This window comes from Pituophis catenifer, unplaced genomic scaffold (assembly GCF_029215685.1).
Source record: "Pituophis catenifer annectens isolate HBS135680 unplaced genomic scaffold, rPitCat1.0.hap2 SCAF_1, whole genome shotgun sequence".
NCBI classification, from domain to species: Eukaryota; Metazoa; Chordata; class Lepidosauria; order Squamata; family Colubridae; genus Pituophis; species Pituophis catenifer.
The window spans coordinates 49637229-49709317 of NW_027256881.1; the positions used below are offsets into that span (position 1 = coordinate 49637229).

The window sequence follows — 72089 nt, forward strand, 5'->3', positions numbered from 1 at the left end:
ATGACCCCCCCCCCACCTAGCCTACCAGAAAAGTTAGGAAATTTTTTGGAATTTTCACCTATCTACCCCCACCCTCCCTTTGCCAGTCACCCCCATTTCCCCTCCTTTAGCGACCCCGGGCCTAGCCCTGCTTCCTCCCCCACCACCACCTCTTTGTTCGGGCTGCTTACCTTCCATGGCAGCTGGTCCATAGTCTGAAAGGCAAGCTGACTGGAGTTTTTGGTGGCCCCCAGCCAGCCTCTGCTGCTGGAAAGCAACTGACAAAGAAGCCTCCCAGCCACTTCTTTGGGCACCGCTTTGTGGCTGCAGCGGCTAGCCGCAGGCCGCCAAAAAGTACTAGAGGTCGCAGAAAAAGCTACTGCTGTTGCCGCCATGTTCTTCGCACATACGCATCCCATTGGACTTGCAAGGCAATGGGATGCGTGTGCGCAAAGAACATGGTGGCAATGAACATGGTGGGTGGGGTGAGCGAGTGGAGACTGAAGGACCAGTTTGGGGCGTGGCCAGCTGGCTATCGCTACTGGTTCGATGACTTTGGCCAAATTTCCACCAATGGTTCGCGCGAACCAGTATGAACCGGCTGAATACCATCTCTGAACCTTACCCAAATGGAACTAAACCGTCCCACTCATTCCCGTGGAAAAGGGACTATTTTGGATTCTTTCAGCCAAAGAATTTCAGCTGATAGGATTCAGGAAAAAGCCTTTTCTGCTTTGTCCCCCGCCCTCTGGAATATTCTTCCATCAGAGGTGAGATTTACCCACACACTCTTGGCCTTTCCAGCCTGGAAAAGCAAAGTGAAAGAACTTCTCTCATGCTGTCTCTCCTTGGATTTAAGTGAAATATGGAACACCAAAGAGACTACAAACCAGTTGTAAGATTATTATACAGTGAAAGAGGAGGCATTCATATGCACATGCCTAGTTGACTCATAAGCACACTATACCTCATTCCTGAAACTTTCAGTGATTTTTTTCCTCGCAAAATAACTTTCAAAAGCAATTTTTCTGTTATTAAATTGAATGAAAACTGGTAATAAAACATGCAAGAGAATGTTTCTGCACTGTACTGTCTTGAATGAAAGAGTTTTACCCACAGAAGGAGCCTTAAAATAGAATGACCTCAAATAACATAAATTTAATATCATTGACATCATCATCATCATCATCATCATCATCATCATCATAGGAAAAAGATATCTTCATCCTCACTTTATCCATGGTGATGGAAAAAGCTATAAATTATGGCATATGCTTCTGCTTTGAGCAAAGGACAAGGGGAAATACTACTTGCCAGATTTCCAGAGTTAACATTATTCAGTAGATGTCAAGGTTCCACCTGATGAACCCAACCAAGCCAGCACTCTGAGATGATCAGATCTCTTTAAGAACTGTTTTATTGAGTACATCACTTCAGCACACATGAAAGCAAAACCAACTCTAGCTATTTCCTGTGGTTTTCATGTAATTAAAGAATAGATATTCCCCTCCCTTCTTGTCACATGTCACATTGTCCAGTTAGGTGTTCTGGTGTCTCCTGGATCACTCCTTCTAATCTCTGGCCAGCACCTGTTGAGATGACCTTGGTTCCCATGGGACAAAGAGTTGTTATTGTCTGGCCTGACATTCCAAAACTCTCCCTCGCCCCATCCTGTGTGGCAAGTTGAGAAACGAAAAGATGGCTGTGGCATCATTTCGAAGTTGACAGTAGAGGTAAAATCTCCTTCAAGTGAAACGTGACTACTCATCATTTCATGGACCCATTAATGTAATTATTTGACAGCAATACATAAGTAGTTGAATGCAGTTAACAAAATTAAGCCATTGCCTCCACATTAAAATAGAAGTTACTTCTGACAGTGCTTTATGTAACTGGATAAGATATTAAGAAAAGGTTGGACATACTTAAGAAACTCTTTAAAAGATGTAGTTGATATTCTGTCACCATTCAGTCTAATCAAGAAAAAGGAAGGCATAGGCCATTGTAATTGGGTCAAGAATGAAATGTGAAGAATGTTATGAGCATTAAATTAAAATGAACAAAATGGAAGGTGTATGTGTATAACGTTACTATAAAAGCTTTCACACATGAAAGGCTCAGAGTTTTGTGCAAACATAACTAAACATTAAATAAAAGAATTAAATTAAAGGTAGAAAACAGTATTAGTGAATTCTCAATTGGAAAAATATTTCAGCCCAACAATGAACACTTTATAGAGAGACCTGTGTCTTGAACAGAAGGCAAAATAGAAAACCATTCTTCTATAAATATGAGAAAATAAGAAACAGAGGGAAAGGGTAATGGAGAATGTTCATTACCTCTTAATCTTTCTCACGTGATATTTATGCAAGATGACAAAGCCCACATTCTGTATGAATTAATCTGGAATGAAAGCTATACCTGACAAGGGGTTGCATATACATTACATGTGCTGAAATCCCCAATCCACCCATTAAAAGAAAGAAAATATATTTTTATCACTCTTATATCGTAACTTATACATGGTGTAGGTGGATACTGGAGTACACATCACTTAGCTCCTGCTCTTTTATCTAATGTTTGTCATTTAACACTTAAAAATTGTAAAAGTTAAGCAATTAGTAATGACGTGTGAGGGTTGCAAAACTAAATGACAGCTCTTGCATAATCTTTATTGCAAAACTACCCCTGGACCCCACAGAACGTCCTCTAGCATGCTTCAGAAATAAACACAATGAAGGCTGGTGCTTTGTTTGGACATGGGCCCAACTGAACAGAAAACGTAGATTGAAGTAGTAAGATTTGGGAAAGGTTGGATGAGGCACACATATCTACATTAATTTCTGTTACACAAAGAAACCTGAGGGCTTGGCCGGCTTTCCCACCATTTTTCTATTAAACAATGAAACTAATGTCCATCGCAATAATTTAAGCTTTTTCTTAAATAAAACATAAATGAGGGGTCCAACAATATATGGAGAGAAATTCCTTTAATTCACATGATATGAATCAACAACATACATTTTTTCAAATGCAAAATTCAGTAGTATATTCATAGTACCTGATTGCCTTGTCTTTAGTACAGACCACCAACACTTTCTAGATTCAATGTCATCTTTTACTTTTGTTTATTTTGTTTATTAATTTTTTAGGTCACCCATCTCCCCAATAAGGTGATTCTAGGTCAGGGGCCAGCAACCTGCGCTCTGGAGCCGCATGTGGCTCTTTCACCCCTCTGCTGCGGTTCCCTATCACTCAAAATACGCGTCACAACTGCCAAGTGCGACACCCTCTGGCACACGATTTATTGAGCTTTTCAACCCCCCGGTAGGGAGGAAATCCAAGAAAAGAAAAGTTTCAGAAGAAAACAGAAAAACAGAACATTTAATTCAACTACATATGCCAGTTTTGTGGCTGCTCAAGAAATAGTCAGGCACGGGAAGGGTTTTGTGGTTCCCTGTGTTTTCTGTGGGAAATGGGTCCAAATGGCTCTTTGAGTATTTAAGGTTGCAGACCCCTGTTCTAGGTGTTACTTACTGTAACTCCAGCTGCCACAAATAAAGCCCAGGAGAAAAATAGGTAGCACAGGGAAAACAACATTCTTAAAATAAAATTTAAAAAATATTATGTTTCTGATCAATTTCAAACTGGAGATGCTATGTATGTTAAGTAAATGTATATCCACTATACGGTACCCACTATGTGTATTAGGTATGGCTAGTAAGGCAGTCCAAGAGGAAGGAAAGAGATTGGCAATTGCTTTCTTGAAGCAAAAATAATAGGAGGGCACAAAAGCAAGGCAATTGTCCAACAGGCTGGAATCCAAACTGAATTGGTTGCAGGTTACTGCCAAAGGATCTTAGTGTGGCCAGGTTTTTCTTAAGCTGGAAGGCTGAGGATGCATTTCAAGACATAAATGCTCACTCAGAATTGGCCCATTTACAAATTGGCTGCTATGATATGTTTAGTCAATCACTGAATACCTATCCACCAGATGGGGAAGTAGCCCAAAATGTTTTCTGTCATCCTAGAACAGGGGTGTCAAACTGGCTGCCCATGGGCCAGATGCATCATGCTCAGGCCATGCCCACCCCAGCTCTGCGAAGGGGGAAAAACATTGTGAAACGTCACGTGACAGTATGATGCGGTGAGTTTGACACTCGTGTCCTAGAAGAACATTTGAAGACCCCAAACATTCCCACAAATAAATATGATCCTGAAAACTGATGTTATGAGTTACAACATGCTACTATTTTGCACATTTTTAAATACTTCTTTTAAAAAAAATCTAACTGGGAGACAGAACCTGTGAGGAATCAAAGATAGTGTCCACACCATTTAGGGTCCATGAGTATCACGTTGCCTATTCTTGAATAAACTGTAACACAATTATCATTTGTTTTTGTAATTCTCTAAAGTTTAATAAAGTTTTCAGTTCAATTAATTTTTTTAAAAAAGAAGTGCAATTGGATATTTTTTTGATAGTGTAGGACATTAAATAAATGTATATTTAAAAAGATATATGGAAAAATTTGTTGGAAAACAATAAGAAAAAACATGGATAAATTATTTGAAGGAACAAAAAGAACTTTGGCTCAAAACAATGAGAACAGAAGGAGAAAGGTAAACAGATAATCCTCTCTCCGGTTTCAAGAAAATAATAACTTTTCTTCTTTACAATGTGTCACATAATAACTTCTATCTCTAATATTCTTTTCCTTATTTTATTTCCTTATCTGCATGGTCTTTGCATTATTTTTGTTCAGATATGGTGTTTCTTCTGCTGCTAGCAAAAGACAAATAATGAGATGTTTTTGCACACCAGCACCCATCCAGGAAATGATAAGGAAGCAACTTCAGCAGAGTAGCACTCAGTGACAGGCTGAATATCCTGAAGAGCACAAGGTGAAGCAATTGGTCTCAAGGTTCAGTCATGTAAAGTGTCATGTAGACATAAGCTTCCTGACACACAGAGGTACTTACCACGAAAGTGGTTACAATACAGGCTTGATTGCCAAGCTATGAGTTAAGCAAGACATGTACAGGCAGCTAACATTACTGTAGTCTTCAATAAGGTTGGAGACCCATTAGAAGTGATGAACTACATCTCCAAGAATTGCAGATTAGTATACCTAATGGACGATTCTCTCATGATGGTTGGTGACTTCTGTCCATTACATCCAAATGAAACCAGGCTGAATTGTGGGAAAGAAAAGCAGTTGATGTTCTGTACCTCCAAGGGAAACAGAATTAGTGTAGGCTAGGACTAAGAGGAATCCACTTTGGTGGAATCAAAGTGATACATGCGATGTTTAGAATGGGCACAGGAGATAATGAAATCCATTCATGAGTTTACAGTTCTTTGAAGGTATTGTCATCCAATGTTTTTTTAATGACAGTGGCATTATTTGACTTAACTTCTATTGAGAAAAACCTTCTGAACTATTGAAATTACTTCTTAATAAACAGTTACCAGATAACCTCTACAAAGGTCAACTGACTTTATTTTCCCACAACCAAATTTAAGTGGTATTAAGAAAAGGCTTATCTTTGATTTATGAAAGTTATTCCAGAGTGTTGCTAACCAAAGTTAATAGAAATCATCTATCTGCATTTATTTTAAAAAGGGAAAAAAGTTCCTGAGGAATTTTCCTGAGTCCATTATATCAATAAAAATGTGAGAAACCTTTCAAAGCCAGATTTTCTCATAAGAGAATGAATGTTAAATTGGTTCTTGGAACAAAGGGGATGGAATGTGAGAAGTCTCCAGAGAAGCCATTTAAAATGTATTCTATTATTTTTCTGGGCTATGGATTTTTGTTTATATTCCCATTCCAAAATACTGTGACTCATAGGAAATCACATAAACCAAATCTGAAGTGGCCCTGACCCAGCTGTCCTTCAGCAACATCATTGCATGATAGTTCAGAGTTCTAAATCTGCCAAGGAGACTATCTCTTTTTAAAGGACTGCAGCAAAAGAGGCATAACTGGTCTTCTTTATAATACCAACCACCAGATATATTGCAGAACAATACTAGACTCCATTCAGATAACCACTCTCTATCCATTCAGTGCATATGTGAATGGAGGGAAGAGAGATAGCCAAACCTTGTTGCACTGACACATCAATTGATCACGTGTACCAACAGCCACATATTTGATAGTAACAGAAAACATCACAGCATTTGTTTCAGAATTTCTGAATCTGTTGACTGTGATTTCTCTAGGAAATCAGCTGCTGAACTGAGGATGTGGTTCACTATCCAATTTGGGTCATGTGGTGAGGTATACTTGGATTGTAAGTGATTAATACATACAGAAGAAAATACTTTCTTTTCTTTTTCTTTTTTCTTTTTTCTTTTAATTTAATTTATATACCGCCCTTCTCCCAAAGGGACTCAGGGTGGTGTACAGCCATCATAAAACCCACAAATATAAAATTTAAAAATTTTAAACTTCAACAAACTAAGGATATAATTGATGTTGCTAATGGATGTCCTAGACCAAGCTACCTCAAAGTGCATTGTGGGTGCACATGCATCTTCATATATGCAAATGTCAAGACATGGTAGAAATACAATATTGCCTAGGACTCTAGGAATCAAATTTGGCTTGGGTTACCTACTATCTTACAACATGACCTATTTCACAGGAGTGTAGTGACTGCAAATGAGGCTAACCATAATGTATGGCATAATGTGTTCTCTGACAGACTGTTCTAGAAGCTTTTATCTACAACCTATTTCACTTTTAAATAAAATCATGCAAAGACTTTTTTCTATGGAAGAGATGTCATGCCTGATGTTAACAAGGAATTTGATGCTTCAGCCAATATATTTGATTTTCCTCTTGTTGACAGTCAGTTTGTTCCAATTATAAGCAAGCAGTCCCAAACATCATTTTAACCTGGCAAAAATACTCCATTTTCAATGCCTGTTAGTGCTGTGTGGACAGATGTTGTCATGCAAAAGTAAGTATTGTAATGGAAATGTGAATAAGACACTTGTTTACCTATGTGACACGCCATAAATCTGGACCAAAGTAAACTCATCAGAATTATGCCTTTACACCCAGTAGTGATGCTGAACAGCTGGAGAGCTGAACTAATAAGTGATGAAAAATGAGGCAGGGGGCAGGGGTGAGATGGGAAGCTACTATTATGGCAGAATATAAACTGGAGAGAAAATTGCACCACTTTATATCTTTATTAGGCAAAACATGGAAGCTATAAATATGAGACCCCAGCAATATAAAATGTAATTGGGGAGGGAAGGATAATTGTTTACTTCACTGTGTTTACTGAATTTATCCACATATGCGGGAGATTAAAATGCCTCTTACAAATTGCAGCAATACTCAAAATGAGCACCAGGCCTTCCTAAGGAGATCTGAGGAGTTGCCAAGGAACGGTTTGAGAAAGAAGGAAGGATTATGGACAGCACCAGGCAACTGTGAAAATAGCCAGGACATTTTGCTGTCTGATAGGACTATCTGCATAGACCTTGGACCAGAAGGAATATTGAGTTTTATTTCAGTGCTGGCCATGGGACACCATCCTCCACTACTTCTGATAGCAGCAAGCTATCTTGGAAGGCATAAAACAGGAGTGTCCAACTTTGACAATTTTAAGATCTGTGTACTTTAGTTCCCAGAATTCCCCAGTCAACTAGACAGCCAAGCACTGGCATAAAAGCAGACTCTTTGACAAACCCAACTGTGCTGGTTCCACACCACACCCTTGGGTTGGTAGGATGTGAGGTGTATCTGATTGCATTCATGGCAGTAGCTGTGTCAAGAGGAGAGGGAAACATAATTTTAACACTGTTGCAGCAAAGGATGGCTTAAGTAGGGGCTGACTAGGGAGCAGATGAAACATCACAGGGACATAGAAGAAAAGTTACAGCTTGGGCACACCTCTACAGGACTTAGATGCAAGTGCTGGGAGAAATATCTGCATTCTGGGCACAAAAGGAAGAAATACTGTAGACCCACATAATCACCAAGTTCCTATGTCTATGGGATGGGAAATCTGTATAAGTTCAAGTCCTATTAACATTACCCTAAAATAACTTAATACCCGCTTCTATCACCAATTCCTATCTTCCCGTTTTCTTTTTCTCCCCCCCCCCGCACCCCCGAGCCCTCTCAACGCTCGATTGTTGCACGATTCTACACCAGGTTTACTCAGGATCGGATTCCTGTGAATGCAACGTAACTAACTCTCTCCATGTAGTAAACGTGGCTGGTAAATGCAACCTTTATTTTGGATTAGGAATAATGAATGTTTAGAACTGCGCTGATTATCAGATAGTGGGTTCTTGGAAAAACTGAGGGCGGAAAAACACAGGTAAAAGATATCTGTGAGCAAGCGGGTGTCATTCTCTTCAAAATACAGCGTTATTTTCTTTAACAGACTTTGCGCCCTTTTCTCTTGGCGTTTTCCCTTGAAAATGCCAACTCGTACCATTTAGCGCGTTCACAGCCAACTATTTCAAAGGCTTGAAATCGGTTTAACACAGCATTGCCTGGAACATCACAGCACTTCTTCCCACCTCCTCTCATCCAAACGAGCAACAGATCCTCCGATCCGAGCCACTTTCGCTGAACTGGTGGGAGGCGGAACTTTGCTGCCAGAAGCTCCGTGCGCCTCCCAAGCGCGGCTGCGCCGTAAGCGGCGGCCTGGTTGCTTTTGCTTTTTCTACACCCCCCACCCCCACTTCGGCCTGGGGAAGGAAATAGGCGATATGGCTGTTCAGACGGCGTTGCAGAAGAGCCTGGTAGCGGTGAGCCCGGCGGGGAGACACACGGCTTCTGTGATCTTTCTCCATGGCTCAGGTGGAGGCTCCCGATCCCAAGATGGTCTGCTGGGGGCGACAATCTCTGGGCTAGCTCGTGGGGCCTTTTCACCGAAAGAGGTTCACGCGTGCATTAAGCCCGTGACGCGGTTCGCATCGTTTTGGTTTACAGGACTTGCGTGTGGAAGGGGACAAAAACCCTCGTGGTTTGTTCAGTAAACCCCCAATGTGTGAACCCTCCCAGAGAGGTACTTAGGAAGGGAAAGGCTGCCCCGGGAGGATGTTTATTGCTCTAATTTTCTTCCTTTCTTAAAAAACTGCCTCGTAATTCCACCGTTCCTCGTAATGATGCGTTAATTGTTCAGAATGGCATAATTCTAAATGAATACAATCACAGTTGTTCATTGTCAAATCCAGCGCAGTTGCCAATCTAACAGCAGGTTATTGCTGATGTATGAAGAATGGTTGCAGGATTTGGGTTTGGCTAGTGTAGAGAAAAGAAGGACTAAGGGGGCACATGATAGCAGTATTCCAGTATTTGAGAGGCTGCCACAAAGAGGAGGGGGGGGGAGTCAATTTATTTTCCAAAGCAACAGAAGGCAGGACAAGAAATAATGGTTGGAAACTAATCAGGGAGAGAAGCAACCTGGAATTAAGGAGAAACTTCCTAACAGTGAGGACAATTAACCAGTGGAACAACCTGCCTTCGAAAGTTGTGGGTGTTTCATCACTGGAGGTTTTTAAGAAGGGACTGGACAGCCACTTGTCTGAAATGGTATAGGATCTCCTGCTTGAGCAGGGGCTGGACTAGAAGACCTCCAAGGTCCCTTTCAGCTCTGTTCTGATTCTGAGGGCAGTATAAACTTTGTTCAGACATGTGCAACATAGTGCAGGGGTCTTGTGTGTTCTGGAGTGTTTTTATATCTGATCCAGTTCATACAGATGTGTACCTTTCGTGTTCCCAGTGCTTTTCGACATCAAATAGATTAATGTATGGAAAGACCATTCATATGATACCCCTATTTGCATAGGCAGCTGTACAGATGCCTACATATTTGTGGCTTTCCTTTTACAAATTGTTACAATCATGCAGATACAAATAGTCTTTGACTTACAGCCATTCATTTACTGACCTAAGTGACACTGGCACTGAAAAAAATGACTTAGGACTGGTTTTTACGCTTAACAACTGCAGCATCCCCATCATCATGCAATGAAAATTTGGATGCTTACATAACTGGTATGTATTTATGACTGTTGCACTGTCTTGAGGTCATGTGATCACCATTTGTAACCTACCCAACCAATTTCCAACCAGCAAAATCACTGGGAGAAGCCAGATTCACTCAGCAACTGCAGTGATTTGCTTAACTGTGGCAAAAAGTTGCAAAATGGGGTGCAACTCACTTAACTGTGTTGCTTAGCAACAAATTCAGTTGGGGTCATAGGTTGACTACCTGTAACAGTGGCTGCTCCAGGGTAAACACCCTGTAATTCACATTAAACATATCTCCACAGAGCAGAGTAGCTGAAAATAAGAAGCACTAGTGTTAAGCTGTAGCAATAGCAATGCTTGTTGCTTAGAAAAATGATTGATTTAAATTATGCTCATCATAATCAAGGAGGCTGCTGGCAGTTTCCCCATAGCTAACACTCCAGTTGTCTTGTTTATGCTCTGCTCAAGATACTCACCCTCATTGTCATTGTCATATGATTGTCATATGATTGACATATGCTATAAACCTCTATTGTCACTAATAACAATATGGAACTGTTCCCCCTTTATCCACAATAATTTGGAGAACTCTTTAAAAATCTGTATTTGCTATTCAAGTATTGGAATTTTCAGGTTTTCCCTTTTACAGTAAAAAGTAATATCAATAGTTACCATTTCCTTTAAGAGAGCCAGACCTATCATAATTAAGATCAGCCATTTGTTGATTGGCATTTTCTTTTTAAAAATAACAGAGTTTTAGGGTTGCACTGATGTAGGGCTGTGTCAACCAAAGCAGGGGGTCCACCTTACAAGAAATTGTAGTTTATGATGTATTGGTCAAACCAATTGGTCTAGTTCTGTGTATCATGTTGAAATATAAATGGAATATTCAATTATCTCTCCCATAGTAGAAGGACAAGATCTGCTATCTATCACTTCAGAGTATAAATCGTGGAATTGTTACAGAAAGAAAATTCCAGTTAAATGTTAAGAGAAAAATTCTAAACAATAACATCAGTTTGGTTGTTGAATCAACCAGCTATCAGAGAAGTAGCATGTGCTCCTTCATTGGATGCATTAAAGCAGAGACAAGAACTCTACAAAAAGTTGGATTCTTGCACTGAGTAGGGCAGGGACTTCCTTAGTGGAGATGGGTACAGGCCTTGACTTATAATCAATTGTTTCATGACTGTTCAAACTTATGACAGACCCTTCCAAAGGTATTTATAACTCAGTTTCAAAGACTATCCACACATTCTGGGGACCTGGCATCTGGCTTGCATTTGCAGGGTCCTGTGGTCATATGACCACAATTTACAGCATTTTCTTCCAGTTTTTGGCAAAAAGGCCCCATGGTAAATAATGGGTTCACTTAACAATATCAGGAATGTGTAGCAACTGCAGTGATTCACTTAACGACCCCGCACAAAAATGGTCATAAGTCTCATTTTACATGAGACTGCTATCATTTACCATAATGGGCAAGCTCCATTACATTGTGAATAGAATAGAATAGAATAGAATAGAATAGAATAGAATAGAATAGAATAGAATTTTTTATTGGTCAAGTGTGATTAGACACACAAGGAATTGTCTTAGTGCATGTGCTCACAGTGTACATAAAAGAAAAGATACGTTCATCAAGAATCATAAGGTACAACACTTAATCAAGGACTACCTTTTTATTTATTGTTGATGTTTGGAAACCAGTTGCCCATTAGGCTTTCTATAAGCAACCAGCTGTATCTTTTCTAAAATGAAGTTTGAAAAAAGAAAATTGTACAAGATGAATTCTGAGGTTCATTTTTTATTTTTTTTATTTTAATTTGATTTATATGCCACCCTTCTCCAGAGAGTCAGGGCGGCTTACAATGCGTTAAGCAATAGCCTTCATACTTTTGTATATTTATACAAAGTCAGCTTATTGCCCCCACAAACTGGGTCCTCAATTTACCTACCTTAGAAAGGATGGAAGGCTGAGTCAACCTTGAGCCTGGGGAGATTCGAACTTGCAGTAATTGCAGGCAGCTGAATGTTAATAACAGGCTATTGGTCTGCTGCGCCACCAGGCTCTTATTCATAAGACAGGTTCATAAGACAGTTCACATTGCTCCGTTGTATAGATGTCTAATTCAGTTCTATCTGTCTGTTATTCAGGTGATACTGGTCAAGGGGTAAGAGACTGGATCAAGCAGGTTTTGAAGCAAGATTTGTCTTTCCAACATATAAAAGTCATTTATCCAACAGCTCCTGCCAGGTATTGTGTTCTTTCTTATTTTTAGTAGTCTAAATCTACTAGTAGTCTAAATTATATTGAAAAGATAGAAGCTAATTTTTGTAAGGATTTGAAGTTCCACTCATGTTTCAGAAATCAGTATCTCTCTGACTTGTTCTTTCTTTCTTTAGTAAGTGAAGTTACTTATAGAGGTAAGAACAAATCCAGTAGGGATCCTAATAAAAGACAGCTGAACTGGGCACACCTCTCAAGTCTCAAATGTCCTAAGCTTAGAGAACTGCTTTTCCTTCGTTACTTACCAATTATTTTTTCTAAACTTGCAAAGTATCCTCATTTTCTTCCCTTAGGGATAAAATATCTTCATCCAGCTCATCACAAAGACTTTTCCTGCCCTCTCAGCTAAATGGAAAAGTAAGTCAAAAAATTATAGCTGATCCTAGAAATATAAAAAATGCCAAGTTACGAAACCATGGTTTAAATAAGGCTTATTTTTCCAGCTTCTTATAAAACCCTTATTTCCCAAGAATTTCTCAAGTTAATATAATTAATCCTAGCTTTCTAGGGTGTTTTTATAAACTAAAGAGAAACACAGTTGCATTCAGGTACTCTTTCATTTCTATGGTTAACATCTATTCAGATAAAACATTCTCATGTAAAATTCAGCATTTCAGAAATGTTTTAGTAGATCTTCCAACAAGGTTGGATTAAATTACTTTTGAGAATCCTTCTAACTCTAAAATTCTAGATTCTGTTTGAGAAGCAGCAAATAGAGTTCCAGTTCATGAGAAAGCTATCATATGCATCCAAAGGCTTTCTGTTGCAAAGAGCAGTGGCACACCCACAATTCTTACTGATATCAAGCACAACTCAGAGACGAGAGGGATTGCATATCACTTCTTGTATACTGTGATCTAAACACAAAGATATCGGGACTTCCAGGGAAGAAATGGCGGACTGAAGACAGTTTCATAAAAAGTAGAGTGAGTAGACTGGGTCTTCAATGATCCCTCTCCAGGCAAAGAGAGGACATGTATTGGATTTACAAAAGAAACTTGTTAAAGCTTGAAGAATTTTGTGAGAAGGGACAAAGTAGAAAATGAAAATAAATCAAGTTCTAGGAAATTATCAGAAGGGACTAAAGATCAAGATGGTTAAGTAAAATAATAAAGTTGCTTTATTTGATTAAGATTAAAATTGATATGTTGTTATCTCTGGCAACACTTAGGGAATTTTTGCTGATATCTGGATTAAAATGATGACTTTTTATGGATCTGTTTATAAAAGAGAGCATATGGGGAAAAGAGATCATTAGCTGCATTTTAAGAAAAATGCGATAAGTTACTAAAATTATATTTGTAATGAAGGGGAAAGTCATTGCTTTTAAATTTTTTTCTTTGCTATATTCTCCCCCCCCCCCCAATTTTTCTTTTCTGAACCTTCTCTTATTCGTTATATTTTTTATTTGTATTAGTTTTAATTGTAATTTGAAATAAAATTGTTATAAAAAAATAAACGGAGGCACCATTTGAACCAGGTTTGAGAAATTGAACTCCCGCTTATGTTCTGCTGCAGGTTGAATTAAGATGAACATCTGAGTTGAATGGATCAAAAACTAGCATGCAGTGTTTTCTGTCAAGTAGATGACTGATGCAAGAAAATAGTTTTTTAACACTTTGGGGGCGAAAGGCTGAACATTTCTGACCCAAAAGTAAGTTCTGACCTTGAACCAGTATGTTAAAGGATACAAATGGAGAGATAGTAACTGATTCCAAGTGGATCATTTCCTACTACTGTAGATGAAGTTAGATCAATACCCCACATATTACCAAGTCAGAAGGCTACAGGAATATACAGAAATGTGGCAAGTAACAGAAGAAGAATCAGTAAAGATTATAATCAATCTCTGCCAGCAAATTTGGAGAACAGCATAGTGGCCAGTATATTGAAAGAGATCAGTCTACATACCAATACCGATGAAAAGAAGATTTAATAAAATGTGCAAATTATCTTACAGTGTCTTTAATTTCACATGCTAGCAAAATAATGCTTCAGATCATCCAACCCAGATTATATCCCAACATGCAAAGAGAGACGCCAGATGTTCAAATGGGTTTAGAAGAGGCCAAGGAACAAGATTATTCATTCATGCTAATAATTGAGCAAGTCAAAGAATATAAAAAAGAACTCTATATGTGCTTCATTAATTATAAACAGACTTAAATTGTGTCTGTCATGTCACAAATGTCTGAAATGTGTCATTCAGAAGTCAGACATTGTCTTGTAATACATTGTCTTCATGTGAAATCTATACACAGATTAGGAAGCTGCATTTCAAACAAAATGGTGCAAAGCAGAATGACTCCAGGAAGGCAAAGGAATGAGACAAGGCTATATACTATCACCTTATTTATTCAACCTGTATGTGAAACATCTACTGTAGGAAGTTGCATTGGAATATTTTTAAAATTGGAGGAAAAATAACAATAGCCTACACTATTCTGAAGACACTACTTTGATAGTGTCTGATAGTGAATGATCTGACAGCTTTAATAATGAAAGTCATGAAGAAAAGTGGAAACGAGCTAAAGTTATATATATAAAGAAGACAGAAGTAATGGCAGTAGGTACAGCAACCAGCCTTATTGAAGAAACCATTTCAAGAGATTGAAATGGTGGGTATTTTCTACCTTTTAGGATCAACTAAACAAGCAGTAAAGGAACAAACAGTTAAGAAAGGACTGCAGTCTAAGCGCATGGTAGAGTAGTAGTAAAAGCCTTGGAAAATATATTGAGATATATAACATGCCTGTGCTTAAAAAGGTTAGAATTATACAGTTAATTTGGAAGAAGCAGGATAAAAAGAGTATTGATATTTTTGCATTTTGATGTTGGTCCCGAGAATACTATGGATAGCCAAGAAAACAAACAAATTAATAACTAAACAAATGAATCCAGAACTCTCATTGAAGGCAGAAATGAGCAACCTCAAATTATCATACTTCATTCACATTATATAAAGACTCTTTATATGATTCTTTAGATAAAACTATAATGCTGGGAAAGATGGAAGAAAAGATCAGAAGGCAGCAAGAAACATCAAGATAGATGGCCTCGCTTACAGTGGCAGTGGGCACAACATTAGGAGCCTGAAGAACTAGATTGGGGACAAAAATAGCCAAATCTATTTTTCTGATTGCTAAGAGTTGATACTGAGTTGGTGTCCTAATCAAATTGAATTTTAGCTGCCAGGTTAGCTTGTCTGCATTGTTTCTTGGTTTTTACAGCAAAGCATTTATGTAACTTGATTTAAAACTTCAATAGATTTTATAGGCTATTCTTTTCCAACCTTTTATTTGTTGTATGTAATTAAAAATGTCACTTTGCATATGACACTGGCAGCTGGGGAGTAAATCACAGAGTTGCTATGCTGTCACCTTCCTGGATATAATTCAGTAACAAGTTGAAACAGAGCAAATGAAGTTATGTTGCAAGTATTTTGTAAATGGACATAGAATAGATTTTGGCAGAAAATCCTTTAAGTCTGTGTCTTTTCATAGATCGGGTTCTGTACCTATTCCTAAAAGATCAAGTTTCAAATGCATATTCAAATATAACAGACAATCTCAGTTTCATTCTCCAGATAAATAGGCAGAACTATTACACTGCTAAGTCTTCCCTTTGATAATTTTTGCATTAGTTTTTCAGGTGATTATGAACATAATGAAATAAGGTTTGCAAAATCCATATGTAATGCAATTAAAATGATTTCAGGGTTTATAGAATAAACAGCTACTTCAGTTGGCATTCTGTTAAGTGCTCCTTGATACCAGTTCACAACATAAAATGTCCAAGTGGTCACAACAGATTTGCTAGTTGAGACAGTTGTTGCATTGGAGTTTGATAATATTTTTTGTGCATGTGCAAAAAAGGGATTTCCATCAAAGCAAAACAATCCACCTCAACATATCAATTGGCAGCATCATGGTGGGACACCATGGCACAGTCCTAGTTGACTCCAGCAGTTGGGAATCCAGATAGCTCTCTGAAGTGAAGCTGGGCCATTCGCTTGTACTTTACTGGTGTCTCTGCATAGGAATGTAAAAGCTTGAGAGGCTTTACTATATTCCTTCCAAGAAAACAACAAATGTTATTTGTTAGAGAAGCATTCAAAGGCAATGGAGGAAAATCACAAATCTTGGTATTTCCTGGGTTTATCTGCAGTGGATTTGCTGTTCTTACATTCCAGTTATTGGAAGAAAGTTGCCAAAGACACGTTCTTTCTCTTCTATTAAATGTTCTCCATTCAAAGGCTTTAGAAAAGATGATGGGAATGGCAGTTCTAATCAGAGGAAGGACAGTACGAACAAAAGTATGGCTTACATCATAGCCAGTGCTGCCTTCATTTGCTTTCAAAAACTTCAGACTTGATATACTGCATAGTCAAATAGAATTACTGAAGTAAATTAGATTCGTCGCCCTCATGCCAAAAGGGTAAACCATCTCACTCTAAAATTGGCCTTACACCCTCAAATCAACACTTAGCATGCCAAGTATAACATGATCATTGTGAGAGCGGATATTTTTAACTTTTTGTGATAGGAGACTGACTGGGTCTCTTAAAAGTGACCTTAGACTTTTACTAAATGCTGTTTACCTAAAAATCTAGTGTACTTTCAGCAATAAATAAAATTAATAAATAATAAATAAATAATGCTTGACCAACATGGTAGATCTGGCTGAAAAGCTCAGTTCTGATTAGAAGAACATTTGTTGTGAATCCTTCTGATAGAGCAGTGCTTTTCAAACCTGTCAACCTGTCAAGATGCGTGAACTTCAGCTCCCACAATTCTTCAGCCAGCATTCTGCCTGAGGAATTCTGGAGGTTGAAGTCCACACATCTTAATTTGGCAAGTTGGAAAACACTGAGATAGGGGATGCTTTTTCTCAAAACTAGAAGTTAATATCTCCGAGATTATGGCTGCTTTCTATTTCCTTTGATTGGTGTGCCTACTTGCAATATATTTGGCTTGCTGACCTTATATGAATAGGAACATCATCTGAAGAAAGAGAGCCAGGGCATACCAAAACCAGCTCATCAAAACTGGATTATGCCACATTAGCAATAATAGTACTCCAGTGACAGAATGGTTTGGGAGTTGATCAAGGGAACAGATTTTTTTTTCCTGCCTTTCTGAATTTAAAAACAAATCTTCCAGTTTTAATTTATAAGGGGGGGAAAAAGTTCTTCTTGATATCATAAATTGTAAATAGTTTGCCAGTGTAATCTCACGAGTCTGATTTAACTGCTGTCTACTGCCTAATTTCATTTACTGAACTATAGAAGTTTCCTGCTGGCTGATCAATCTTGATAAAGGTTGACGTGAGAGTTACAAGCAAAGCCTATGGCTGCTTTACTGGCTAGAAGTGTGACATTGTTGAAGTGAAACACCTCTTCAGAGATCTGCACAGCCTTCATTACTATAGCAATTTGGGGAGAATTATTGGAGGATTTCATACTATTAACTTTAGGTTCAGAGTTTCGCTGCTTAATAACTATATTCCTTAACAACCGTTCTCTGTACCAATAGATCATGATCACTGAATGGGAATATATGGGAATATAAGGATAGCTCATTTAGAGTGCACATTTTACATAAAAAAGACTCGGATTTAGTCTCCAGATCAAAATGGATCATGCTACCACTGTTACAAAATATTTTTGTCCATTTAAAACCATAAAGACCCTCTGCCAGTCAGATGAAGCAATACTGAGTAGGCTAGAAGTCAACTTTCAGTTATTACAATAGTACAGTGGAGTTTCTCATGAGCTCCTATGTGTTGTAGTATCATCAGACAATTTTGCTTAAAAAAAAAAAGCGGGGGGGAGAATTTCTTTAATCTTGTAAGTAAAAATCTTGTGGAGAACAGTGGTGGTATTTGTTTTAGTAACTGACAGTTCTGTTTTCAACTGGAGTTTCTGTTACAATCAGGCTGTCGGTGGTCATGGCTATTAAAACGGGTGTAGATTTGAGGGTTAGCTTTATTGTTATTATTCACTTCACTTTTTTCCAATTTGTCAAAGTTGCAGTGTTTTGTGCATTAGCTGGTGACCAATTGAAACAACTGATTCATTTTGTGAATTTACTAACCTCTCCCTTTTTCCTTAATAGTCATTGCAAAAAATACATTTAAGGGCTGTATTTTCCAACAACCAGTTTCTAGAAGATTTATAATTGTGGCCAAATAATAATCTTGCAAAGATTAAGTAATTTATAGGTTAAGGATTATGTAGAAAACCTGCTTTATATTTCCATAGGTCACTTAATTATTTACAGTGCTGAAAAACAACTGATTCAGCTTTCTCTTATGATATATAATTTCATCTTTTAATTCCCGCAAACCTTGATTATTGTGATTAAATGTGTTGCAACTTTGGTTGGGATTTTAAAAATAGCATCTGCTGCCACGTCTCTCAAAATGCTTTTTTTCTCTCTTTTTGAGCAGGCATGGCTAATACTTTAAATACTGTTACAGCTGCTAGCGGAGCAACTTGTTGTTACAGCAACTGTTGAATGCCTAAATCAAGAAAGAATATTTCTTATATTTCTCTTAAATAGAAAGTGATAGTTTAAATTGGCATTATAGCAGGTAACGTGTTCAAGTTAAAATTATGTTGTCCCAACTTTTTGAAATAACTGTACCTTGTTACGCTTCACTAAATCTAGGTCAAGGAATCTTTGTGCATTTCCTTCTCACAATCCTTCCCACTCTAAATCCAAACTGAACCTAGCTAGACCATGGACTCTACATGCACTTTTCAGTTACCGGCAGATAACTTTTGCAGTTTTTATTGTACATATTGTGAAGAATGTTGATCTCTTTCCATTTAAGAAAATATTTATGGAGCCTTGGAAAATGGCTTTGTAGAATAGTGCAGACTTTTTTTTTAAGCTTTCAATGCAGTTTTTTTTCCTGAGTTCCTTGTAGCAATTCTCTCTTCTTTGGCTGTGATACAGAATCATCAGTCAGTTTGACACTATTTTAAATAAATTGGCAGATACTTGACTCATAAAAACCCTGTTGATAGCAATGGAGATGAATTGATAGAATTGTATTGGGAAACTTGCTACGGATAACTCACTCAAATAGCTCAGTCGGATTCCTACTCTTTTTTACCAATTTTAACTATGGTCACATTTTTCTGATTGTTTCACAGTATTTTTATTTACACATACAAAGCAATCCAATGAAAATTCAATAAAGCTAGAATTTCATGAGATACTCAAATAGAAAGAGTCCATAAATGATGTTGTTTTTGTGTAGAATTCATTTTTCTATTCTAAATAAAGTTACAGTGGTAATTTTATATATTAGCATTATATTCCAAAATTTCTTTTTTAGAATTATAGGTCTCTAGGTATCTGCTTTTTAATGTTCCCTGAAGTTATAGGAGCTGGAGGAGCTATAGTTTCCCCATTTTATGTTGACTTTCTCCAGCTATAAAATTTCCTAATAGTTCTATTACAGTGGCTGCTTTTTGTTCTTATTTAAATGTCTTTGATTCATACTAAAAAAGATAAACGGGTCAGAACCAGTTAGTATATGATTGGGAAATTGCTGGAAATTCCAGAGTTGGAGACTTAGTCTGGGAGAAAAACTCCAACCTGTAAAAAGGCAATAATAGATCACTTCCATATTATTGTAAAGAAAATAACCTAGATATGTCTATGTAATTGTCCTGTGCCAAGATTAACTTGGAGAACTTTCTGTATTCTTTTTTCATTTTGTTTATACCATGATCTAGTTGAATCTCACATTAGACTCTTTTTTATTATGGAATAATAGTGTTACTTTTGTAAACTGCTTCTGAGTTTTTATGAAAGGAGTATAAAAATTCTTCTAGAAATGAACTAATTTTGAAAGTCTATAGAGTCTGCATTTAAAGTTTGCCTGGATCTCTAGGGCTTCAGCTTGTGGAGAGCTGATTTAAAGATATCTAATGCCTGTTATTCTTCAACCCTCCGCACAGTATGGAGCTATATAGCAATCAGGGTGGAATTAATTTAAATACATTATTTTTAAAAAATTGAATAGTTTTTATTAAGCCATTGTCAAACATATGTAAAATAAAAATGAACACTCACCAAAGATTACCGTACTTTTCAGAGTAGAAGATGCATTTCTCCCCCTCCCCCTAAAAGAGGGTGGAAATGTTGGTGCGCCTTATACACCAAATACAGCCATTTTTGGCCTCCCGAAAGCCCACCCTGCACGTCCCATTTTTGCAAAAAACGGGGGGCACAGAGGCTTTGGGAGGCCTGCAGAAGGCTCCTGTGGGCTGGGCAGGGCAGAAATGCCCCTGTTTTTGCAAAAAATGGGTGAAAATGGGCCCGTTTTTGGCCTCCCAAACCGCCCCACGTGTCGCGTTTTTGCTCTTCCCAGCCCATAGGAGCATCCTTTTTTTTTTTTTTTGCAAAAAATGAGATGCGCAGAGGGTTTGGGAGGCCTGCAGAATACTCCTGGGGCCCTGGGAGGGCAAAAAAAATTTTTCTTGCTTACTTCTTCAAAATTTTGGTGCATCTTATATACCGGTGCATCTTATAGTCCAAAAAATATGGTAAATAAAAAACATTATACAAGGAGTAAACAATTTAAATAATGGATTGAATCATTTGTTAAGAAGACTCAGCATAATCATTTATGTCATAATTTATTCACTAGTCAAAAAGTTTCTAAACTTACCATTTCCAGGAAAAATGCATTCTTGCTATATAAAATAACCCAAATATACATTCTTTAGGACTCAGTTCTTTAGTATACAGGTAGATTTCATTTTTGTAAGATATTATACATAACCATGCAAAGTAATTATTTAGAAATTTTTCAGAATCATTTAATCAAAAAAGCAGAATGTTGATCTCAGTATCAAAAAAGTAAATATATACTGGTGAAGTTATTAGGCATTGAATGAGCGCAAGTAGAATTAACTGTGATAAATATTTGGACAGCATTTTTGGCATTGATACATCTTTCACCACCTTTTAATTGTTCTAACCATCTTGTTTGCCTGGCTAGCTTCCTTCAACTAAAAATAGATTGAACATAAAAGAATCATGCATTTTGAAGTAACATATCTATAATTTCTTAAAATATTGTGTTTCCCCGAAAATAAGACCCTGTCTTATATTTTTTTGAACTCTGAAATAAGTGCTTGGCCTTATTGCCATGCACTCAAAAGCCCGATTGGGCTTATTATCAGGGGATATCTTATTTTGGGGAAAACAGGGTAAAAACATAACTAACTCTACATAGGAAACATAATTATATTCAGTTCTTTCTAAATTTCTACACCGCAATGAACGGGGGGGAGGGAGGGAGAGTCAAAACAGGTAAGTAAGCAGCCATGACAATGAAAGTAAAGCTGTACCCTTTTGTATATGTATAAATATCATGTGGTAGAATTGATTCCCCAAGCTTTCTTCAGAGCGCTTCCTGCAAGATACTTAATGTGAAAGGAGGATTATCTCTGCAAAGTCATGTTCTAAGCATTTGAAATTATTTTGGCAGCTTGCTACAGCTTTACCATGGCTATATATTAAGATTTAGTGCTGTGCATGGTTCTTGATGTATCAATTGTTCTTTTAGTAAGGAAGATTCTCTATTTTTTTATTGTTTCACTAATACCTTGACAGAATCATTGTTACATATTGTTCCGTTTATCAAATCTCAGGGTAACAGTTTTCCTCTCTAGAAGATTATTACCTAATTTCTTTTATTATACATTTTATCTAAGAATTTCTCTGCAGTATTTGTTCTGATTGATCAAGTGTTGCCTGGTTCAATTTACTGCTTTCTACCAACAAAGAGTGTTTTTAGTCACATGCAAAGTTGTATAAACAAACTAAACAAATTTTCATTGCCTACTTCTTTCTCTGTCCTGGTTTATGCCTATATATCTGGTGCATTTCTTTGGGGGAGGGGGGTGTAGGAGAATCTGTTATGAATCAATGATATACTAGGTCTTTCTGGCATACGTTACATGGGTAGAACCTTTTAATCAGATACTTCTGAATACCATTACATCAATAACAGTGATGTTGAAAGAGGTGCAGGTAAACAGCATCAGAATTTCATTTTGAGGAATGGTGCATCAAAAAAAAAATTCAAGTCAATAATGATTGTTTGTCTAATGCTTGATTGGTATTACTGAATACATACACTTATAAAAGTGGAACAGTAAAAGAAATGTATGTTTCCAATTAAACCCATCATAATGCATTCATAATTGTATTTTTGTTCAATTACCCTGTTTCCCCAAAAATAAGACCCTGTCTTATATGTTTTTGAACCCTGAAATAAGCACTTGGCCTTATTGCCATGCACTCAAAAGCCTGATTGGGCTTATTATCAGGGGATGTCTTCTTTTGGGGAAAACAGGGTACAAAGAATACTGATAGTAACTTCAGGTTGGTCCATAAATTATATCTAAGGCAAATAGTCCTTCAGAATAAGAATATGAAGCTGTAACAAGATTTCCTAATCTAAATAAGAGGGTTATTCAAACCTCCTGCCTCCAGTGTCTGAAAAACTATTCTCAACATGGGCAACCGGGTCTTGAGGGTTTGTTTGTTTTTTACTGCAGCACTTAACATGTTGCACACAAGTGAAATATAACTTCATTAAAATATTCCCTAGTGTGGTCTCTTTTATGATCTGCTTCATTTTGAAAGTTTTCGATAGCCCTTATTCCTCAAATTTTTAGAACTGCAAATATGTGTTCTGCTCATATTTTGATTCACTTTTGATTCCTCTTGCCTAACTACAGGTAGTTCTCTGCTTACATCTACAAATGAGCACCACGTTTCTGTTTCTAAGTGAGATAGTTGTTAAATGTGTTTTGCCCATTTTACAACCTTTCTTGCCACAGTTGTTAAGTGAATCACTGCAGTTGATAAATTAGCACAGTTGTTAAGTCAGTTGGGTTTCCCCGTTGACTTTGCTTGTCAGAAAATCACAAAAGGGAATCACATCACCCCAGGACATTGCAACTGTCCTAAATATGAACCAGTTGCCAAGCATTTGAATTTTGATGATGTGATCATAAGGATGCTGCAATGGTTGTAAGTGTGAAAAACAGTCATAAATCCTTTTTTCAGTGCTGTAACTTTAAATGGTCATTAAATTAATCTTGTAAGTTGAGGACTACCTATATATCCAGACTCCTTGCCCAGATGTAGTTATGCCAATGAATATGAATTTATGGATTATGAATAAATGTTAAAATCATTGTTAAATTAAGCAAATATTTTCCTTCTTTAGAAATTGGAATACATTTTGAGGTTTGGGAAGGAAGGCTATCTTACAGCACTGAATATAATGCCTGAGAAATACTTTTGCACAACCAGAGGCTCAGATTCAGAAAAATAATTAAGCCTATACATCCATCTTCAGTGGGTAGAATATAAAAGGATAAGAGCTAGCCAAGTGGTTAAATCTCCCATGTTGAAACTGAGGACACTTAAAACTTTGCTTAGCTTTCTTGGATTATATTCATGGGATTAAAAGAAACTTCAGCTGGGAAGCATTTATTACAACAAAGAAGCTGAGTTGACAAAACATGCATATGTGCAGAGCTATTCTTTAGTATGGCAATTGGCACCCATGCTGACCCTGAGTTCTTCTGTTGCCAGTGAACTGGAAGCCAAGAGCCATCAGAAGCTACCACCAGTGGACCGATCTATTTCAAACTTGAGTATTGGGAAAAGAAAACTTAGCTTCTCTAATGTAGAAGAGATGGCATCATTCCTACAAACATGTCTACCTAAATTTACTGCTAACCGTTTTATAAGAAAAAATCTTAACTTAAAAAAAAGGAGGGCAGTGTATTTTGCATTGCTGAGACTTCCTTACTACCCATTATTCTTCAGATTCAGAATGTATCATTCCTTATCTGACATATGTTTATTTTTCTACTAAACTGGATCGACAGTTCTGGGACTGCGGGCTAGATTCCAGAGCTTAATTTTGGAAGAAATGGAATTACACATCTTTCTTTTTGACAGACTTTTTTTTTTAAAGGATTAATAGTGTCTTCCTAAACAGCCTTTTATTTTAAAAAATCTTCATTCCTTAAAAAAAAACATTGTTTTGTTCAAATTGATGGGTTGTCCTTTATTAGTGGATATCTGCAAAGGGCATAAGCTGTGTGAAGAACCTCTTAGTACAGTGTTGACTTTTTGAAGGTTTAGAAAATGTTTCTTAATACATTTAATATTGGTTACTGATGTTGAAACTGTTAACACTGATTATCCAAGAAACTCAAGAATTTAAGAGAATTAATATGCCCTATTCTATCAAGTGTTTCTCTAATTATGGATGGGAGTATTTCTTTAATTATGGATTTCTGTAACTACTATTTTAAAAAAACATGCTTTAGAGCAACATTAGCTTTATATTTTTGTTTTCTCTCACAACTTTGTAGAATAAATTGCAGTTAATTGTATGATATAAGGAGTAAAGCAAGGCTAATGGGAGAGGAGCTGCATTCCGAGTTTAAAGGTTTGTCACTTTACTTAGGGATCTGAGTAGTTGCTCTAAATATAGGCTGTTTGTATTCCATATTTCTTAATCTATGATAAGAAAACCTCTAAAGCAAAGATACACACAACCAAGTTTAGGAAAATAATTGGCAAACGTGAGGTTAGATTCCTGCATAGGAACAGCCTATTTGCTCTTAATGTTCTATAGACATACATACCCTTAAAAATGAGTCAGGTCTTGTTTAAACAAACATAGCTGTTTGATGTAGTTTTGTCTTACCTCCATGATTGAATGGCAGTTTTACACACCACAGTCTCCTAGGTACAAAGGGAATGATTCTAAAACACAAAAAAACTTTTGTATGAAATTTGTCCTCATGCATTTCTCATCCATCTTTCTTTCAGACCATATACACCAATGAGGGGGTCTTTGTCCAATGTGTGGTTTGACAGATACAAGATCTCTAATGATTGCCCAGAACATACTGAAACCATTGATGTGATGTGTCAAGCACTTAACAGTTTGATTGATGATGAAGTTAAAAATGGCATCAGGAAAAACAGAATACTGTTGGGTAAGATTTGTAAGGAGAAATATATTACATTTGTAGGAGAACTTATCCTGTAAGCCAAGGCAAGCCTAAAAATATGGTGAATGGCTGTGAAAGTTTCAACAGCCAAAGGGTTTGTAAGTCTTTAGTTACTAATGGCTTTTAGGTATTCACATCAATCATTATTATTAGAAACAAACTTAATTCTAACTAGGATTGGTGACTTTGGATTTCTGTTGCAGAGGAAACATTATTGATTCAATTTATAGAGAAATGATGACATAGAACCCAGTTGGGCTAATTATTTCAAGAGTTGTTAATCTCTTGAAAATTGTTATATTGCATAAAATGACAAAAGAGTTTGCCTAAGAATGCCAATTTATTAATATACCTTAAGTTTTCTAAGCTCTTTAGAAAACAATATCTTATCTGTCTAAAGCCTTATAGTGGTAGACATGATACAAGATGAAAAATGGAAGAGAGAAAGCCAAAACATGTAGATTTTCTTAGTCCCATTAATACTAATCTTTCCCACCCTGGTGTACTCCAGACTAGATAGATTACAAATCTCATCATTACCAGATAGCACATCATGCTGTGGATAATATATTCTGCAGTCCAACACAGTTGGAAAACACTGAGTTAGAAAATTCCTGATTGGAATAGTACCTAAGACCTAAGAATCTGAGATGGTTCTAGAAAAGGAAGCAACTAAATTTTGGTCCATCCTAGACAATGTGCTGAGGCTCTATTGCTAAGTATTGCTATGCTTCAGAAAGATATCATAACTGTCTTCTTTCATAATTTTGACAATATTGTTTAACAAAATATTATTGAAATTTTCTTGAAAGTATCAAAATTATGTTGTGCCTCATTTCTTTTTTTTTTTATTGAAAAAGTTTTCAAATACAAATTTTTCCTTTTTTTCCTTCCCCCCCTCCTCCCTAACCCCCCCTCGCCACCCATCCCCCCGTGACTTCTTCACACCAAAAACCTAATTCATAACAGATTACATAATATTTTACCATCGCCTTACTCTCTCCTCTATATACTGACCCTTACTTACTAAAAATATTATTAATATTATTACTTTCCCCTTTTACCATACATTTCAAAAAAAAAAAAAAAGCAGTCTGCTATAACATTGTATGATAACTTCTAGTTTAGCATAATATTATTATAACCCCCAATTTAGCAATAATCTACCCTTTTTGTCCTCCCCAAAACTTATATCTATGTATTGTTACAACATTTCAAAACAACCTTCCACTTTAAGACTGTATAATAAATCCTACTTTAACATTTATTCTTTGTGTATATTAATATAACATTTCAAAGCAGCCTTCCACATAAATCCTAATTTAACATTTATTCAACTCTGTCCATTTCCTCCACTACCCTAAATATATCACTTAAACATCCCTTTTCTTAAGCTAATCCATCAGTAGACTAACATATTTCCACCCACTTTCCTACAAAATTACCATACACAACAATTCAATTCTTAATATCTGCCCACTCTACTAATATATATATATATATACATATATTCCGTTATTTAAAAAAAAAAAAGACAATAACTTTAAATTTATAATCCATATAATATCTTCTTTGATGTCTTTCCACTAGATTGTTGAGTCCCCCATCCATAATTGGGTAACATAGCATCCTGGTGCAACAGTTTGTTCAAAGTCTTCAGTCTTCATCTGCCCCCATCAGTAATGAATATCCTCATATATATATAAAAATAAAAACAACCACCCGAGTGACATTATAATTGTATTCCATATAGTTGTAATTGTGGCTTTCATCAGGATTATTAATTCCCATCATCGTAATGGGTAACAACCAGATCTTCTGCATGCCCCAACGTAACTCTCTTGCCTTGTAGCTCAGAATAATTATAATATATTTATCAGTACAAGAAAAGAAATCCAAAATAGATAATTCAAATCCAACAGATTAAGGCTCTTTTCACATCCCAAAATTACGGCATTGCAGAGGTCTGTCACTGTCCTCAGGATGATATTAACCAATACTTCGCCTCCACTATCTTTTCACATATTCATTCATTTTTTTTAAAATCACTGGCTTCACCGTTGCTTAGTTTAGAAATTTCTGTTTTTATGAGACCTATTTCTTTTTTTCTTTTCTTTTTGTGGGTTTGATTTCCATCCTGTTTTCCTTTCTACAAGTTGCATATCAACTGATCGGTTTTCATTCTGCTTTATAAACTGATCTTGTTGGATCATCACGTTGAAATCAGATGCCGCTTCTCTCATATTTGTAGATAATCCAGCTGGAGTATCAAGAGAATCCAAAGACAGTTTGTCTACCACAACCTCTGTAATTCGATGTTTTCCCTTTATTTCCAACTCCTTCTGCTTATCCTGTATTGTGCCTATAGATGTTAAGTTTATTTTCAAAATTTTTTGATAAAATTCTTCCGCTTTTTCAACAGTATCTAATTGGTATCTTTCTCCTTGATATCTCAATATTATGCCAACTGGGGCATTCCACCTAAATGGAATATTTCTGTATTTTAACTCAGTCACCAGAAAACCAAATTTCTTCCTTTCCATTAACATCTTGGGGGGAAGCTCTTTGTAGATCCATATCTTCCTTCCATACAATTGCAAAGTAGAATTGAAGGAATTTTGCACAATTTTATTCCTAATTTCCTTGTCTGTAAAATAAATCACCACATCTCTAGGCAATTGCCTTTGCTTTGCAATCCAGGAGTTTATTCTGTACACTCTATCAATCCTACAAAACACTTCCCCAGGTTGAACCTTTAAAATCCCAGCCAGAATTTCAGAAGATATTTTCCTTAAATCATCTCTGTTATTTTCCTGTAAACCTCTGAGTCTGATCGCATATTCTGTAAAATTATAATGCATCATTAAGACCTCTCTTTCAATCCGTTGTTGTAAATTTTCTACATTACAAGACTTTTGTTCAACCTCCATTTTAGATTTTTCTTCTGAGCTATTGTCTTGAGTATTTGTCAAATCATTTTCAATTTTTTGTATTTTATTATCCAAATTGTCCTCAATTTCTTCCACTTTAGACTCTAATAAGTTAGTATTTTCATCCAACTTAGTCATAAATCCTACAAGATCATTAGCCATTTTAATAATCTTTCGATTCAAAATATCAAACTTTAATTGCACTAATTCTTTAATTTCCTGCTTAAATTTTTCAAAATTCTGATTCACAATCTCATCCCTTCTTACAATCTCCTCCAAAAGAAATTCAATTATATTAAAACCGGTTTTCTGAGACTGGAGCTTTAAAACTTGGTCACGTAGTTTGTTAATGGGGGAATCCCCCCCCATTGCTTGTTTATCCAACTTTAATGCCATGTTTCAACACAGACAAACTATTTTTCTTAAAAAGAAAAGAGAGGCAGCAGAGAAAAAAAAAAAACCTCTTTCCAACCAAGATGAATATCAAATCTCCAGGAAAAGAAAAAACACAAAAGTAGAGCTTTATTTTAAAGTGTAGCCAAAAATATTTATTCAGCTACTTTGTATCTCAATAAGAAACGGAAGGACTCTCCCTTTCAGCCCCTTCTCAAGCCTCGGCAGTCGCCCTTTTTAAAGATTCTTTTTTCCTTTTCCTTTTCCTTCTTCAATAATTGTTATAAAATAAGTGAAATACTTGCAATTCGAGGTCACAGATCCAGCTCAAATCCCTTCAAATGTAACCAGGAGCATTTATTCTGCTATTTTGTAACTTAATAAGAAACGGAAGGACTTTCTCTTTTCAGCTTCCCTGCTCCAGTTTCGGCAATCGCCATTTTAAAAGGTCTTTTTTACTTTGTTGAATATCCTTTGTAAAATAAGTATTAATACTTGCAATTTAGGGTCACAGATCCAAATCCAAATCTCATCATCTTTAGTTAATCTGTTAAATATCTTAAAAGGCTTGTCTTCGTAGCCTTGTTCTGCAAAAAGGCAGAAGTCTCCCAACGCCCGGAGCGGGCGGCGAGTGCTATAGGGAGCATTCCTCCGCCCGCCCCCAAGAGTAAAAAAAAAAAACCCCTGGGGGCTACGGAGAGCTCTACCTGCACTCACCTGCTCTATCCCACATTTCCTCCTGGAAATGGGGTTTTTCGAGCCGCCTTTGCGCTGTACAGGCGGCTCTTTACAGGCGAAGGGGCTGGCGGTCCCAAGAGACCGTCTGGTGGCTACGAAGAGCAAACCGGAAGTCGACCCTCATTTCTAATCAAAGTCACCAATTCACAAGTTCATTTTTATTTTTTTATGGAAAGTCCATAAATTGTTTCTGGTCACAAATGTTTCTAAAATTGCTACCCTTTTATCATTTCAAAACTTTCTTGAATCACAATCTGTTTTACAGTTATAATCCTTTAGGATAGCTTCTCCCCCTCTTCTTAGTGTAAAAAGAAGGTACTTCACCAAGAGTCTTTTATTTTCCCTGCCATTTGGAGTATCTCCAAATGGCATTTGGAGAATCTAAATTCATATCAACAATGATCAGCCACAAAAAGATTCAGTTCCTGTGATCTCCTTGCAAGGAGCAGCTCTTCCAGGGCACAAGGGGGTGATCGCCATATAACTGGTTCCTGACTGGCATTTCCACCACAGTGCTGTCCCTGCTCACAAGGCCATTCTCAGGGACATTTAACCAACCATCAATCCTCAGCCAGAAAAAATTAATGAGATTTATGAAACTTTTAAAAGATAATTGCTACAGATCCAATTAAAGCATTTGTGGTTCTCTTTGGATCAGCTCCATTAGCTGTCTGTCATGTAGTTTTCAATATGTATTAGCTTTATAAACACTAAACCAATAATTCACTTTTATGAACAATTTTAAAAGGTAATAAAATAAATATGGCAAGGATGCAAGAAATATGAAACAGATTTTGAGTTTACCACAAAATCAGTTATCTCAAGTCTTAAGAAATGTGAAATATATCTTATTGTCTTAAAGTAAAGTTAATTCATCAAAAGAATTGTAAATTTATAAAATCCAAAGAGTGGTTTGAGAAAGTGAGGCATTTGCCAGTCAAATGACAAATATAACACCAAGTCTCCTGCTTGCTTTTCAGCCATTTGCTGTATTATTTGTATCACCTAATCATTGCTTATTTTTCTATTACCTTGTGGTCAGGGAATCTAACAGTCTCTCCTCACTAGTAATTATTTTAAGGGAGGAAAAACTCTTATTTAAAAATATACAATATATGCAGCACATTTGTTTGGGAACAAAAGAAAACAGTTCTGAAATCTTTTAAATGTGTAAAGTTTTAATCTCTCTTTCTTTCTTCTTTTTTTTTTCTTTTTTTGTCTTTAAAATATATCCACAGGTGGTTTTTCAATGGGTGGAGGCATGGCTTTCCATTTGGCTTACAGATATCACCAAGAGGTGGCCGGAGTATTTGCTCTTTCAAGTTTTCTCAATAAAAATTCAGCTGTTTACCAGGTACATCCTCATTAGCTTTTTAAAAATCTGCAGTTCCACCTTGTAGTCATAAAATTATTCCAGAATTGGCAAAAAATAGACAGTAAAATTCATTATGAAGTAGCTGTATTTGTTTCATCTACTGAATTGTTTTTGTTTGTTGGACATTTTCTTTTATCAGAATGGCAAGTTATAAATCAAATAAACAATTGGTGGAGCATATGGGAATTCATCTGTAAGACTTAAACTATGCACAAAAAGTCCACTACGCTTTTCATTTTGTAAAGTTCAAGATTGTCCATACATGGATTGCCAATGCTATATTTTTCTATGGAATTCAAATTACTTCAATAAAAGAGTTCATTAATACCTTATAAGCTTGTAAAAATCTGCCTTGGTTATATAATTTTCTTGTTTCCTTCTCTTGAAGGAATCCTTGACCAAATAGGTTAAGAACAGGAACAGTTTATTTATTTATTTATTTATTTTTGCGATTTATATGTCGCCATTCTCCTGAAGGACTCAGGGCGGCTTACAACAACAATCAATAATACAAATCACAAAATAACAAAATAAATTAAAAACCCCTTAAAAACCATATTTAAAATTATTACAGTTTGTGCAACCCCTAGCAGATCAAGTTATTTGATGGAAGAGCCACGTCTTCAGTTTGCGGTGAAAGGAGAGGAGGTCCGGGGCTATTCTGAGCTCGGTGGGCAAATCGTTCCAGAGGGTCGGCGCTCCGACAGAGAATGCTCTCCCCCTGGGGGCCGCCAGATGACACTGTTTGGCTGACGGCACCCTGAGGAGGCCTGCTCTGTGGGAGCGCACGGGATAGTGGGAGGAAGGCAGAAGATGGTCCTGCAAGTACCCCGGGCCTTAGCCATGTAGGGCTTTATAGGTAAGCACCATCCCTTGAAACGGACCCGGAGAGCAACCGGCAGCCAGTGCAGCTTGCGCAGGAGAGGTGTTGCACGGGAGTAATGAGGTAACTACCTGCACGGCCGCATTCTGGACCAACTGGAGCCTCCGGATGCATCCCAAGGGCAGCCCCATGTAGAGGGCGTTGCAGTGATCCAAGCAAGAAGTAACAAGGGCGTGGGTGACCGTGGCAAGGGCATCTTGGTCTAGGAAAGGGCGCAACTGGCGCACAAGACGTACTTGTGCAAAGGCCCACCGGTTACGGCCGTCAGATGGTCATCCATGGACAGCCGAGAATCCAGGAGGACACCAGATTGCGAACCCTAGCGGAGGGGGTAAGAGTCTCCCCTCCTATCACTAAAGATGGTACCTCTAGATCCTGACATGCCGGCATCCACAGCCACTCAGTCTTGGATGGGTTGAGTCTGAGTCTGTTCCTACCCATCCAAAAGTTGGCCAAAAGTAAATGATAGTTGTAATATTGTGCCATATACGAGGGCAGGGACAGAAGGGTTCTTTCCATTAATGGAGTTACATAATTCTAGTTTCTTCCAGAGTATTTTTTCTTCAGCAGAGATTTGGTGAGAAGCTATAGCTCAGAGGCAAAGTTCATGCAGTTGAAGCCTTGCCTTTGTTTGTGGGCATTTCCATTTGAGGCCCTAGTAAATTGCTTTGCTTGGTTCTCTGAAAACTCATTAACACTTATGCATGAGACAACAGGGATTTGCTAGTGGGTATATCCCTCTTTCACATACTTGTCCTGTCTCCTTGTTCTTGTGTGTTGGAAAGCAAGTTTGAGGTAAGGAGTCTGCTGCAGTTTTGTAGAGTCCTTGCCTGATTTAGAATTGTGATCATGCAAGATGAACATTGCATAAAGGACCTGCTTGTTTATAGGGGCCTTCCAATGCAGACCTTCATCCTACATGTATAAAATATTAGGTATTTTAGGTGGTGGGGCCAGGTGGAACATTTCTGTTCATACTATTTTCATTGCATAAAATTGCACACTCCCTTATTGTCCAATTGTCTGTCTTTTAAATGGGGAAGATAATGAATTCAGACACCAGTCTGGACATCCAGGGGTGAAATCCAGCAGGTTCTGACAGGTTCTGGAGAACCAGTAGTGGAACTTTTGAGCAGTTCGGAGAACCGGCAGCGGAAATTTTGAGTAGTTCAGAGAACCAGCAAATACCACCTCTGGCTGGCTCCAGAGTGGGATGGGAATGGAGATTTTGCAATATCCTTCCCCCAGGAGTGGGGGGGGAATGGGGATTTTGCAGTATCCTTCCCCTGGAGTGGGGTGGGAATGGAGATTTTGCAGTATCCTTTCCCTGGAGTGGGGTGGGAATGGAGATTTTGCAGTATCCTTCCCCTGGAGTGGGGTGGGAATGAAGATTTTGCAGTATCCTTCCCCTGCCATGCCCAACCAAGCGACACCACGCCCACCAAGCCACGCCCACAGAACCAGTAGTAAAAAAAATTGGATCTGACCACTGTGGACATCTATTCCCTTTTTGTTAAAAGTGTACATGATTTAAGATTGTTAATGTCTCTTTTGCTACTAGGCACTGGAGAAGAATGAAAGAGCACTCCCAGAATTGTTTCAGTGTCATGGAACTGCTGATGAACTGGTTCTGTATTCTTGGGGAGAAGAAACCAACAAAACATTAAAAGCTCTGGGAGTAACAACTACATTTCTGAGTCTACCAAACCTTTATCATGAGCTAAGCAAAAGTGAGCTAGAAAAACTGCAATCTTGGATTTTGAAAAAATTGCCAGAAGAGCCTTGATTAAAGAACAATAATGGAAAATACTATAGCAAAAGAGCATTATTTCTTATTACTAGATATATATGGAAGTGGCAGTATCTGCAAAAATACATAAAATAGGTCATTGATAATTTTATACAGTGTATTTCAGTTGTTCATTTTTTATTTCTGTATCTCAAGTGATATCAAATAGTCCTTCTCATATTGAAAAAGTTGTAGTACGTGCCAAGACTTGTCTATATATTTCGGTCAATTGAAGTGGATTAACTCTATGATTTTATTTCAGTGAAATCAATTTTGTGACTGTTTTCTTTGTCTACATTGCATGATAAATGGCAGCAAGTTAAATATTTTAAAAAGTTTAGTTAAATATTTCCCAGATCCATGTACGGGTAGTCCTCAATTTAGAACCATAAATGAGCCAAAAATTTCAAGACAGTTGTTAATTGAGTTTTGCTCCATTTTACAATCTTAGTTGCCACAGTAAATCACTGCAGTTAAGTTAGCAACACATTTGTTAAGTGAATCTGGTTTCCTCATTGACTTGCTTGTCAAATGGTCACAAAAGGTGATCACATGACCCCAAGTCATTGGAAATAAATGCATGCCAGTTGCCAAGCACCCAAATTTAGATCACCTGACCATGGGAATGCTGCAACAGTTGTAAATTTGAAAAATGGTCATAAGTCACTTTTTTCAGTGCCGTTATAACTTTGAATCGTCACTAGACAAATGTACATCAAGTACTACTTTATCATTTTGATTTACTTTGGACAATTAATCAAAAATCAGTTGTCATCAAGAGGTTTATATTAATTACATTTATTCAGGTGTCTTTGCATGCTTAATTTGAAAGCCCATTGATGAGTATGTTTCTCTTGGAAACGTTAAGATGTGTGAGCTTCAACTTCATCCTGCCAGAGAATTCTGGGAATTGAAATCTACACATTGCCAAGGTTGAGAAATGATATCATAATTTAGGACTAGTCAAATTTTTCAGTTTTCAGCTTCCAAACATTAGGGGTGCTCAAATGTTGTGACATGCCTTGGGGATTGTAAAGATATTTTGGTTACTTTAATATAATTTAGATGTGCTTGGTAAGTAACTACATAAATATCATAACTTTTTAACATTTTGTTTGTTTCATTTGTCATACGGTCAGGGAGAAATTCATAAGCAAATAACAAAAGTATAATGTTTTCTAGCCCCTGGAGTTAGCTCTAATGTTTTAGGCAATATAATTGTCTATAAACTAGTACCAGTGGTGGGTTGCTCTCAGTTCTGTCTGGTTCTTGCAAACCAATAGTAAAAGCGGCGGGAGGCTCCGCCCACCTGCCCGGATATCATAATGGACGATCTGCGCATGCACAGGAACTTCTGTGCATGTGCAGAAACGTGCGTGAGCGAAGCAAGCATGTGTGCACGCTCCCATTGTAAACCGGTAATAAAGGTAAGTAGAACCCACCGCTGACTAGTACCTTTACCTTCTACACATTTCTCTAAACCATTTTAAAGAAGGGAAAACCACCTGGCAGATCTGGAGAAAAAAAGCTTGAACTTAAGAGCTATTTCATAATAGCTTCCAAAGCTGCCATTTGACATTTGCTAATACATCAAGCATATGAAAATGACATCAAATTAACCTATAACTTCTCTCGGGTTTCCCTAATTCTAACCATAAAAGTGAGGTAGGCTGAGATGAAAGAGAGTAAAATGGCCCAAAGTCCCTCTGGTGCAGTTCAGTCCTGAACTTAACCGTTGCACTGACTTTTGTTTGTGGTAAAGATACCAGAATAGGACGGACCAACCGAAGGCTATTGATCCCTGTACACCAGGGGTGTCAAACCCGCAGCCTGCAGGCCCACCCCTGTTTTAGTGAAGGGAAAAAGTTGCGACAGTCACCTGACAACAATGTGTCGTCGCAAGTTTGATACCCCTGCTGTACACTAACAGTAAAGTCCTATTATCAGTCCTTCTGTAGCCAGAATCTGAGGGAAATGGGTGGTTAAGAAGTATGAAAAATAAATAAATGAAATATCTCTTCTGCATCCATGAGCAAGAGTGTAGTATCAGTCAATCTGGGAAATACCATGGTTCTCAGAACTACAAAAAATCATTTTAAAAAACGAAGTAGCTCACTGAGGTTGAACAAGCTTGTTTAGGAGATAGGGAAAGGAAATAAAAAGAACAGAATAAAAACCTAGAAGTATGGCATGGGCTAGCAGTATGGCTAGTGGTGGGAACACTCTAAAACTACAACATTTTATTGCAAGGAGTCACTTGTACCCTACAACCTAGCCATATGTGGCTTGGAATCTCCTAATTGTTGGATGCATTAAAATATTTCAGAGCATTATGATGAGATGGGAAACTTAATCACTGCCATGTGTATACTTCTTTTAGAAACATGCATTATATAATTTAGTGTGACTGACTTTAGTGTGACTTACTTTCAGGAGTTACTTCAGCATTGATGATACAATGATATCGGAATGATTCTAAAGGTTGAAATACATTCATGCTGACATTAAAAAGAAAAAAATAGGCAAACCTTTTGTAAATGTATCATGAAATCATCCTTGGCTCCTTCTCAGGCTATTCTTTTTTTTAAAAAATGATGCTTCTGTAAGCAAAATATGTAAGCTGCTTACAGGGCTGGCAGTGCTGTTCTTAAAATGGCGAGCTTTTCTTCCCTGCAAAAAACAAATGTTGTGAAAGTGCATTTGATTAATGCCAGACTGCTGACACCTCTAATATTCTTCATATGGTAGAGAAGAATTTGTGATCCTGCTGTCAGGACTGCAGAACTGAATTTGTTAGGCTCATATAGGTAAATACGTAAATATTCCTTTTTTTGGGGGGTTAGGGATTGATTGATATTTTGTTTTAGGTTGCTTTTTCAAATAATGAAGCAATAAGACTCACAGACTCTATTCTAATAGGCTATTAAATACAGAGATTTAACCCCAAAGGAGGATAGAAAATTCTGCAGATCCAAAAGTTAAATATTTCATTTTGAGATACTTCCTTCGGGTGTACTTTTGCTTTCTGGCTACATACTAGTTTTAAGAATCAGACATGATCTTAGAAGCTTTGACATTTCTTTCAAGGTCTTGCAATCTTGTGTGTCCTCAAAGCTCTTTTCCATTTTGTTACTTTGCTTACAGAATAATTGGCTCATGAATCTGTGTTATGAGCCCTGTGACTATCTTCATCTTAATTTATAAATTCTTCAGTTTCTATTGTTATAAAACTATTACGTTAACACTTCATTGCCCATTTTTTAAAAGATTAGCTTAAAAAAAGATACTCACTTTTGCCTTTTATGATGACTTAACTGGAGGACATCTAGTTCAGGAAAAAAATTGTTTGGTCTTGTTATCTTTCCAATAATGAATGTTTAATAAAGAGAAAACTTGAAGGAACAAGGTTCAATAACAAACCTTGAAAGAATACTTTCCCCTTCTTGGCTAGTTAAAATATTTAGGACAAATCAAAAGCCAGCTGGTTTAACATGTTGGAGAGGGAGTCAAATATAAGTAGGTACATTGAGCTCAAACAGCACGTTATCCTCAGATAAACCACTCAAAGCTGTTCTAATTTTTGTGTGACAATTAGATAGATAGATAGATAGATGATAATTTTATTTCTATACCGCCCCTCTCCCGAAGGACTCGGGGTGATGCACAGCCAAGTAAAAAACACAATACAAATACCAATTAAATTTTAAAATTATTAAAATTATTACATTTACGGCCAAGTTTCGTTAAAAACCCCAAAATTTAAAACTCCGAATTTAAAACTACTTTACAAAGATAGCCCTGCCTGTCGGAAGAGCAGGGTCTTGAGGGCACAGCAGAAAACTCAGAGGTCAGAGATTGTGCGTATTTCCGGGGGCAGTTCGTTCCAAAGGGCAGGAGCTCCCACAGGGAAGGCTCTCCCCCTGGGTGTCGCCAGCTGACATAGTTTGGCCGACGGCACCCTGAGGAGTTCCTCTCTGTGGGAGTGAACTGGTCTGTGGGAGGCTATCGGTGGCAGAAGGCGTTCTCATAAATACCCTGGTCCTGAGCCATGGAGCACTTTAAAGGTGGTAACCAACACCTTGAATTAATAGAAATGGTGTGGACAATCATGTATGTGCATTTGTATTTACCATATTTATGTTCTGCCTAAAGAGTAGTCGATCAAGTTGTTAACGAACTTGATGTTCAATATTCTCACGAAGTGAGAATAAATACATAACAGTATATATTAAGTTCCTTTGAAAAGCTTTACTCGTGAAAGTTGGTTGTATATTGTGGAGGGGATTGAAATGATGAAAAATATCTACTCTTTAAATCTTAGAAGTTGCTTGAAAAAAGCTGTTTCAGCTTTCACTTTGGAACCCTTCCCCATCACTGTGTTATCTGGAAACTAGGCCCAAGCAGTATTAGATGTTGAGTCCCTGGATGGATAGTCAGTGTATCTTCAGTGGGATAATTGTTGAGCTGTAAAATCTGAATTTTTGATAGTTTCAATAAGATTGTTGATGTGATATTTTAGAGAATTAAAAACTCCAGCCTGGCTGATGACCAAGATTGGGCTTTTTGTCTCCATCCCACTTTTCCTTATATGTCTAGTCGCCAGGATCTGATTTGTTTTGTTTTAAGTCAGCATTCTAGAAATTAGAATGCTAATATGTTGAGGAAAAAAACCTTCAATTTGAAAAGCAGATTCTGAGTAGAACATTACTCAGACCCCAGAGAATGGAGAAGTAGGTATCAAATACTAATTCAGTTTGTCTCCTATTACACTTAATTCAAATTTCCTCACCAATGAAAAATGAAAAAGATGGGAAGGAACAAATATAAGTTTGATTTGAAAACCGCTTTTTAAAGAAAAAATTAAAAGCTCCTGAAGGTTGTGGTTCATAATGGAAATTCTGGCAAATTCTGTATAGTGCTGAAATTTTAAGGCTTTTTCCAGTTATGAATTTAAGATAAATTGTAATATTTTCCTTACAGACTCTTCCAGTAGAGGCTGCTATATGTGGTGTTTCAAGGGGATCATTGAAATATTTTTCTGTTGATTTGATTTGATTAAATCAGATGATGCACATGAAGCTTTAACAAATTCAGATAACAACCATAGGAAATCATCATCTGATAAGTTGCTGAACTACACAAATCAAGCTATATATGGTGGTCACCTCTGCTTTCCAATGGAGAGCTCTTAATGTCAGCAATTATTAAAGGGAATATGGCATTCTTCCAACTTTCTATCAGTAAATAATTGGTGGAATGTGTGTGTGGACTAGCGCGCACACATGCGTGCATGCAAATAGATGCCTTGCATGGTTTTGTTTTGTTTTTGTTTAGGGTTTTCTTTAGTTTTTTTCTCTCTCTCTGTTATTTGTTTTGAATTTAAATATGCATTAAACCTGCAGGTTGCAAATAAAAGATGACAATGTTGGGACACCCTATAAAACTGTGAATGGAAAGAGATATTATTGTTCAGTAAGCCTTTCTGGAAATATCTTAGTTCATTTATAGAAGGCTTTGCACCCTTCAGGTTTTTCAGATTATCGTTTCCCATGAGCTGGTAACATGAGATAGATATTCATTTGATTATAACCATCATATCACTGTGGCACTGGAATACTTTGGAATACTATGTAAATAAAATAAATTCCTGAGTTGTAGCTAATAGAAATAACATTGGGTGTAACACAAAAGCCTTATATTGCTCAGTTGACCAAAACATGCTTCAAATAACTTGAAAGATTTGCTTGAGAATAAAATGGTGCAACTTATTTCAGTCTTTGGTTTTGCAGATAGTCTGGCCCCTTGTCCCTTTTGAAATCTTGGAAATTGGGTTGATGGACCAATGGTATTATACAGTGAAAGGCTGTTCTCATGTTCCTAAGAAAAACAAGTAGTATAAATGCTTTTTATTAACAGTATTTTGTATCATTTCTGAAAGGTCCTCTCTTTTATTCCATTTCATGTTGAATTAGTGTTTTTATACCAACATGTCAATCAACTTAATGCATGTTAACCTCCTATATGAAGTAATTTTTCTGACACATTAAGCCATGATCTCATTGCCTGGAAAAAAGTAAACATTTGACATTCAAGAGGCAAGATGCATAACTTCTCTGATACCTCTCACAAGTGAAAGTAAATAATGGTTGTAGCCACAAAAAAATCTGCCATGTATCTCTGCAGTGATATCATGGGGAACCACCATCGGCTTAAATGATTTCACATGGATCTGTTTCAAAGTAATTAGTTTATTTTCAAAAACCTTGTTCTGATATTTTTTTATCCAGTCTAACAAAATATATAGTATGGAAATGTCTGTTTGATTTATGAGTATGTTCTTGTCAATAGTTAAAAATGGTGTTGGATTGCTCACTGAAAGTATGCCTCATTAATTCTTTTGAAAAAGGTTGAATTTATCTTTTCAATTTACCCTGTCAATTTTTTCTTAGTTGCTTTAGAGTCAATTACTTAATGTCATAGAAAAGAAAATTACAGAACAGAAGAAAACCTTCATGAAATTTAGGGGATCCAGGACTCTTACAAAATGGCTAAGGAATATGTGTATAATGTCCTTTCTTTTCTGGTATTGTTCTTCATGCAATAATTTTAGTCAATCTTAACTCTTCAACACTCCATTAAAGTCAAGAGGAAATAATGATTATCTCTTATAGGGTGAGCAAATAAAGAGGTTGCAAAGTTAGAAGAATTACCAACAGCACTTTGCCCCTTGCATTAAAAATCCAGATATCAGTAAAGGACCTAGAGCAGATTTCCCCAAAGTGGTCAATAGTTGGATATTCATTATCAAGGGATCAATGCTGTTGTTATTATTATGATGGTTGGCACTCTAAGAGAGAAGCTTAGAACGGCATTGCATTTTTATCCATCTATCGAGTCCTTCCCAAAGACCTCGGATAGACAGATGTCATTTGATAGTGTTAAAGTATTGACACAAAATGTAAAGCTGTTTCAAGTGCCTTTTTCAATTGACCAATTTTGTCAATGCCAATGATATTCAAGCGGTGCTCCAATTGTTTTGGGACTGCACTCAAGGCATCTATTATTACTATTGCTACTATAGGTGGTTTCTGTGTTTCTGTCACACAGTCAGCCAGATCTTCAGACAGGATTTGACATTTTTATCCACCTATCGATTCTTGGTTAGAGTTATCATTGCAGGATGTAAGCTGTTCCAAGTAAAGTTGCCTTTTGCAATTGACAAATGATATATATGTCAATGCAGATGGTGTTCAAGAGGTATGGTATTCTAGTTGTTTTGGAATTTCACTCATGGGAAAAGAAATTCCAGGAAAGTAGGAAAATAATATTGGGACATTATTATAAGCAAATTGAAATTGTAAATTTCAGTATGACAAACTGAGTATTGAGTATTTTTAGTATGGGAACATAAATGATCACATTAAAAACTTCAAAATATGATGTAAAACACTAGTGAGATTAAATCTTCTTTGGACCATTGGCAGAACTCAGTATCTGCCCATGTCTGTACCACTCAACTACCATTCCTGTAACAATATTTCATCTTATCCTCAAGTGAGCAAGCAGTAAAAAGACAGCAGTGTAGACTGGTTCCAAAGGGACAGGAAAAATGAAAAGGTCCACATTAGGGATAAGGAAATGAGGCTGTTCAGATGTGGAGGGCATATTTGTCAAATGGCAATTCAAACCTGAAGATGTCCTTTCTCCAGCTACTGTAGTTCTACGACATGACAAAATATGTCCTGAACCATATGAAAGAATGCTTTTAAGATTACAATGGAAAATAGTAAATGTGTGAAGTGTATTTTCTTCCAGCCTTCTTCAACTACAAACTTCACATCTACAGAATGCCCTGGTTTCAGCATCAACCACAAATACTTTTACAATGCCAAGACTTCTGTGCTAAGTCTTGGAAAATTACTGTGTGCAATTTCCACTTTATTTTGCACCAGAGATGGTATTCTATCAGTTCGGACCGGTTTTGGTGAACTGTTAGCTCCCTCTATCAGCCGTGAGCAAACCGGTTTGCTCCGATTTTGAAGTGGATGTTGGGAACCATGTCATATCAAAGTACTGACTGCCTCTGGACTCCACAATGTATGATTCTCTTGCTGAGATCTTGCTGATCATGATCAACTCCAAAGCCCTTATTTTGACATTAATCAGAAAGTGGACATACAACATGGTCTTGCTTGGTATAATGCTATTTCTTCTGCCTGCCAAGGAAATGTGGAAGACATTAAAGATGTCAGACCTTTGTGGTAGGCCAGGTCAGAAAACAGACACTACCAGGATTACAGGATTTCTGCTTTATTGTTCTAGATTTTAATAACAGAATCCCAAACTTCTGCCAAAATCTCCCTCTGTTCCCTCTTACACCAAACAGAATCAAGGCAGGGTTATTTATTCTCTTTCTCACCCCCCCCCCTCCATTCCCAAGACTGAGCTGTTTATTTTCTCTTACCAATTGCATTCCTTTGTCAAGGCTGTCTCCTCTACATAAGGTTTGTTAAGGAAAGTTCACGCTGCAATATTTCTCCATGCTTTTGCTTCAATCATCAGATAAATGTTGCAAGGATGCCAGACCATTGCATCCCCAAACAACTCCTCTATGGTGAGCTTCTTAAGGAAAGCGATCACACAGGGGACAAAGGAAGGGATACAAAGACACGTTGAAAGCCTCCTTCAAGTCCCTGGATATCGACACCACCTCCTGGGAAACCCTGGCACAAGATCGATTGACATGGTGCACGCTGATCCTCCAAGACTGCCAGACATCTGAGGACAGCAAAACAACCATAGCACAAGAGAAGTGAGCACTCTGAAAGCCAGAGCTGCAAATGCTGCAACAATGGTGGCCACACATGTCTGCCTTACATATGGCAGAACATTTGTTGCCCATATAGGCCTTACCAGCCACCTGCGGACCCATCGTGGACAGTCCACAACCGGTTAGAAGTCAAGGTCCTTTTCGAACACGATGGACGAACATTATCAAACTTGCCTTCCATCAGCCATGTTACTTGATTCTTGGAAATATAGATAGTCACCTTCAGAGATAAATATCAGGACTTTTGAGACCATGTCATTTTCTCTGAGGCCACGCTCCTATGTTCAAATCTAGTTGGGCTTGCCTGGGTTAGAGGGGGATGAGAATGTGGATGCAGTAGGGAAGGGTTGCACCAGGATTTTTCTGCTTTTAATTTTATTGCTATTGGTTTTATTCTGTTTTATATTGCTTTGTACTATTTTATTAATTGTAAGCCACTCAAAGTTTATTTTAAGGTGGGTGGCTATATAAATGTTTTAAATAAATAAAAGTCAGTAGCTGTAATAGAATAAGAACTCAAAAGCGATCAATTGATTGGTTTCTATTAAGTCAGGTTGACTCTTAGTGACTGCATTAGATAGATCTTCTCCAAGATGATCTGTCTCCAACCTTTCCCTTCATGTGTTTGAAAGGTGCATCCATTGCTACTGTAATTAAATCCTTCCTGCTGGTCATCCTCTTCTTTTCTTCCACCTTTCTCAGAATTAGCATCTTCCCGTAATATGTACAATATATGATAATATCTAATCACATCATTTATCTCTCAAGTGAAAACTCTTGATTGATTTGTTCCATGATCCATCTGGCTATCCATGATTTTCTGTGGATTCTTCTCCAATATTAATGTTAAAAAGTATCAAAACTCATTATATCCTTCAAGATCCATATTTTTTTCCATAGAGACACAAGGCATATTACTGCCTGTGATTCTGATTTCTAACTTTGCCAATATAATTCTCTCTCCTTCTGTGTTGTCAGTTTTTGTTAAGATATGAATGACATTTAATAATCTCCCAAGTGTCTGTCGGATATGTTTTTTTTTAAAATACCTATACCTTGATTTCTGTTTTTGAGCTTGTAAAATGTTCCAATTTGCCAGACAATACAGTAAATTAAAATTAATAAAACATTAAAAATGGTACCTTTAATACCATTATCCATCCTTGGGAATGTTCATCCACCCACACAATATATTTTTGCAAAGATCACATGAATGGAATGGAATGGAATGGAATGGAATGGAATGGAATGGAATGGAATGGATGGATCAGACAGACGATCCCTCAAATAAACAGGCCCTATGCCATATATAGGGACGTGGTAGCTCAGTGGCTAAGACGCTGAGCTTGTCGATCGAAAGGTCGGCAGTTCAGTGGTTCAAATCCCTAGTGCTGCATAACAGAGTGAGCTCTCGTTACTTGTCCCAGCTTCTGCCAACCTAGCAGTTTGAAAGCACATAAAAAATGCAAGTAGAAAAATAGGAACCACCTTTGGTGGGAAGGTAACAGCATTACCTGCGTCTTTGGCGTTTAGTCATGCCGGCCACATGACCATGGAGATGTCTTCAGACAGTGCTGGCTCTTCGGCTTTGAAACGGAGATAAGCAGTTCTCCCTAGAGTTGGGAACGATTAGCACATATCTGTGAGGGGAACCTTTACCTTTATGCCATATATGGCTTAGAAAAGTATTTCTCAATCTTGGCAATTTGAAGATGTGTAAAATTTCACTGTCAGAAATCACTCACCTAGAAAAATTCTAGAAGTTGAAGACCACATATCTTCAAACTGCCAAGATTGAGAAGCACTGGCTTAGAATATGTAGGTATAAAGTAGTACTGAAAAAAAAGAAAAGATCCACTGTATTTCTGCCTCTGATTTCTTGACAATTTTTCCTTACCAATTTTTTGGGGCCTTTGTGGCACTGGAATTGCATTCCAGGTCCAGTTAGGAAATTGTGTCTCTCTATGCTTTTGATTTCCAGAGTTTTTTTTCCAGACTACCTGGAGGCGAAGAAACATAAATTCTACACTATCTCTCACTGAACAAGGATAATAGCTGTTGAATTATTAGCTAAGCAACAAGACACTTAAGATTGATCGCATAGCTTGCAGGCCTCTAATTACAAAATGTTTCAAAAAATAAAATCTCTTATATTGCTTCAAATTAAGCAAATATGCATATATTTAATTGAAATCTGAGGACAGATGCTTACATATCACAATACCAGGTGAAAATGGATGGATTTACACGTCCAGATGATACCAGTTACACGTATCTCCATCCCTGGCTGATGGTAGATGCAGATCTAATTTGCGGAGGCTGTCAAGATACTGATGGAGAATATTAGACTTTTTGGCTGAATCCTAAGAAAATATGTGGCTGGGAATTCAAAGAGTGATGGACTCTAGTGATAGTCCAGATTTAGTACCAGTTCTAGTTGTGTTTCCCTCATAGAGAGCCGGCTTTCAATCCAGGAGTCCTGGGAAACTGTCTGGGGCAAAATAATGATTGTCAACCCCAAATTGATAGCACATCTGTTTCATGTTACATTGCAATGATTACTGTTTGTGGGTTTGTTGATTTTTAAATCTATGTTATTGGTTGATGTAAACCACTCACAGCCTTCAGGAGTTGAATGACATAACAATCAAACTAATCAATTAGTACTAAATCACATTTTGCTCAAAAGCGTTCAGTTAACTGAACCATAATTTGTCAATCAACACCTTATACTAAATCTTAAACAATGATTAACAAATCACAATTACTGGATTCATGCAACCATTCTAAGTGTCCTAGTAAAAGTACTTTTCTCTAAATCTATGGAGTCAAGAATTTCTCTTTCCTAGAAATTGAACAGAGGCAGCCCTGACACTAAGCCAAAACTAAATAAACCATATTATTACTTAGTTGCATGAATCTGGGCTTTATAGACATCCAGTGATCAATACATTTGTAATCTTAGCGAGGCATGACCCCAGTTGTTCATTAACACATCCAGTGATGTCATGTTTTTCTAAGAACAAGAAAGCTGTCTTATCCTGAAACAGACTGTTACTCCTGTAGCATATTAGTAACATGATTTATTTAGATTTTGGCATAGCAAATGGTGTAAATACTGCCAACCATAATCCTGAGTAGCAAGGCACTTTAATTTTTAGCTCAATTGTATAGATCAAGGATTTTGCAGTATCTCTTTCATTTGAGTTATAATTCTACCCAATCTCTGGGTATCATAAACTTGTTGGCTACTCACAGATGAATGTATAAGAATTGTTCCGTTTCTGAACCTGGAGTTTATTGCTAAGATCCTGTATTCATGACTGGTTTCCTATTGGATTTGTGATGCTTGCCATGATATACAGTATATTCTCTTGGCATGTCTTAATCACTCAATTTTATGGTCTTTATTTGCAAGAACTAAGAAAAAGAAAAGGTAATAGTGAGTTCAGGCTCCCAGTTTGGAAGATCTGGATTCACTTTAAATGGAATAAAGTTCATTTGTCATAACAGACATAATCTTAAAAGAGTCATTCCGTCTTGGATGGGATAAAAGGGAGAATATATCTACTAGGGTAAGTATTTTATATCGCTAAGTGATTAAAAATAGAACATATGTCTTTATGTGTAACTCTGGAGTCATTGAAAAAAATATAGCTGCTAAAAAGAAATTTTAGTGTTAATTGATATAGTCCCTCAGCGATGTTTTGATTATCAAGACCAGCCACATTTCTAAGAAGAGACTTTCACACACTTCAGTATATACCTTTCAATGTAGCTAACTTTTATATATTTAGTAATTCTACCACTTGCTATATGTCTGTGTGTGTGTGTGTGTTTGTTTGTTTGTTTGTTTGTTTATGTGTCTGTGAGTAATCTCTTAGCAATAAATGATACGATATGTGTTTGTGTTTTATGTGTAACTGCCTATCTATTATATATACATATCTGTACATACAAATTCGCAGAATTATAAATTGAGATATATAATACAAAATAATCTGTAGGAGTTTTGAAGCAGGTGTGATTCATCTATCGTGTTATTTACTTAATGTTGCTGCAGTATAATGTAACTTTAATGAAAAATTATTTGTGTATTGTAGCATTAAAAACTAGAATGAAAAATGATTTGTGTATCATAGCATTAAAAACTAGAATGAAAAATTATGCCATTTTAGCTTTTAGGGGAAAAAATATCCATAGTAGAACTGATTTTTGTACAAGTCTCATTTTGATCACCAATTCTAGGTTGAACAATTTAGGGGCAAATAACTAAGTCTTAGATCAATACTTTGTTGGAGTCCACAATGGTTTTCTAAGTAGTTGCAACTTTGGCAATGTTATTCTTTAAAATCAGTTTCAGCTGGAAGTATACTGGTGGCAAGTCATGACATCACCAATAGCTTAGGAAATTAGATGTGACCTCCACTAGCACTGTCTAAAGTCAGCAATGTAGCAAGATTAGTTGCTATAAAATATCATTGGAAAATATTACTGAATATGTATTATCTCTGCCAAAAAGAATTCCTCTCTTCAGAAATCCATCCAACTATTCCCCTTAATTGACAGGCATTATGGTGACCTTTATCACCTTAATTCTGAATTTGGAAAAAGTGATGCTAGCAAAAATAATGTAGGGTTTCAGAATCTATTGAAACTGTCTGCATGAAGATCTTAACAATAAATGATAGGCCTTTCCTATCTGTTGGATTCTGATATTGGCCCTGGATAGCAGGGATGTGTGATGTACAGAATTATGAACTGTAACAGGTAAGGCAAGAACAGTGACCTTCCCAAAATTAATGTGAAGACAGATTGTCCCTATTTGGTGGATGCCTGGAAACCTTCTGGAGTTTGGGGGTGTTTAATTGATGTTTCATGATAGAAGAAATTGCAAGACAAGAAAACTTACTGAATGGACAAATCCTCCAATTTTATTCATTAATTTATATCTGGCTCTCAGACCAAGGATGAGGTTGCAAATGCCATTACATATTAGGCAAATAATATATTTATATATATTTATAATGTATTAATGTGATTGGCTCCATGCAGAAAAGGAGATCAACTTTTAGTTAGCAAACAGGCTTTTTTGCCATTACAACACACTCATATAATTTCATTACTTCAAGTCTAGAGTTTGTAAGCCTTACACTGTACAGTTGTAAGTAACCTTATGGTTGTTATAGGACTTATTCTCTCCCCCCACTTACTGTTCTCTTTCCTGTACCAATCTATTCATTACTCAAACATTTTAGAAGGACTGTTCTCTATGTAATTGCTTTTTAAATGCCACAAATAGAGCATAGTCTTCTCTTAAGTCATTCTCTTCTGTTTTTGCATGGATATATTCTCTCCTGAGTGATAATAATCTTTTCTTTTTCTTTTCCTTTTTCTTCTGAAATGCAGGTCTAAGATGGAAGGAATTTTTATCTGGAAGAGTAATATAAATTAGCTTTGACTGCCAGTTTCCACTGATTATTACTTTCCAGGCGGAATTCCTACAAATTCTTGAGGCATGACCTCGGATGAAAAAATAATCCCCCTTTTAAACTTGTTGAGAAATTCCAGATAACTTCACAAGAGATTTAATTTTAGAGCATTAACACAATCTTGGTTTTGAAAGATAAAATTTCGGTGCTGTTATTTGGTAGGAGCCATTACTGAATAGTGAAGTCATTTGGAGCTTATTTTACTGCGTTATCTTTTCCTGTAGCTCAGCTCCCTTCCTCTTCCCCCACCCCCACCCCTTAATTTTATTATACATTACATAATGCACTCCGGATTCACCCTCATAAAGCAGAATAAGTATTTCAGCAGATAACCTGCCTTCAGACAGCTTGAGTCTGTAATCTCTACTAGAGTTGAGTTATTCCATAAACCAAAAAGGCAATCCATGATGCAATGGGCATCCTCTACAGATTGTTTAGAGCTGATTACCCTGTAAATCTTAAGTCTTGACAGATTTATAGAAAAGATGAATATGGCCAGAAATAGAAGAGCTCTACATTGCACTATATATAAGCATCCAAATAACTGCTAATGGTGAAAATATATTTGATTTAGGACTAAGCAAATATATTTTTAAACAAGACAACTGAGAATTTAATTGGTGTTACCTTAGTTTCAGTTATTTTGGCACTCATGCATTGTTCTTCTAGAAACTAAAAGACATTGACACTGATGTTTGCCTTAAGCAATAAATGCAAAATTTGTTCCTATAAGCCAAAATAAAATTCTGAATATGTGTCAAGAGTGAGAATTTGGCCATTTAGGTGCATACTGGAGGTAGCACAGTGGTGGGCAGTGAATGGGCATGGTAAGGCAGTGTGGAGCCCTTTTGGGGGTGGCAGGACACTGTATCACCTCAAGAAGGCATGCCTGGTGGAGAGGATTGGGCAGTTGCCCCACAGAGCAACCGCCACATCCTCCAGCTGCCTGCGCCACCTAGTGACCTCTCTGTGCACTGAGTCCGATGGAAAGGAAAGGTCCACCACTCGGTATGTGGAGTGATTGTGGGATGTGCAACTAATTGTCCCACACAGAAAATCGGCCAGGGTGAGGCAGCGGGGAGGAGCAGTGGGGGGAAGACTTGTGGTCAGGAATGCTCGCAGGGGGGGAGCTGGCGCAGGGGGGCATTGTGAAGTGGGCAGGGTCTGAAGAAGAGACCAAGGTTTCCCAGTTTTCCTATTTGGCTGCAAAGTAGCCCTGTATTGCTTAAAAGAAGCAAAGGATTTTCTTCAAACCCTTTGTAATAGGGTGGGTGATGGCCAGTGTAGGAGATGCTGAAAAGAAGAAATGAGCTTTGTGGAAAATCTCACACAAATATGCTTTTGCTATGAAACAAGAGCTAGCAATTCTTTTCTTTTTAATGAGTTAGATTATTTGGGGAAGGGAAGAAGGATGACTGCTTCTGTTCATCCCCCCTTCCGCCCCCCCATGGATCCTTTGGGAGGGGGGGAAAGCAGGATTTAAATGCATTTCTAATAAGATCCATGACAAAATCCTTTTATTGCTTGACTGTTCTTGGATGGAATGAAAAATATTATGCTATGGTTGAAGCTATTTTTGAAAATGAAAGACAATAGTTGTAATGTCTAACTTCAGAACCAATATTTACATTTGCTTGGTGTAACAGTGAGAGGCACCAGACTAGAAACTACAAGAATTCTAGTTCTGCCTTTGACATGAAGCCAGATGGGAGACTTTGGCCAATCACCCTCAGCCCCAAGAAGAAGGTAATGGCAAACCACTTCTGCAAAATGTTGCCAGGAAAACTTTATGAATTTATCTAGGCCAGTAATCAAGACTGACTTGAGGGAATAAAAAAAGGAGAAAATATTTTAAGTAGGCATCATTCTATACTTTGACTAATCCTCCTTGGTTTACTATGTGCATTCTTTTTGGAGCAAGAAACAGAATATATTGGCATGACTGATGAATTATCCTGTACAAACATGTTGCTAAAGTCAAGTACTTGGCTATGAGGAGAAACATAATTCATTATTAGAGGACTTGCTTTTTTCACACACAGAATCCCAGACTCAGTTTCTGATGAGGAGGGATGCATATAACAGAGCCTGAGGAAGGAGAGCCTCTATATAACCAAACAATCTGTTCTGGGGAAAAAAACCCAACTCCCAACCCAAGGAGAGGCAGAATATGGGTGAGGGGCAGAGTTTAAAGAGGGATCAGCCTAGAATTCCTACCTAGCCACAAGTTGACTAAGTTCAACCACCCATTACCCCCTCCCAAATTCTGTTGACCCTTATGTAATTCCAAGCATTCCAACTATTGAGAAGATTCATATGCATAGGCTTTCAAGCAATAAAGTTTGATTGGATCTTCACATGTGGACCTAATCTTTTGTGCCTGGCAGTTTCTGAGAAAATAGAGGTGACTGTGGCAGAATAAGTTTACGGTTCATCACCTAAATTTCCATCTTCAATACTTAGAAATATAATATAAATAAAAGTCATACATTGAGTGTGGTCCCTGCTGCACTTAGATTTACCATTACTGTCAACATATATAGTGCATATATTTTGTTCTCTGTTATTCATATTCAAAATTTATCTTGCAGAACAGATAGGATACCTTCAGGGTAATATGACAGGCAGGAGGGTGAGGATAGTAGAAGAAAACAATGTACTAAAGGGTTCCATTTTCTTCTTTCAAATCATATCTAGCATAAGATAACTAATGGATAAGCTATAGGTTTCCTGTGAAGACATAGTGCTCCTTGAGATTGAACAAGCATAGAAAACAGGAATATTAAATGTTTCTCTGTTCCAGGCCACTATAGAATGTCTTTGAAAAGTTCATTTTTTGAGGAGACAGGAGAAAAATGCTTCCCAGAATCTTGCATGACAAAAGGGAGGTTAATCAAACATGTAATTTTTAATAACAAACGAACCATATTTGTCAACGGCCAGCCATTAGTGTAAAAGTTATTCTTCATTGAGTTTAAAAGTTACAATAATGAACTTTAAAAGTTCCTTCTAATTTTAGGTTTTCTCAATTTAATCCATTAAAAATTCTGCTTTGTAATCATCTCAGAGAGACCCCCTACAATTTCTATTAACAGATCTGATGGTTGGAAAAAAATCTTCTGTAGTCTATGTCAGATGTGTCAAAACAACTCCAATTTATGAACTATCTGGATGTTTAGCATTTTAACTATTCCGAGATTAAACAACTTTATTTTCATCTTGGCCTGTGATGTAGGAAGATATTCTAAGACCAAATTCTCAGCCATTAAAAGCATAATGCTCATGTTCAAAGACCAGTGAAATATAACGATCTGATGAAACAATTGGTCTTATTAAACAGAAGACCTTAATTTCAGTTTTGTTTATCTGGAATAATGCATGCTGACTAACTTCACTTTCAGAAAGAATACAGGTTTAGTTGTTGGAGAGAGCTTTCTCTCAGAGCTGTTATTTTATAGATTTCTTCACTGGAACAGATCTAGGTCAACTGAGCTCATTATCAACAATTGGTCTGGACTCTGGAGCAGGTTCCATTGAGCAAAGGCAGCCTCTTGTTTATAATAAAACATGTGGACTAAATTAGAACGTAAATAAATGAGTGACTCTCCAGAAAACTAGATAACACTTGCTGAGCAATGGGGTCAGGGCAGATTTAATCTAAAAATCTTTCTGCTATGTGTAAATGATTATGTCATAGCATTTGTCTTTAATTACTAAAGTCTTTCCAAAGGATTGACTCATAGCACGTTTCCTGGTTAACCACAAAAACTTGTAGTACAAGATTTGTCATATAGATTCCTTCTTTCCCCCTACAGCACTGTTAAGACTTGGCTCCTGTAAATGAAAATCCTAGCTCCCTAGAAATGCAGTCATATTAATATTAAGGATGGTGAAGGGAATGTGGGGCCATTCTAAAAGAAAGACTGTTTTCTCCCGACCAAGGGATATAATGACCTTATACCTAACAAAAGCAATCATTCACAAACCTATATCCCAGGATGCATCAATGTTCTTTCTAAAGCAAATAAAATAAAAATAATCAATACTTGCAATATGAATAGGAGTGCATAGCCCATATTGTTAGTGTAGTCATTTGCAAATAGTCTCCTGGGATGACTTCAGATTTTTTTTAAAAAAAATTAAAAATTTAAATTTTTGGAGGGGTGGAAATTGTAGTTAAGGAGATTTAGAATTAGGTTCAGATCAGAAGTTGGATGATCACTGGGATAATGAAGGATACATTTATTAAACTACAATTTGGGGGAGCTGGACTGGCCTGAATATTAAAAGAGAGAAAAAAGTATACAGGACAAAACAATAGCTATGTTCCTTATATGAGGAGCCATGAGTTTAGGGAAATGGATTCCATGGAATCAGAATTCCTGAGAAGATTAAAGATTATGGAATTTTTTTTTCTCTAGTTTTAAAATGTTGGAGGGTTTCAAAATATTGCTTCTTCCCTTTATTACTATTGCTTCTTCAATTCAATTGGGTTACAGAAAGAGAGTTGCTGTTAGTTGAAGTTGCTTCTAGGTTATTTCCATCAGGAAGTCTACACAGGATTATACTCAGTGGTGAGATTCAAGTAATTTAACAACTGGTTCTCTGCCCTAATGATTTCTTCCAACAACCAGTTCACCAAACTGCTCAGAAAGTTAACAACCGGTTTTCCCAAAGTGGTGCAAACTGGCTGAATCCCACCACTGATTATACTACCCTGAAGGACTAGATGGCAATCTGAGGATACTCCTGGATTCACAGCTTCACTTGAAAAGTCAGGTGACAAACACAACCAGGAGAGCTTTGCATAGAAACTTTACTGTTTCTGGATTTCTGAACAGAAATGGATTTCTGGATTTCTGATAATCCTTACAGCAGCCTGGAAAGACACCATGATGATAGTGATGGACACCACTAAAAGGTGTAACCAATCCTGTCACAGGACATCCATAAGAGCAATCAATGTCATTTCTGATCTACCAAGAATAAATGGAAATAAATAGAAACTACTTCTTCCCGGATCCTCTGTAGATGACCCCATATTCTCAACAAATCTTCCCCCAGAAAGAATGGTGGACATCTCTATCCCCTTCCTTAAAAAAAATTCAACATCTTTGGTTGCTCCCTCTTCGGTTGCTCAAAGTATCCAGGGCAGAGATTCAACCTGCAAATGACTGAGCAAATAATACAGATGATTTTATCCATTTCCTTTAAAGGTTCAAAAAAAATTCCAGATCACATTGCAAGCTGTTGTTCCACACATCTCAATGGACTGTGTCACTAATGTGTCCAATTATGTGTGAATATGAGTCATTTTATTATCAAAATATATTGTAAATAAGTTGATATAGCATCAAGGCAGAACTTCTCATCCACCATTCCCTAAAAGAGTCTAAATTACACTGAACTATGCAGCTGGATGACACTGTAGAAACATTACCTAAGCAGAAAAGTTATGCTGGTGTACTGCAGTGGTTCTCAACCTGTGGGTCGGGACCCCTCTGGGGGTCGAACGACCCTTTCCCAGGGGTCGCCTAAAACCATCGGGAAAGACATATTTTCAATGATTTTAGGAATAATTTTATGGTTGGGGGTCACCACAACATGAGGAACTGTATTAAAGGGTCGTGGCATTAGGAAGGTTGAGAACCACTGGTGTACTGCCTTTACCAATGAAAGATGGATGGCACATACTCAAGTTTGGTCATATCACCTTTCATTTTCTACCATCAAAGTTCTACACAACAACCAGTGAAATATATGAAGTCATTGCATATCAGTTTTTGACACTACGTGAATGAGTACAATTTTATATATTTTAAATTACTGTGCCAGTGCGGTTTGGAAAAATTAAACCTGACACTTTTTTAAGTAAGATATTTATTTAGGTTACAAATAATTTGTGTATTTGTTTTTTATTTATAAAATATTTACAAATTTTAAAAAATCCTTAAAAAAAAAGTTCTACACAACTCATCTATGGTTGCTGGCAACCCCATCTGTTCCGGCAATGGATGTCTTCTCTTTCAAAAATCCTAATTTATACTGTTTGAAATTCAGAATTCACAAATGGTACATTTTTTTTCAAAAGTAACTTGCATAGCTACTAGGTCTTGGTATATGCACATTTTATTGGACTTGTCATGAACAATCTATAGCTATATATATATTAATCAGAACAGAACTGGAAGGGACCTTGGAGATCTTCTGGTCCAGCCCTCTGCTCAAACAGGAGATCCTATACCATTTCAGACAAGTGACTGTCCAGTCTCTTCTTAAAAACATCCAGTAATGAAACACCTACAACTTATGAAGGCAAGCTGTTCCACTGGTTAATTGTCCTCACTGTTAGGAAGTGTCTCCTTAATTTCAAGTTGCTTTTCTCCTTGATTACCCATTGTGTCTTGTCCTGCCTTCTGTTGCTTTGGAAAATAACTTGACCCCCCTCTTCTTTGTGGCAGCCCCTCAAATACTGGAATACTGCTATAATATCACCTCTAATCCTTTTCTCTAGACTAGCCAAACCCAATTCCTGCAACTGTTCTTCATATGTTTCTTGTTTCATATGCTTTATACATTTCTTGGCTATTTTTTAAAACATTTTTTTAAAACATAATAAAAACATTTTTTATTTGAAAATAAGGATATCATAATTCTGTCAGTAGATTCGGTGATCAATAGGTTATTTGCACAGCTTATTTTATTTTCTAAACAAAAATGGTGTGGCTAATACAATCCAAATTACTCATTATATCTTCCTCTTAGTTTATACAGTTCTGACTTTTCAAATGATGTCATTCCAATTGCCTTTTCGTTACCCAAAGTTTCATTACACAGAAAGGCACACGTCCTTTAGCACTGCACAAATAACATCTTCCCAGATGTATACTTTAGTCTGGATTCATTCCCTTTCACAGATGTGAATAGCCATTAAATGGCTCAGAAATTGTTTCCTGGGACATGGATGAAATATGTCCTTTGGCAAGGAAGACATTACATTGTCTCACGATAGAGCATTCACACTCCAAGGGAGTGATCATTTAAAAAATTAAATGTATCACAGTGTTCAAAGATTGAAATCACAGCATTAAAACTGTAGAGTAATGTCATGAAGTAACCCAAAGCAAATCAAGTGTAAAGACAAATTTTGGCTCCTAAGCCTTCATGGATCTGAAGTTAGCAGCTGTGATTTTAGAGAGTGTTTGGAATGAATAGAAATGTGACATAGCATTATAATAACTGAATCCAGGGAAAATATATATAGAGAGAATTTATTTGTTAGCCAATCAGTCACTCATTTATTATCATTGCTGTACACAACATACAATAATCATAATCAACATATATGACATTGAAGGAAAATCAGATCAAAATTTGACAGCAATGTTTGAAAACTGTAATTCTTATAAAAAGAAACTGAAGGAACCATTAGAGTAGCAGGCTATGCAAACAAAGCCAAAACTGAACATATTTCATGTATATCTATGGAAAATAACAGATGAAATTATAGATCTCCTGATTTAGTGACTCTAGCAAAATTGTTCAAATTAAGTACAATATAGGCCTGTGATGGTGAACCTATGGCACGGGTGCCACAGGTGGCACACGGAGCCATATCAGTGGGCACGCAAGCATTGCCGTAGTTCAGCTCCAGTGTGCATGTGTGCGCTGGCCAGCTGATTTTTGGGCCTTCCGGTCCCACCGGAAGTTGGGAAATGGGCTGTTTCCGGCCTCCAGAGGGCCTCCGGGGTGAAGGCCGTTTTTGCCCTCCCCAGACTCCTAGAAAGCCTCTGGAGCCTGGGGAGGGTGAAAACGGGCCTACCAGGCCCACCCGCCATTGTGTGTTAAAAGCGGGGGAGGAGGTATGCGCACATGCGCAGGGCATATTGAATGATGGGTGTGGGCATGCACGTGGGCGACCTCCCCACGCTCCCCCCCCCCCGCTTTTGGCACATGACGGCAAAAAGGTTAGCCATCACCAACCTATTATGGCAATAGGTTTTACTATTAATAAAAATTACTGGAACCACATATTTCAAAAACTGCCATGACACTCAAAAGCTTCGGAAACCATAATACCCACTTTTTGGATCACTGGATTCTGAACAATCTTCCTTTCAACCTCTAGGAAAGAAAAAAAAAAGAATAGAAATGGGCTATTATATTTCTTACAACTTACTGTAGTTTGGAACTGCTTTAAGAAGCTATAGTCATCTGAGATGGAGCAGCATGTTTTAAAATAACTTTTAATGGCTGAAAGCTGTGAGATGCCCAAATGTTTTGAAATTTCAGTGTTTTTGCCTGGCATCTCAGAAGATGTTTTTTTAAAAAAGAATTTCCAAAAATTTGATGTTTGTTTAAGACATCCAAGATGATTGCTCTGAAATTTCACATAATTTCACAATCGAGTTTTAGGGCATTTTTATTTTTATAACCTTTTGTTTCTTCTCTCTCCTCCCCCCTTGTGTGTAGGATTGTGTGTAGATTGCTACACACAAGTTTTAAACCTTTCTTTCAAATAATTTTCAAAGCAATCATTCCCAGCAGTTATTATTACTTGAGGTTATTATTATTATGGCCTGATTCAGAATACCTGGGAGCTTGTGTTATTAAATTATCTTGTCCTGCCTCTGGATGTTGTGCCATATATTCTTGAGCTAGCACTAGATGTATATTGTACATGTAAGAGCAGAAACACAAAAAGATATCTCATATTTCCCCATAAGCCTTACCTGTAACCTGTAGGCAGGTTTGCCTCATTTGCAAAATCAACTCAGATCATTGATAAGTAAGAAAAGATTCATAGTCCTGAATGTACAGTATATATAGCTTGTTAGGATGAAAGGAATAGCTAGGTGGAAGATGTCAAATGAGGATGCATTCACATGTACATAGAACCCTTCTGATATTTTCCAAATGCATTGGATGTTTCAGCAGTGGAAGAAACAGTACGTGTTATTGTCCTTATCATTTTTATGTCATATATGAAGGGAATAATGTGAACTCCCTAGTAACACACTAAGAAAGATGGAAAACAGAGAAGCAGAAACTTAAAAAGTAAAACATGTTGAAACAATAACAATATATACACACAACTGAATATTTTGCCAAGGAAAAGAAGCCAATGATATAGAGAATTTTTTGTTTTGACATGCTTATGTTCTTCCTTTCTTCTTGAATAACTCACATATTCAGTCATAAGGACATAGTGTTTTACTGTGTTTTACAAGCTATTGTTTTATATTATAGTTAATAGAGTCCTTCCAGTATTTTGCCAGTTTTAGCCGCAGTGAGTTAAATATGCAATTAATTATCTACATCAATATACAATTAGTCCATTAATGTAGAAATAATTTAAAAAGTGATAGACAGCCACTTGTGGCCAATGGACATATCAGGAATGTTGCAAGCATATTTGGGGCACTTTTGCAAAATATTTAGTGTGCTACTCATATAGTCACAAGGAATTCAATTAATACTGTAAGCCAGCTGAATGAGGATGGTTCTCCATCTTTCCCATTGGACTCCAAGATTCTTCTATATCAATCCCATTCACTATTATCTTTTTTTTTCTGAGTTGTGGCCATACCTCCAAATAAAATACTGTGCTGAAATCATCCACCATTATTTCCTGAAAAAGCCTTTGATGTATGATCCAAACATAATTTTGTCAAGACAATAGTGGAAAATGATACTTTGCTCTATAATATTGTACCTTCTCTATCTATCTCTATTCATGAATCTCTTTCATTTTAAAAAATAAAAGCACCAGAAAGACTGGTGTTATTAATGCATCTCTCTCTCTCTCTCCCTCCCTCCCTCCCTCCCTCCCTCTCTCCCTTGCTCTCTCTCTCCTTCCTTCCTTCCTTCCTTCCTTCCTTTACTTCCTTCCTTTTTAAAATTTTCAGTTAATTCAGGGATGATATTCAATATAATACAATTTATGTAGCTTCGTGATCATGAAATGTCTATGATGAAAACCTTTCCTCATCAGTGCTTTTCATCACTCCTGAATTTTATCCCTAAGCTTTCCCTATTGGCAGAAATAAACAGTTACACTTTCCAGCAAGAGAATTTCCATTTACAGTAATTTCTTAATTTTTTTTATTATTTCTCAATTTCTGTCCCTGATGCATTATGGCAGAGATACAGATTCAGAACATTTTGGAAGGGGCTTCTTTCTTATGGCGTCTAGCCTATGAAACATCTTGTGATGAGGAAAATTATGAATAAATCAAGAATGCCCTATGGGGCAAGGCACGTTGTGATTTATTTATTTATTTATTCTCTCTATTCTCATATGACTTCTCTCCATTTTTAGTGATAGGATCTCTGAATAGCCTGTGTCTAGCAAAACCAGAAGTTTTGAAATAAGCACAGTAAAAATATTTTTAGTACATATTAAACAATTCTCAGAACTCTGCATTGAACATCTGAATTTATGAGTAACCTTGATGATGAATCGCCAGTCGAGCTTAACCAGTACATCAATGGAGTGTCTGTAAATAAATGTAACATCTTTCCTTGTCTCATAATATATCCTGGATTCACATATGTTCTTTATTTTCTAAGTATCTGAACACCATCTGATATATGACTGCAGCTGCCAATGCTATCCAATTTGTCTTTAATGTTATGATGCAAAAATTTCCAAAATCATTTGTAAGAATTAAAGTTTATTTCTCTTTCTCACTTAAAATGATTCAGATTTCACTCCTTAGTTCATTCCTATCAGAGTAGCTAATAATAATAGTTGCCTGGAAATCACAATGGGTATACATGTAATATTGTTAATTCCCTAGTGGCAGCATAGATGTTGATCTGTGGATTCTTCTGTTATTACATATATGGCTATTCAAATAGTTATTAAGGTAATTTCATAATCACACTATTTTTAAGAATTTTGCAGGATAACTGTAGAGCATGTCAAAACAGAAATTGAGGAATTAAAAAACGGGGCATTCTGCAGATTGTTTTTTTTTAAAATACTTGGCTCCATTTAGATATATTATTTTACAATGTCCATCATCATCCAAGTCACACGTCACTGGTCATGCTTACTGGTGAGATGGAACTCTTAATATTGCTGGAAGACTGTATTTAGGAAAATCTGTTTGGAAGAATAACTTTTGGATTAAAATTCTAAAAGCATCACCCAATGCATTAGATTGATCCAAATTGAGGGACATGCAAATTTTTAAAAAACCTGTTTGAAGATGAAATGCAGTGCCATGAGTTGTTCCTTGAAATCCTGCTGAAGACAATGAATGAGTTTCAGAAAAGTTTGCCTACCGAGCAATTAGATTGGCAGATGATGCTGTCAATATGTACTACATGTTGCAACGTTTTGAATCCCCAGGGACCTATGCGCAGGTCCTTTTTGTAGACTTTAGATTGGCATTAAAAGCATCATTCCAGACATTCTTCATTCTAAACTGATTCAGCTCACGGTGCTGGTCCATACTTGTGAATAGATTATTAGCTTTTTGACAGATAAGCAACAAGAGAAGCTAGAGAAAATTACATCTGGTACCCAGACAATTAGCACTGGTGCCCCTTAGAGGTGTGTGCTCCCTCCATTACTATTCTGTTTATATACCAATGACTGCATCTCTAGGGATCCTCTGTTAAAGTGCTGAAATTTGCAGGTAATACAATGGTCATTTACCTCATTTGAGGGATAAAGGACAACTCTCTGTGGCCAACTCACCATGTCCAATTCACAATGGCCAACTCACAACAGGACAATTTTCCATGGCCAACTTTCCATAGGAGAGCTCACCATGGGACAATTCAATGCTGTATTAATTGTTTCATTCCATTACTTTTATTATTGGTGACCATGTTTGCATAGTATTTCTGGGTTGATTTTCTATATTGCATATTTTATTTTTATTTTATTTTTTATTTTATTTTAAATTTATATACCGCCCTTCTCCCTGAGGACTCAGGGCGGTGTATAGCCAGAATTAAAAAACATGGAATACAAATATTAAAAACAATTAAAATATATATAAATTTGGCCCAAAATTAAAAATACAAACCAATTAAAACATTTAAAATTTCTTCTTAAGCCAGCCCGGCTTGCTGGAAAAAGTGGGTTTTAAGGGCACGGCGGAAGGCACTGAGGTCTTGGATTCTCCTTATCTCTGGGGGCAACTGATTCCAGAGGGTAGGTGCCCCCACAGAGAAAGCCCTCCCCCTGGGAGTCACCAGCCTGCATTGATTGGCTGATGGCACCCTGAGGAGACCCTCTCTGTGGGAGCGCACGGGACGATGGGAGGTCGTTGGTAGCAGCAGGCGGTCTCGAAGATAGCTAGGCCCGATGCCATGGAGCGCTTTAAAGGTGATAACCCAGCACCTTGAAGTGCACCCGGAAGACCACTGGGAGCCAGTGCAGCTCGCGCAGGAGCGGTGTTATATGGGAGCGCCATGCTGCTCCCATCACTACCCGCGCTGCTGCATTCTGGACCAGTTGGAGCCTCCAGGTGCTCTTCAAGGGGAGCCCCATGTAGAGAGCGTTGCAGTAGTCAAGGCGAGAGGTGACGAGGGCATGAGCGACTGTGCACAGGGAATCCCGATCAAGAAAGGGCCGCAACTGGCGAATCAGGCGAACCTGACAAAAGGTCCCCCTGGTTACAGCTGTCAGATGTTCTTCCAAGGACAGCTGCCTATCCAGGAGGACTCCCAGATTGCGAGCCCCTTCTGTGGGGGCCAAAGACTCTCCCCCAATAGTCAGTGATGGAGTCAACTGACTATATCGGGATGCCGGGAGCCACAGCCACTCAGTCTTGGAAGGGTTGAGCTTGAGCCTGTTCCTCCCCATCCAGATCCGCACAGCCTCCAGGCACTGGGACATCACTTCAAGGGCATCATTGGGGTGGCCTGGGGTGGAGATGTACAGCTGGGTGTCATCAGCGTACTGGTGGTATCTCACCCCAAAGCCACAGATGATCTCGCCCAGCGGCTTTACATAAATGTTGAACAGAAGGGGCGAGAGGACCGATCCCTGCGGCACTCCACAGATAAGAGGCCTCGAGGTCGACCTCTGCCCCCCTGCCAAGGTTTATTATTTATTATTTATTATTGGCCAGGTTTCTATCAAAATTATTTTAACTTTTGTATTTGTTGAATTGTCCCACAACATGTTGTATCTATATATATTTATCCATGTAGTATGGCTTAGTATTATTATTATCCTTCTTATTATCTACTTTACTTTCCCCTCTTATTGGTATTATTATTAACATGATTATTTTGCTGTTTTCCATGTACTTTGAGAGCTTCTGCACCGGAGACAAATTCCTTGTGTGTCTAATCACACTCGGCCAAATGAAGTATTCTATTCTATTCTAATTGTTGCCTGCTAGCTACACAACTGAGGGACACAGTGGCTAAGACGCTGAGCTTGTTGATCGAAAGGTCAGCAGTTCAGCGGTTCAAATCCCTAGTGCCACATAATGGGGTGAGCTCCCGTTACTTGTCCCAGCTTCTGCCAACCTAGCAGTTTGAAAGCACATAAAAAATGCAAGTAGAAAAAATAGGGACCACCTTTGGTGGGAAGGTAACAGCGTTCCATGCGCCTTTGACGTTTAGTCATGCCGGCCACATGACCACAGAGATGTCTTCGGACAGCACTGGCTCTTCGGCTTTGAAAAGGAGATGAGCACCACCCCCTAGAGTCGGGAATGACTAGCACATATGTGCGAGGGGAACCTTTACCTTTACTAGCTACACAACTGCCAACAAGTTAAGATCTACTGTTTTCTGCAGGATTAATATATATTCAAGCTCCTTTTCTCCATCTCTGGGTTTTTTGCATAGATGTATCACATGTAGCCCTCCAATTTTTAATTTTAACATCTCTTGTACCTACCTACTATGACAAGCCGAATTTTAGATAGTTACCATTCAACAACATCTGGTAGTCTTTTGAATTCCTATATTAGTTCTCCCTTAAGATTTTTAAAAGAGAAGTGATAAATAGTGTGAAGCAGTGGTGCTCTTTATTTAAAATCAGTATCATTCCACCCTATTTTTCTTTCTTTTCCCTTTTTTCTTCTTCAGTCATATTCTATCCATGCACTCATTCTCTCACAAACATACTATGCACCATAAAAATACTAATTGCTCACTTTCTTCCATGTCTTGAATGTGTTCTGCGCAGTTGGATAGATGGACTTTCAGAAGTATTGAAAGCATTTATCATCCTTTAGTGCAGCCATAGGTATTCTAATGCCTGATCCTAATTTGCTGGAGTGGAAAATCAGGAGAATATCTATTCCTGATTCATTACTTTCTTCTCTTTCTCTCTCCACCCCCATGAAGTCAACTATATAATATAAACAAGTTTCTGTGATCAGGATACCTACAAGATGAATCTGAGACCAACTGAGAGCATGAGATCATCAAATATCCTAAAGAAACACTCATTTTTAAAGGAGAAATTATGCTGAAACATCAGGGTGCTTGATGTTCACTATATTAGGTAAAGCATCCTAAGATACATGTGCCTCATTGTCAGTAAAAGAATAGGACAAAAGAAGTCAAGAATTGCTTTACATATTGCATTTTCTATATTTGATGGTTTTGTGGTTGCCACTAATATTGTTTTGCTTGTGAAGGCTTCTTTTTTCTTTTTACTAAGAATGGTGAGATTTTCTTTTTTCTAAGAATGGTGAGATTTTCTTTTCTTGGGGGGCCCAAGTTGGTAGAAATATTATATTAAGAAAAACCATCCAATGTTGTTACATTAGATCCCTATATTTTATTTTTTATTTTATTTTATTTTGCAATTTGGTAGCCAGAGTATCCAGCAACATAGCCAGAGGTGGGCTGCTAATGGTTCGGACCGGTTCGGGTGAATCGGTAGTTCCAACCACTGGCTGGGCCTGCCAACCCGCCTCGGTGCTATCCTGTCCTATATATCTCACTCTCTGGCTCACTTGCCCCACCCACACAGCCCAGTTGATTTCTGTGCCTTGCCCTCTCTACTCACCATGGCTGCCCGAAAAGGTGTGGAGGAAGCCACACGCATGAAATCGCCATGTGTTTGAAGCCACTTGCAAGCATGGAAGGTGCACGTGTGAGTGAAGTGTGTGTGCGCGTGCGCGCTCACGTTTTCGGTTCTGCACTAGGCGAAGCGGTTGTTAAATTATGTGAAGCCCACCTCTGAACATAGTTAATTGGATAGATGCTTTATTTGCTATTCTTGAAGGCTCACATCTGAGTTAGGAAAAAACTAGCAACAAATCTCACAGCAAAACTTTTGTTTTATGGGAAAGCAGTAATCTTCAGCAGATTTCAAGGAGCAGCAAATTTTAAATGTGCCATACATCAAAGAGAACTTTAAATGTGCCATACATCTAGTTCCAGGCAAAACTAGAAAGGGAATGGTAGGAAGGAACCTGCATCTGTAGGAGATTTAGACATATATGTCCTTAATTGCAAGACAGGAACATCGCTGCTGATTTTTAATTCACATGTAATAATTACTTAGTGACAGCCAGTTTACTGTAGTGATTAAAGGTGTTAGACTAGGAGTGAGGAGACCAACTGAGTATTCTTTCTCAACTCTAGGAAGAACCCATTTCTGAAAATGTTGTCAAGAAAATTGCATGGATCTCTACATGTAGACTTGGAGTCAAGGTTCACCTGAAGGACCATAACAACAAATACTGGCAAATATTTAATGATGCTTTTTTATTTATTTTTTCTCCGTTACAGAGAAAAGCTTCATTGTCCTCTTCTCTTTGGAAGAGTCTTTATGCTATAACTGCAGTTTGTTGCAGAATTAAGAGTATTATTAAAAGGTAATTTAGGGGAGTGTGAGGGCAAGGTGGAATAGACACACAAACCTATCACTATATTTAGCGCCCCCCCCCAAATTTGACCAGAATCATAACTTTTTCCTCCTGTTAAAAGATCATGAACAATTAATGTCTTTTTTATGCTTTATCTCATGTGATGGGTATAAGCCAAAACTGCTATAGGCATCTGAGCCTTCTTTTTTTTTTCCTGTTGAAGCCAAGGTTTTCTCTGCTTAAGCAAACAGAACTCTTTCAGTCGGGAAGCCCAGCAGTTGGTTCAGCCATCCATTTTTTACTTTCAGCTCCTTGTACACAGTGTTGCCTTTCAATCCAGTAACAGAAGAATTCCCAGTGGAGTTTTCTCTGAAACATTAACGTTCTCCAAGAAGTTCCCGGAACACCGTATTACTATAACTTGACACCAGCTCAAATTTTTGCAAGGCTGCAATAAACTCTGTTTCTAATAGCATGTTTCATGCTGGGATAGCAAAGTGCTGAGGAAATAACCAAGTGGAAATTCTATATTCAGTACTTACATATGGCACCAGCAAGAATGTCAGCTACAAGCCCTCTTTGTGAATTCAGGCCAGCTACTTATTCTTTTTGACTCAGGGTATGGTTTTCAGAGTGTAATTGCCAGCACTCAGGCTCCTGGCAGGTCTTGTGTTGGTGACTGCTAGAATATCTGGCAGAACTTTAGCCCCCAGGTCTAGTCAAAAGAATAGATTACCACAAAACCAGTCATGTCAGCTGGGAAAATCTGTAAAAAAAGAGCAGATCAAGTGATGTTCTCTGGATGTTTTGAACAGGTGAAGATACGAAATTCTATGAGGACCTCAATATGCCCTAGTCTAGTGGTCCCTGTTTGTAAGTGGTACATAAATATAATCCTCCCAGAATTCAGTTTCATGAATTCTCAACCGTGGCTCTATTGTTCAGAATCCACGTATCTGAAGGATGCCAAAATTGGAGCAGTCTGCCACAGAGAAATTCCAGGAACTTGCTATGTAGTGTGATACCATCATGGAGGAATGTACAACTTTCTTCAAGCTGTAGTTTACTCATGAATGACATGGCTGGTCCACAGAATAAGACTAAAACATGGGCACAACCAGGACAAAGCCTATATTTAACAGAATTCAGCTTACATCATAACTTTATTTAATTATTTTAATACTATTTTAACTTTTGTGTACAAATATTTTATTCTTGGCTGTTCACCGCCCTGAGTCCGAAAGGAGAAGGGCGGTATAGAAATTTAAATAAATAAATAAATAAATAAATAAATAAATAAATAAATAAATAAATAAATAACAATAAATTGAATAATTAAATAGTTAATGCAATTTACATTTGGAGATATTCTGGGGGATGTAAATAAATTGTATTCTGGAGATCCCTGATAGACTAATGGGCAGAGGTCATGTGTGATCCTACATTATTGTAATCCAAAAAACAAACAAACAACATGGCAGATAAGAGAGGTAACTCTCATAGAAAATGGATGGCAGAGCTTTTAGAGCTTATATGTTCACTATTAAAACAATATTAAATTGTTCTGTGTGGATGATGAATTCTATTATGGGGCTTTGAAACTAGGAAGAGAAGCTTTCTCTTCCTAGTACTTTTCATAAGCACTTTGACATGCAATTTAGGAGTACAAGATTTTGACATCAGAATACACTACCAAAACTATGATTTGGTAAGATTTTTCCCTCTCTTCCCTGTGGCTTGTAGTGTCTGAATTTGAACCTCAGTTTCTCTAGTTCTAATCCAGCATTCGACCCATTGGAGCTTAATGATTTTCCTTGATTCCAATTGTATTGTTATTTTGTTTGTTGTTTTGTTTGCTTATGAAATTTATAAACCTCTTTATTTTGAAGGACTATTAAGTAGCACACAAACAGCACTAGTGACATAGCCAAAGTAAATAATAACAAATTCAATAAAATCTAAGAACATTTCAATAAACAGTTAAGACATTTGGGGCCAGCAACTCCACACCATTAGTTCCTAACAGCTTGCCTGAATAGCCATGTTTTTACAACCATTCAGAAAAACATGAAGAAGGAGTCACTCTCACCTTGCAGAACAAGCTGCTGTCAAAATGTTATCCCTCAGAGAATATCTACTTTTAGATATTCTTATCACATCTCTCAGTAGGTGGAGTCTGTAATAAGGCACTCTGCCAGTTCATTGAAATTGGGTTGGTGGAATCTGACTACAATTGGCAGGAGTCTGAATCTAGAAGAACCTCACATTGTGAGCCTGCCCTTCATGGATAAGCACATAAAGAGCCAAAGATAATATAATCATGCAATCAGAAGACTTCTGAATGAATAGCTGTCAGTCCTGTTTGAGATGAGCGTGTTTCTCCCCATCTGGGCCACGATAGCCTTCCAACAATGGATCAGGACTTCTACTGCATCCCCCATTTAGCCCAAGGTGAAATATACGATGACATATCATTGGCATATTGCTGATGCCTCATCCTAAACCAATGGATGATCTATCCCAGTGGGTTCATATAGATATTAAACAGGATCTTAAATTACTATGAAATTCTTAGCAGAAGAACAAAATGATAATCGTATTTCCTCGAAAATTTACATTTTCCACAAAAATATCCCATATCCCAAAGTTCATCTAACAAGTGGCTAAGATGCTGAGCTTGCCGATCAGAAAGGTCGGTAGTTCGGTGGTTCGACTCCTGCGTGAGCAGGGGGTTGGACTAAATGACATCCAAGGTCCCTTCCAATTCTGTTACTGTTATACAATTAATGATAAACATTTAAATACATTTCTGGTAGCAGTAGTAGTAATTCTAGAGTTCCCAAGTATTTACAGCTAACAGCTGGTTTGGTATAGAGGACAACATGTGGCCTAGAGACCCTGATTTCTAGTCCTCCTTTAGGCATGAAAGCTAGCTAGATCACATTGGGTGAGTCCAACTCTCTCAGTCCAACCTAACCCACAAAGTTGTTGTCAGAAAAATAGGAGGCTGGACCATTAGATATTTATGCTGCCTTGAGTTGAACAAAAATTATGAGCCGAGGTGGCGCGGTGGTTAGGGTGCAGTACTGCAACTACTTCAGCTGACTGCTAGTTCAGCAGATCAGCGGATCAAATCTCACCGGCTCAAGGTTGACTCAGCCTTCCATCCTTCTGAGGTGGGTAAAATGAGGACTCAGATTGTTGGGGGCAATATGCTATTTAATATACTGTCTTTGGTGTAAGCCGCCCAGAGTCCTCGGAGAGTGGGCAGCATAGAAATATGAATAATAAATAAAATGAAGGTGGGATAAAAATAATTAAATAAAGAAGAGAAACAAAATGTCACCTGAGTTGTAAAAATTAAAACTGGCTTAATCCTCATAGTCAGTTAGTCACCAAGCCAACCTTGGCAAAGCTGAAGACACTAAACAAAACGATACTTGGTTACTACTTGGGTAAAAGATCTGTAGCAAATACCAGGTTTATAAGTTGGCATGTGGCAAAGAGGGGGTTGAGGGGTTTTCTATGTAAATTTTTGGATAAATTTTTAAGGGGTCCTGGGGGGGGAGGGTAGGATTCGAACTAGAGTAGTGGGTTTGGGGGATAACCCACTAAGGGGAGGGTCGGGCCTGGCCACGACGCGTGGCAGGGGGTAGGGGATCCGGGGGTGATGGGGGGGTTGAGCTTGTCCAGATTGTGTTTTTACCATCGGTACTGTGAGTGGGAGGGGTAGATATGGCGGGAGCAAGGGGCCATATCATGTGGAGGGAGCATGCGCCCGCTGTCTTCAAGCGGTGGCGCGCTCCGGCCCCCAAGGCTCCACTCGTTCTCCAGGTTGCACAGACCCTCAGGGCCTGGGCCTGCGACTGATGTTGTGCAACGCCAGGCCTGTAGTAAATAAAGCCCCCCTCATTTGTGATCTTATTCAGGAGGGGGGAGCGGACCTGGCGGGTATTACGGAGACCTGGTTGGGCCCGGAGGGAGGGGTCCCTCTGGTAGAAATGTGCCCACCAGGCTTCCACGCATTCCATCAGCCGAGGTCACAGGGGAGGGGTGGGGGAGTAGCGGTTGTTATTAGAGAAGGCCTTAGGCCGAGGGAGGCCACTGTCCCTCAGACGGCCGGCTGTGAGTCTCTCCTCGTGAAGTGGGGTCATGGGGTTCAGATGGGTTTGCTGATCACGTACCTGGCTCCCTGTCACGTGGCAGCAGCCCTGCCCGAGCTTCTCAATGTCATCGCCGCAGTGGCAGTTGATACCCCCAGACTTATGGTCATGGGGGATTTCAACCTGCCGTCCGTGGGTGAGGCATCTGAGGTGGCTCGGTAGTTCATGGCTTCCATGACGACTATGGACCTAACCCAGTTAATTCATGGCCCTACACACGCAGGGGGAAACACGCTGGACTTGGTTTTTGTCTCTGGACAGTGGCTGAGTGATCTCGAGATAGGGGATATAGTCATCGAGCCCTTGTCATGGTCGGATCACTCTCTCCTTTGCCTTGACCTTCGAACCGCTGCACCCCGCCACAGGGAGGCGGAACCGACAAGATGGTACCGCCCCAGGCACCTGATGGAACCTGACAGGTTCCAGATGGAGCTTGGGCCAATCCCTGAGGTTCTGGCTCACGCCTCGACTGGAGACCTAGTGGCCACCTGGGATAGGGCGGCTGCTGGAGCTCTGGATTGAGTCGTGCCTTTGCGGCCTCTGACCCGGTGCCGATCTCACCTGGCTCCTTGGTTCACTGAGGAGCTAAGGGAGATGAAGCGCCGGAAAAGACACCTAGAGAGTAGTTGGAGGGCCAGTCATGCTGAATCTGACCGGACACTGGTAAGATCTCATATTAAGAATTACCTAGTGGCGATAAAAGCAGCAAAATGTATTCATTTTGCTGCTCTTATTGCGTCATCAGATAATCGCCTGGCCGCCCTGTTTAGGGTGACCCGCTCCCTGCTCGGGATGGACCCCTTGGAGGGAAGAGCTGAGGATTTTGTTCAGTATCTGCATGACAAAATCACTCAGATTCGGGAAGATCTGGACTCTGACTGGGTAGATCCAGCGGGGATGATGGAGGCAGGTCCTGAGAATGTTATCTGGGATGAGTTTGATCCTGTGACCCCTGAGGACGTGGACAGGATTCTGGGTAGACTGAATGCGACCACATGTTTGTTGGACCTTTGCCCCTCCTGGTTAGTGCTGGCTTCCCGGGAGGTGACACGAGGCTGGCTCCAGGGGATTATAAATGCTTCATTGGGTGAGGGTGTCTTTCCCGTTGCCTTGAAAGAGGCGGTGGTGAGACCTCTCCTCAAGAATCCTTCCCTGGACCTGGCAGTATTGGCTAACTATCGTCCAGTCTCCAACCTTCGCTTTGTGGCGAAGGTTGTTGAGAGTGTGGTTGCACAACAGCTCCCCCAGTACCTGGATGAAACGACGTATCTAGATCCATTCCAGTCGGGCTTCAGGCCTGGGTACAACACGGAAACAGCATTGGTCGCATTGGTGGATGATCTCTGGAGGGCTCGGGACAGGGGGTGCTCCTCTGTCCTGGTCCTGTTAGATCTCTCAGCGGCTTTTGATACCATCGACCATGGTATCATGCTGCACCGGTTGGAAGAGTTGGGGGTGGGAGGCACCATATTACGGTGGTTCTCCTCCTTTCTCTCTGACCGGTCGCAGTCTGTGTTGACGGGGGGGGCAGAGGTCGACCCTGAGGCCCCTTATATGTGGGTGCCACAAGGATCGGTCCTCTCACCCCTTTTGTTCAACATTTATGTAAAGCCGCTGGGTGAGATCATCCGTGGTTTCGGGGTGGAGTACCATCAGTACACTGACGACACCCAGCTGTACATCTCCACCCCAGACCACCCCAACGATGCCCTTGAAGTAATGTCCCGGTGCCTGGAGGCCGTGCGGATCTGGATGGGGAGGAACAGGCTCAGGCTCAACCCATCCAAGACCGAGTGGCTGTGGTTTCCGACGTCCTGATATAGTCAGCTGGTGCCATCGCTGACTATTGGGGGCGAATCATTGGCCCCCACGGAAAGGGCTCGCAACTTGGGTGTCCTCCTGGATTCACGGCTGTCTTTAGAAGAGCACTTGACGGCCGCGGCCGGGAGGATTTTTCATCAGGTTCGCCTGATCCGCCAGCTGCATCCCTTTCTGGATCGGGACTCGTTATGCACAGTCACTCATGCCCTCGTCACCTCCTGTTTGGACTATTGTAACGCTCTCTACATGGGGCTCCCCTTGAGGTGCACTCGGAGGCGCCAACTGGCGCAGTGCAGCCGCACGGGTGGTGACGGGAGCGACGTGGCGCTCCCATGTAACACCTCTCCTGCGTGAGCTGCACTGGCTCCCGGTGGTCTTCCGAGTGCGCTTCAAGGTTTTGGTTATCACCTTTAGAGTGCTCCATGGCTTAGGACCTGGTTATTTACGGGACCGCCTGCTACCACCAATAGCCTCCCACCGACCAGTACGCTCCCATAGAGAGGGGCTCCTCCGGGTGCCGTCGGCCAAACAATGTCGACTGGCGGCCCCCAGGGGGACAGCCTGCTCTGTGGGGGCACCTACTATCTGGAATGAGCTCCCCCCGGAGATACGGAGGATCCCGGATCTGCATACCTTTCGTCGCACGCTTAAGACCTTCCTCTTTCACCAAGCCGGCCTGACCTAAGTCTCTCCCCTTTTTAAATGGAAATTTTAAATCTGGTTTTAAATTATTGGGGTTTTAAATTTGTTCAGCCAAATTATTTAATTCGTTTTAATCTATTTTAAATTTTGTATTTATATGTTTATTCCATGGCTGTTCACCGCCCTGAGTCCTTCGGGAGTAGGGCGGTATACAAATTCAATAAAATAAATAAATAAATAAATAAGTTAGAATAGAAAGTTGATCCCAGGAGAAGGCCACGACAACCCACTTTGTCCAAAAAAGACAACATGCAATATTATCTGCATGTTGGGGAAAGGTTCAAATAATCAAGACAGCAGCTGCAGTAACATGGTCAAAGCTCTTCACTATTTTTACTTACGTTGCAAGCCCTCCTGCCAATGCCCAGGGAAAGCAAATAGAGAATACTGTAGTATAGAAAAAATTAAGAATCTTTTTATCCTTTGGTGGTCTTATCAATTCATGCAACTATTGCAGCCCTCCTTTTTCTTCACATTACATTCCACGAAACTGTGGCCCAATGGTGTTCCTGAATTCCACATTGCAGCAGCCCCAAACCTATTCTACATGGCCATTACTGGGAAAAGTTAAGAAAGTTTCAGGGGTGAAATCTAAAATTTGTTACTACCGGTTCTGTGGGCGTGGCTTGGTGGGTGGGTAATGTGACTGGGTGGGCGTGACCAACTTTTTTTTTTTTTACTTTTAAAAGCATTTTTTCTACAACCTTAAAGAGGCAAGTCACCTGGGATCGGCAGAGGCTTTTAAAGGCATTTTTTTTCCTACAACCTCTTCGGCCGAAGGGGTTGCAGAAAAAAATGCTTTTAGAAGCTTCTGACGATCAGGCAAGTCAGCTGGGATCGCCAAAGGCTTTTAAAGGCATTTTTTTTCCTACAACCTCTTCGGCCGAAGGGGTTGCAGAAAAAAATGCTTTGAAAAGCCTCTGACGATCCCAGCTGTGCCGCGCGATCATCAGAGGCTATTTTTTTTACTTTTAAAAGCATTTTTTCGGCCGAAGAGGTTGTAAAAAAATGCTTTTAAAAGTTAAAAAACAGCCTCTGATGATCGCATGGCTCAGCTGGGCATGGGGGGGGCGCACAGGGATTTTTGCTACCAGTTCTCCGAACCACCCGCCGCCATCGCTACTGGATCGGGCGATTCGGTCCGAACTGGGAGCATTTCACCCCGGTTCTAATTCAGCAACATTTATATGTCTACCAGCTTTGCGCTCCTTCCTCATAGTATAGTTAGGGCTCCATGGTCCCAAATTGATTCTGAATACCTCTGAGCATATTAAGGCCCTTTTCTATTTCTTTAATGTAAAAGAATACTCCAATACACACAAAATGAAATTTTTAAAAGATGTTACGGCTGGCTGATGTCTTGCTACATTTTCATAGCTCACATGTTTGCAAATATTAATTGTAAAAATATCTTGCTAACAATTTTAATTGCCAATGAAATATTTTTCAATGCCTATGGCCATGATGGTGAACCTATGGCACGTGTGCCGGGAGTGGCACGCAGACCATCTCTCTGGGCATGCGAGCTATCGCCCGTTGCTCTTCCAGGTTCTGGTGCGCCAACCAGCTGATCTTCACACATGCAGGAACACTGAAAATCAGAAGAGCAGCCGCCCAGCGCACATGCGTGCACCAGGAAGATGATCTTCTGGTTTCCAGCACATGATGTGCTCGCGCGCTCCCATTTCAACACTCGGTGCCAAAAAGGTTTGCTAACACTGGTCTATGGGTTTTAAAAATAAAGTTTCTATGTGTGAAAAACAACTGTCATAGTTGAATGGTGGAATCTGAATAGCGCATATGTTCTTACAGG

The 72089-nt window shown here is 38.4% G+C and overlaps 1 protein-coding gene across 3 annotated transcripts; it reads left to right on the forward strand.

Annotated features, from left to right (window-relative positions):
- Positions 1-8669: 8669 nt before the first annotated feature.
- On the forward strand, positions 8670-34582 carry LYPLAL1 (lysophospholipase like 1). 3 transcript variants are annotated; one of them, XM_070949076.1, is made up of 6 exons: positions 8670-8816; positions 9972-10016; positions 12150-12249; positions 25173-25342; positions 30657-30772; positions 33238-34582. In XM_070949076.1, exons 1-6 carry the CDS (start codon positions 8726-8728, stop codon positions 33460-33462), a joined length of 747 nt encoding a protein of 248 aa, XP_070805177.1. In that variant the 5' UTR covers positions 8670-8725; the 3' UTR covers positions 33463-34582. The 3 variants fall into 3 exon arrangements, with proteins under 3 accessions (XP_070805177.1, XP_070805186.1, XP_070805195.1); XM_070949085.1 differs by lacking the exon at positions 9972-10016; XM_070949094.1 differs by lacking the exons at positions 8670-8816; positions 9972-10016 and adding an exon at positions 8842-9024.
- The last annotated feature ends 37507 nt before the right edge of the window (positions 34583-72089 follow it).

Bases quoted from the DNA above. Each gene is read 5' to 3' on its own strand.
- LYPLAL1 (XM_070949076.1), top strand. From the start codon at position 8,726: ATGGCTGTTCAGACGGCGTTGCAGAAGAGCCTGGTAGCGGTGAGCCCG. The intron at 12,250-25,172 runs GTATTGTGTTCT...TCTTTCTTTCAG, and splicing joins TATCCAACAGCTCCTGCCAG to ACCATATACACCAATGAGGG. The intron at 30,773-33,237 runs GTACATCCTCAT...TTTTGCTACTAG, and splicing joins AAAATTCAGCTGTTTACCAG to GCACTGGAGAAGAATGAAAG.